Genomic DNA, 60,948 nt, shown 5'->3' with positions numbered 1-60,948 from the left:
GCAGAAAACTTGATCTGCCCACTCATTGAGTCAACAGCTAACTCCCAAAAGGCACATCCAGAAACAAAAGGCATTTAGTAAAAAACAAACAGAAAAAGAAGTGGTTCTCGAGCCACCAGCTCAGCAGCACTTGCCGCAGTGCACAGGCCTTGTGCAAGAGCAGGCTCGGACACACTGCTCATGGGGTTGGACACCGTTGTTGCAGCCAGAGGTCACAGCATGGGTAACACGGTGAGCTGCCCGCACAGTGATCTGAGCCTGGCCTTAGGCTTTTTGGACTAGCAGGACCTTCTTCACACAGGGAGCTAAACAAGCTCTTCTGCCACCTCCACAATGTCTTCACACAGATGCTGGAGAACTTCTCAGCAGTAAAGCTGTGCACAGAGCTACAGAGCACCCTGAGGGCACCACCAGCCCTGCCTCTCCCTGCCCACCCCCAGGCCCAGGACCCAACATTAGCCCAGGGCCACCAGCCCCAGCTCCAGCAAGGCTGCAGCAGGGCCAGGCTACAGCTCCCCACAGCCCTGCCCTGCTGTAGGCCCATGTCCTGGCCAGACCTTGTCCTGTCTCCATCCAAAAGGGAGGTGCCCGGTGTCAGGGCTGGGGCTGCCCCAGTGCCCTCAGTGCCCTGCTCCTGGTGGGGCAGGGGGATGGGATGGGCTGCCGGGCCCTGCCCTGATGTACCCACAGGCAGTCCTGACACCCACAGGGTACACACACACATTTTCAATTGTTGCACGGAACCTGCCCAGCAAACAGATATGTTCCCTCTGATTCATCCCCTCTGCTGCTGTTACCTTGCCACGTAAACCCACTACATCAATGCACACCAGGCAGTATGGAGTTGTTACTTTATCTGTGTTCTACAGTAATTTACAGTCGTAGGACTGGGTGGTGATTTTAAAGTGAATTTTCATGCAGGAATGGTCACGCAGGAAGACATGCACTGGGAATTGAAACAAACCGCCAGCATGGCAGTGCCAGCACTCTGAGGGCTTCCTTCCACACTGAGTACACCACAGCCCTGGGCAGCTCCTCTGGGGCCACAGGAGCCTCACCCTTCCGGAGTGGCTGAGAATGGGGGAGAATCAGCCACAAAATTTGGTAAGGATTTTCTCTGTGAAGACTAAGAAAGGGCCTAAATAGCTGCTACAAGAAATAAATAAATAAATAAATAAAAATTAATGGCTTTCTGATTTGTTTATTTAGAGCTGTTATAACAGAAGTCCCCAGGCGTGGATCTGTGTCTTTCACAGGAAGACAAGTGCTTCCACATTATTTACTGAAGGGCTATGTGCAGCCATGGGGCTGAGCCTGCCCTCACGCAGTGACAGCTGCCGAGGAAACCCCTCCCTGCACCCCTGCTCTTGGAGCACTTTCTGGCGCCTTGCCCTCGCGCCTGCGCACACCGCCAACGACGCCGCGCCCTCCCTCCTGCCCCGCCCCTAGCCCCGCCCCACTGCGGGCAGCCCCTCTTTCCCCGCCCCTTCACGCCGCGGGGAGTCACCGCGCATGCACCGCGCATTCCCCCCCTCACGCTCCTTGTTACGCTAGCGGGGAAGGGGGCGGGAACAACGCTGCCTTCCTCGCCTCCCATTGGCCGCCGGCCGGGCCGGGGCGGGTGCGCGCGCATCGCCGTGCCCGGGAGGTCGCTGCCGCTGCGCTGCGGGCCGGGGGCCGCCTGACCCCCCCCCCCCCCCCAGACCGGACGTCGGCGGGGCGCGAGCCCCTGCGGTACGTTAGTGGCCGTTAGCGACCGTTGGCGGCAGTTGGCAACCGTTGGCCGCCGCGGGGGGAGCCCGGCCGCCCCCTCCCAGCCGTGGGCCCCGCGGGGAGCGCCTCGTCCCGGTGGGGCTCGGCTCGGGCAGCCCCGTCCCGGGGAGCGCCCCCTGCCCGGGTCCGGGTCCGGCTGGGGAGCGGCGGGGCGCGGGCCTCAGGAGGGGGGAGCGAACGCGGGGCCGGCCGGCTGCGGTGTCCTGCGGGACTTTGAAAACCAGCCGCGGTTCTGAGGATCCTGCCCTCTTCCCGCAGGAGCCCTTTAACGTTAGGATGTTGGGATTAGGAGCTTGGGGTGTTTGCCTCTCGGCTCCCGGCGCTTTGGTAGCGGTTGTGTCTGTGTTTCCTCAACAGTTGCGTGCGGAGGCTGAATCGGCGTGGATGTGTAAATATTTTCCTGTTGTGGTGACAAAGAAGGCGCTGTAATATGAGGTAAGAAATCTGCCGCCGTGTTTAAGCTCCTTATAAGGATCCTTATAACTGTCAAAGATAGTTTTCTTTAAAAACGATGACTGCTTATTTGAGTACTTAAGCATGAGCATGTAGTCCTGAGTGTGTAGTCATTAGTTTCCCCGATAAGTCTAATATTCCGTTATTTTCTTCTTCATGTACGTTGTTTAGCATGTGGACTTTATTTTCTAGTATTTTATCTATAAAATCTGTTCCTTGCCCAGGTTGTGGCAAGGAGCTGGAGTTGTATCTTGATTAACCTTAGCAGTTAGTTGAATTCAGTAAGCCTAAGCATTTAGTTTGATGATTGGTCTCACTGAAATGCATGGTGGCAGAAGTAAGGGCTCCTCTGCAAGTAGTTTGTATATCCAGCTCTCAGGATGCACAACTTCCTGGGAAAATAAAGTGTTCGGTCACTGGGGACTTCTAAGGACAGAATTTGATACCTTAGTATCTAAACTATGTTTTATGTAATAGCAGTTTCAGACAGTCCTCTGCTAAGTTTGCTTAAAGTTTCATTCCTATGTAGGCTTTGGAAGAAAAGGAGGGGCACTCTGCTTGTCGCTTCCCCACGCCCGCCTCCAAATCTCTGGTACATCCTGCACTTTTGTGTATGGTGTTTCTTTTGCTGTCTCCCTCCACCCCCAGCTTTGAGGGATTCCAGTGCTTCTACATCTATATCTGTCCCACAAGATTCTGAGCAGTAGTGAAATATAGCATTCCTGTTGATCTCCCTCTGTAACTGTCTGGCAGAATGAGCCGTAGTACAAGACAAATTCTTCGCATCCTCTTTGTGTAAGGTTTTTGCATAGGGACGGGAGATGGTCTGTAAAACTGCCTACTGATCAGTTAGATTTCTTAATGCATATGCCTGCGTCCAAAACTTTGCAAGTTTAGCAGTAGCTGCACAGTCAAATTTCAGTGTGAACATTTAATTTTGCAATACTTATCACTGACTAATATAAATTCATCTCACAGAGTCTGAAAATAGCATCGAGAAAAACGACAAAATGAGTAGTCGTCGAAAGCGTGCACCTCCATCAAAAATAGACGATGTGAAGAAAAAACAGCTCTGCTGGAATATGCATGAAGACCGGAGAAATGAGGTGATAACATTAGATGATGAAATGACCAATGAGGATGATGTTCCAGGCCCAAGCACTTCCTCTTCGTCCTTCATTGTTATAAATGATGATAGCACTGATGAGGATGTCAGTCAAAAAGAAGACACCGGTTCAAAGTCTGTTAAATTTTTTACAGTTAACGACGAAGAAGACTCTTATTCCACTTTGACTTCTGTGTCAGTACAGCTAAATATTACTGTCCTGCCATACCGTGCAGATGGGTCCTGGAAAGTTTTATTGGGAGAATTTGCTCTTTGTCATTCTTCTGAGCAGATTCTAGCTGAGGAATTCCATGAAAGGGGCTTTACTTTGATGAGAGGAGACTCTGATGATCACCTGCAGGTCTGTGTCCATAAAAGAAGCGAAGAAGAGTACAGTAACGAAACAAAGGAATACCTGGGTGCTTATGAACAAATTATTATGGTGGAACCAACTTTAGGTGGTGAAATATTGGAAGGCTTGCGATGGTTGCAAAAGAAAAAGATAATTGGCCTTTATCAAAGACCTGCAGAGGCTCAGGCTTTAAAGGTATTGATTCATATATCTATTTTTGTTGTTTTACGTTTTAAAATTTCTTTTTTGTTGGAATTGGAAGATTAAACACTGCTGAACAACGAAGTCTGTCTTACAGTTTTATAATGTGATGAAATACATAGTTTCTACATCCTTTTGCAAGTGTTTTTGGTGTGTTTTCTTCTGAAGACTGTCTTTACTGTTGCACCATTACTAACATTTTAATCAAATGAATTAAGGTAGCTTTTGTCTGTGACATACTGTATCTTCCTTACTGTTACCTTGGCAAAGTTCATCATATCTGTCTGCATCTGTTTATTTTGAAGGTTTGGTAGCTAAGGTTTTTCATGTAGAAGGCTATGAAAATTACAGTGTTTTTATTTATAATGTCCTTAGCATTCTGATAATTAAATGATTAAACATTTCATAGGTTGGAATTTACCTTCTGGAAGCTGGGCTTAGTAAACCAGATTTTCTCAGTGATGGAGGTGGAAGACCCAAAAAAGCTAATCAGCTGATTCAAAAACTCATGGAAAAGTTCTATAGTTTTATAATTCCAGGTAATCTGATTCAGTTGAATGTTGATTAATACTTTTTGTTATTTCTGTTATTGTCTCTTTTCAGTAGTTTCAAATATAAAGGAAAAGTTATTCCTGCCATATAGAGCAGCTCTCTTTTTAAGTAATATTATTAGGTAATAAACTTTCCGTATTAGTATCCGACCATTAATCATATGCTAATTAACTTGTGGACAAATTACAGATGGTAATCTTCCTTCTCTACAGATAAGGCTCTGAGGCACATAAAAGCTTGAGACCTTACCATCTGGGGAGTAAATGCAGATTTCTTTAATGCATGTGAATTATTTGAACAGATGTACAGTAAATGGCTGAAGATACCTAAGAAATGTTTATTAAAAAAAAAAATTAAACTCAGAGAAGTTTTATTCCTAGTTTGGTGCCTAACACAACCATGGCAACAGATTTTTTGTTTGGTTTATACTGTAAAACAATCGTAAAGAAAACTGCATTGATGAAGTTATGTAGAAATGAGGGAGATGTTCTCTCCATCCTATTGCTTTTATATTTTTTTTCCTCGGTGTACTCATCCTGGTAATGTTCTTGTAGAGGGTTTTGAGACTTGGAGTTATGGATTCCATATCAAGTTAAAGCAAGCATAGGATAGATGCATTAATGAATCTGCAAAAGATCAAAGTTACACTTCACAAATGTGGTAATTTCATTGTAATTTCCATGAAGTTAGGAATCTCTGTGAGAGGATCCCTTGGAGTAGTTTCTGTAGCTCTCTGGTGTTTGTGCCACGTATATTTCCTTTTTTTTTTTTTTTTTTTTTGAGAGGTGTCACAGTGGTAGTCTGATTTAATTGTTGTGCCTCCCAGTATCATTTTTCTCTTTTTTTTTCAGTATGATGTTATAGTTTTAAATGTACCTTAAAGGTCACTTTGTGATGATTATGCTGGGCTTGAGTTGCTTCTTAACTTTGGTCTTCTGAGAAAAATGCTGCAAGGTGGCTTTCTCTCCAATACTAGCTAGGGTTAGTGTCTTTATTTGAACTGTAGGGTTGTACAGCTCTTCCCAGGTTTTATTAGTACTGATTTTACTTGGGACCTAAAATGCTCTCAAAACTTGTGCAAGCCTTTTGTTGCCTCATCTTACTTCAGCTTCCTAAAATACTGACCCTTAAATTTTTCATAAATATTTGTTCTGCAGTGCATAAGTTCTGTGTATGCCCATATACCCAAATTTCATGGAAAATATGTATGTACAAGGTCTTCTTTGCTAAGTCTCCTAGAGGGTACATACTTCTCTTGAGGTAGGATTATGATTTCTGAAGTATGAGTTGTCTGACTTCTTGCAGTGATATGATGGGAATTCCATGTTGTTAGACTTCTACAATTTTTATAGCCAGATGAATAATTTAAAAGTAACATGAAAACTTATACTGAAGAGATTTTCTGATTGTTTTTAATGTTTTCATATCAAGAAGGACTTTATTTAATGAAAAATGAACAAATCCTTTACAACCCACTGTGATTTTCCCCTTTCTCTAAGTCGATCAACCCATGTGAACATTTTAAACTGAAATGTGAGTTATTTGTGATTCTTTATCCACTGGAAATACTTAGTGGAAGGTATTTATTGAATAAATAAAATCTGGTCATTCTGTGCCTAAACTCTGAAGGAAGAGCTTTTCCAGTTATATCCATTTCCATGATGGCAGTAGAGTGTTAATGTTAGCATCTAGGAAAGTGTTCTTTGTTTCCTACTGCTGGTAGCTGAGTCAGGTGCAGTTGTGACATGTTTAAATGATGTTTTGCTTTGTTTGTTTTCATGGCTTAAATAAGTATGTTGCAGCAGAACTTACTGAAATGTTGACAAGAGTTAATTGATAATGCATCTCTTGAATGACTGGGTGTATACAGATGTGCTGGAGGAAGATGAAGAAGAATCAGACATGGAACTAGAGCGCCAAAATATCGAAGAGCTTTATGACTTTGTAAGGCATACCCATCAGCAGGATATCCAATTGCTGAGAGAGGATGTGCAGCATCCTGCCTTAATTCCTATTCTGAGGCCGTACCAAAGTGAGGCTGTGAATTGGATGCTTCACAGAGAGAACTTCACAGGCACTCCAAGCAATGGCAAGTATATGGGCCTGGAAAACTTGTATAACTGAGGAAAGTGGTGTTGTATTGTGAGCATGATGTTTTCTTACTGTTTGATTAGAAGCTTTGTTAATTATTTCATTACTATTTTTATAAAAGGTGTGGCTTATAAAAGCAACCCAAGTGGGTTGCTTGGGTAGTGCACTAAATGAGAAGATAAATATGCTTTGCTGATCAGCAGATGATACAGCTTGTTGGTCATGAAGTGTGGTGGACGTCTGCTTCTTTTATTTAAGTGCCACAATAAGGCTAAGCAATTCTAAGTACTGTTCTAACTACTGTTTATAGAGAAACCTTGTAATACTATTATGACCTCTTTCTCCCTAGAAAATGCACTGCACTTCTTATGGCGAGAGGTCATCACTCTGGATGGAGTGAAAATCTACTATAATCCATTTACAGGCTGGTACGTTTCTATGGTCACCTCTTTAGAGAACACCTTAAAGCTGTACTTTGTGAAAAACCTTATTGGCAGCTTTTACCTGGAGAATACAAGATAATCCATAATTCTAGCTTTTCAGTTAACAACTAAAGAATTAGAACAATGATATATTTGATTTTTCATGAAAGGGCAAATTGGAGTATATAATACATGGAAAAATAAGTAAATCTGGAGTTGAAGACAGTTCTTAAAGCTGCTTGTATTTGATGTAAGTTTTTGGTTATAAGATTAACATTCTTTTAAAATTAGAATGCTGGAGGCTTCAACCTGTTCTTCCAATGCTTTTAAAAGCTAAAGGAAGGAGGCAGCATAAATCTTTTTATTAATGCAATTATTATCTCAGTTTCATTTTTCTCATGAATTTGTTTAGAACAGAATCTTTTGCTAGTATGCTTTTTTCCTGTTGTGTGTATGTAATTTTCAGAATATGAATATAAATATATTTTTATTTTTGTAGACTAATGTTGCAATACGCTAAGATTAGCGAAGCAAAATCTATCCGGGTGGAGGTGTGGGGGTAACCTTCTGCCATACACATTAATTTTGACCAGGTTGGAACACTCAAAGCTTGCAAGCTTTTGTCAAGCTCAGTTTATCTAATAAAAGATATTACCCATTCGTAGGTACTACCCCTTGCTTTGCTGACACTGTGCTGTGTGTATATTCCTGAACACATGCTTCTGTCATACCGTTCTGTAATCACTGATTTTCCTCTTGGGAACGTACTTGTTTTTTTAGTATTATCCGTGAATATCCATGTGCTGGACCTCAGTGGCCTGGAGGTATTTTGGCAGATGAGATGGGTCTTGGAAAAACAGTAGAAGTGTTGGCGCTTATTCTGACTCACACCCGACAAGACATTAAGCAAGATGATCTGACATTACCTGAGGTGAGGCAACTAGGGTAAGATTTAATATGAGGAAATTACTTCTCAGATTAATGAAATGTGTTTTATCTCTAAGTTTACTATTTTGTTTTATATTAATCCAGAATCAAAGCTGGATTAAAGTACAGTAAAAACTTTAGCTTTTTACTTTGTGATACGTGGTGACATAAATAGTGGAATAGATTGCATGAGTGGCATTTGATACCATTCCCCTTTGTTGAAGGGGACTAGCAGGCAACTGCACTGTTAATAAGCTGTTAATAGTTTCCACACACTCCAAGAGTGTATGAATTTATAGTTTGGTCTGCTAAGTCAGAAATTGTTCTCCCCTTCACTTCATTCTATTAATAAGTATCAAACATCTATTAGACAAGCTGTATTGCTTATTTGTTTTTGTCTTTCTGGCTGTATGTACAATATGTATTTTCCTCTCCTGCCTTTCCCCATCCGTAATCTATGTCAGTTACAGCTATAGATTCCTTCAACTTAGTTCTGAAGTCGCAGAGACCCCAAGGGGCTTGCTGGGCTGCTCTTCTGTTTTAGTGTAGGGTGTTGAACAGCATTTGCCAGAAAACTGAGCCAATGGGTATCATTCTACCTACTTAAAAATAAATAAATAAATAAATAAATTAGTGGGATCAGTGCATCGTAAGAGTGCACACTTCATTAACAGTTCAAGCTTTTTTTCAAATGTGAAAAAATTAAGTTCAGAATTGCTGTGAAGAGATGTGAGCTGATAACGCTATTTAATGTTGTCTGCCTTAGGGTAAGCTTGTGAACTTCTTTGTTCCACCTCAGCCTTTAGAAGGAAATAAAAAGAAAAAAACAAGGGAAATGGAGTTGAAATTGAAAGAAAAAATACAATATCCCAGTAAGTATTTCTGATGAATTTCTTAATGCATTTTGCTTTTGGCATAACTCTTGTGTTGACCATTGGTAGTGAGTTTAAGGCCACTCTGTGATTTTGCAGAATGAAGTGGTTCTTTCGCTGAGTATTTTGGTGTAAGGTTGTGTATGTTTAAAAGTAAAGTTACCAACTCAGATGTCTGCTATAGAACTGTGTGTACCTGGGGGTCATTTTGTAAGAGTTCATTCATCAAACTGAAATAGAGAGTTTCTAAACTTCAGTAAGAAAAATTAGGAGGTAGTTATTTTTGTGGTTACTCTGTATTGAAATATGCACGTCTCATCTGAAAAGTGATTCATAAAACTACCTCAAGTAAAGCATTGTCAAAACTGCTGTCTGTACACACTTTGCATTTTTTTAGATAAGCACAGACAGTGTTCAGGGTTCCTTTAATAGGTGTTCTCCAAGGTAACTGTCATTTTGTCTGAGCTGTAGTTTTTCTTCTGCTTTGGTTATACATGCAGGCTTACGAGTGATGGTATTAGCAGCTGTAAAGGAGATGAATGTGAAGAAAGGAGCATCCATTATTGCAATATTTAAGTATATCAGTGCTGTCTATAGGTATGACATACAGAGAAATAAACGTCTTCTCAAAAGAACTCTAGAAAAACTAATTGCAGAACAAGTAGTGGAACAAGTCAAAGGACATGGTCTGGCTGGGTCTTTCAAGCTGGGAAAGAATTACAAGGAACAGAAGAGACGAGAGAGAACCAAAGAACAGGTAAAACTTGCTTCAATAGCTACTTCAAAGAATGGTGCAAAGGCAGAGCTTTCTACCCATTGCATACTGCAGTCAAACAAGTTGTCTCTGTGACCTAGTTCTGTGATACTGGCTTATTTATAAAAATGAAAAAATGCACCATTTGCTTTGAAATCCATAGACAAGGAAGCAGAAATTATAAGTAGGTTAAATATGGGGCTAAACATTAACTACATTTGTCATGAGTCCTGTAAAATACTGCTGTAGGGGCTGGCAGATACACTGTTCTTACCTTGCAGTTGTGTGGTAAACACTGGTAAACATATAGGATGTTTATATCTTGATGTTAAAGTCTTCCTTCCAAAGGAAGAAAAAAAGGTGAGGAGAAAGTCTGACAATCTTGTTTAATTTTACTTTGTAGATAGCAAGGACTTCAGAAAGGACTCAGAAGAAGCAGTTGACTGATACTAATACTCAAACCAAAGAATCAAAAAATAGTGATGTTACTTCTGAAAATGTCCTTAAAATCCCTTTACGAGTAGGTATCGCCACAGAAGAACATGATTATTGTGCAACTAGGAAAAACAGCAAGACATCTGAAGTAGATCACAAGAACTCTGCAGAAGAGAATGATGTTCAGCAGGAAGCTGTGGTCCCAAAGTCTCTTGACTTGCATGGCAGCCTCCTTGTTTCCAGTGACGTTAGCAGTCATCCTGATCTTGATGTTCCTAAAGGTAAAGCTGATATCAAACAGGAAATCCCAAAGGACCAATCCTCACATTCCCAAGAACGTGCCAGCTGTAGTGTGCAGCATGCAAGTTCTGTGTTTCCGTTTAATACCTCTGAATATCGTTTTGAATGCATCTGTGGTGAGCTTGGATTGGTTGACTATAAAGCTCGCGTGCAGTGCCTGAAATGTTCTTTATGGCAGCATGCAGAATGTGTAAACTACAAAGAGGAAAATTTGAAGATCAAGCCCTTTTACTGTCCCCACTGCCTTGTGGCAATGAAACCAGTTTCTACAGGAGCAACTCTGATAATTTCTCCAAGTTCTATTTGTCATCAGTGGGTGGATGAGATCAACAGACATGTGAGGTCATCATCTCTTCGAGTTCTGGTAAGATTATATATGTTCATCTTCTGGGGAGTTATTTTATCAAGGCTTGGGGCTTTCTGTCTGACTCTCTGTATCATGTAAAGTTCAGACGTTTCTTTGTCAGAATTCTGTATTCCTTGCTGATAGACCGTCATGTCTGTTTTGGCAATACGTGATACACTTCTCTCCCTGAAAGATGTCTGCGTTTAGTTCTTCATTTTTTTCATTGTTAGTTGATCATTGGGAGACAATACAGTGAACTAGATATCTTTATCATACAGAAGCAAATCTTGAGTAGTAGCAACAATGCATGATTTCTAAGAGGGAATGCTGTATGTGTCTTTTTTTCCAAAAGATTATTGAGGAACTTAGGAAGGCCTTCCTATAGGTGTTTTTAGCTGTATCGACTCTCACTGTATACTTAGCAGCTCCCTGACAGGTGTTTCTCACTTCTTTGTAGATAAAAACAAATGGTTTAGTAGGTAAAGGGTATACTTTGGAATTCTGTTTCTCAGGCTTTATAGAAGTCTTGGGCTTTCAAGTTTACTGAAAATAACACCGTTACATCTTGGGCATTTCTCTAGAATGTCTGACATGGAATAGTATGTTGCTTGTCTGGAGACCTTGTATCATCTCTTGATTTCTCATTGAAATAAACTTAATTACACATACAGTAGTTGTGACTGTACAGGATTTTTTTTTTTAATATAGCTATTACAGTATTCAAGGGTAAGCATTGTATTTTATTAAACTGAATTTATTTCAATTCAATTATTTATCTCAACTAGATGATCTTTAAGGTACCTTCCAACCCAGACCACTTGGTGATTCATGATGTAGTCAAGTCTTGTCCTTCATAGTTTTAATGAGCAAAAACCTTTCTAATGGTAAGGTGCTTTGAGATACTTAGATCCTTTGTATTTTGAATAAGGGTAAGTAGATAAAAAGAAATCTTCACAACCAAGAATGTATCTGATATCTTCAGTTATCCTTCAATTGTCCATTTGTACATTATGTAATGTACAAATGAATTCTAGGCCTCCAGTAAGTTGTGTGTGTGAGTAGTCTAACTAGCTTAGATAACTAGCTTTATTGCGGCAGCTAACAAATGAGTAGCTTGCACAGTTTTCATAGGACCTAGTCCAAGTTCTATACCAGCTTTGATGAAAACTGTCAGAAATAGATTTACATGGTAACAGGAGAACAGCTTAAATACTGAATGTCAGTACTTTAAAACTGTGACACCTTCCACTCTAAGACACTGTTTACATCTTCTTTTAACTGCCAACTGTAAGCCATCCAGAATGGCTTTCAGTGCTGTTTCAAATGAAAAGGTTTTTTTTTTTTTTCTGTGAACTTAAAATGAAATGAATGCAGACATTTTGAAGTATTGACTTTCCCATGTTAACAGATTTTGCATTGCATGTGAATGATGTTTTTTATTCTTTCAACTGGTCATAACCTGTGGGAAATTCTACAGATTTTGTGTAAAAGAACAAAGAATTAGTATTTATCAGTAGGTCTTGCTTTGTAGCAGGTTGTCTTTTCCTGCTGCTGTGGAAACAACCAAAACTTGGCCAAGTTACAAACCTCCAGAAAATCTGTTCACAAATGCTTCAAAGAGATCATTAGACTTCAATAGCTATTTTTCCTTAACAGTTGTTTCAGTGAGCATGCTCTGTGCTTTGGTGTTTTGTTTTTTAAATCTCCTTCTCTGTCTCTTTTTTTTTCTCCCTTGTTCATGTGCATTAGCCAGGTTGTACTTGCTCAGTTCTCTTGTTCTGGGGCTGAACAGAAATGTTCTGCAGGAGTTTCTTGCAGTTGACAAAAACTTTGTTGCTATATGCAGAAATGTAGAGCAAGATTACTGGAGTAAAAAAATATAATAACAGTGAAAATAACAATTTTAACAGTGAAAATTAAACAGATCAAGGGCTAAGTAGGGGGAAAATCAAATGAGGTTGTATATCATCACCTCAATTTTGGTATTTCTAATCATTTGTTGCCTGAATTAAGAGAGCATTAAAGTTTGTTACCCTTAGGGACTGGGTATCTTAAGTGATTAAAACCAAGCATTTGTAGACAACTTTAGATAAGAATAGACTGTCTTGATTAGAATGTTTATGTAATCACAGACTGAGAGACATATAGAAGGATATTAGCTGATTGAAGATGTGACTAGAATTTAGATGTTTTCTAAAAAGATGGGGGTATTCCTGTATCTATGAGAAGAAAACCAAACCATTTAATGCTGGGATTCAGCATTACATACAGTTCTAGGTGAATGGTAAGAAGTAGCTAATGACTTCTTGTAAAAATGTAGTAAGCAATGGATGCATGTAATTTTAAAGAGTGTTCCTGAGATAAATGGGGAGCAAGAGAAATCATTTTTTTATGAGAAAGGGAGGGGGAAAAAAGTTGATTGCTATATAGCTCTGGTAATGATTACTTTCAGCTAGAAGTCCTGGGGATGACAAAACTCTATTTTTGTAAATGGATTTCACTGATTGTTTGCTATACCACTTGTTATATGAAATTTTGACATGCTTTGGTATTCTGAGTATATTGGGACTCATCATATTAGCTGTGTTTTAGATATAAAATGCTATCACAGGGAAGCATGTAGTAAAATGTTTGGTTTAGTTTGTAAAATTTTTATTGAAACTGCTCCATGTTTCCAAAAGGATTGTACTTAAAATAATGAGGGAGATAAACTACTTCCGATATTACAACAAATGTCACTATGAAAGATTTATTATAATATTCTGTCGATGCACAGAGAACTGTTTCTCACTAGGGTATTCTTTCTATGTCATGAGTCTCTGTGGAGATACTTTTTGTAGATAAAACTGTACCCAGAGTATTATTTTCTGTTTTTAACTATTTTATTTTACTACATGCTACTGTCTTTGTCTAATCTTCCATGAAATTTTCACGAGATTCTTTGGGGGGTAGATGAGAGGATTGAGAGGAGAAAGGTAATATACATCTAGAGTAAATGAGAGAAGAGAGAGCATGTAACACTGGCATAATGCTACTTCTTACAACATAAAAGAATATTTAATCTTGTTTACAGCTGTTGGTACACAAAATTGTTGTAGCAAGTTCTAAAATTCTTTTTTCTTCAAAGGAGAAACAAAATCAATACTTGAAGTTTTGTACAGATGTAAATAATTATACATGAAATTGCATCAATGTATTTCATTTGTTATTTTGTATTACTTATGTTTTCTGACCATACTAGTACATGGATACAGGTTTTGTGAATGATTTCCTATTTTATGAGGGCCACATCTAAAAGTATGCATGTATTAAGCCATACATGATAGATATGGTATATTTTATTTTTTTCTGAAATGTCTCTTACCTTAATTCTTCGCTAATGAGCTACTGAATGCAAATCCATGTAGGTATATCAAGGTGTGAAGAAGCATGGCTTTTTGCAGCCACACATGCTGGCGGAGCAGGAGGTGGTTATCACCACATACGATGTCCTCCGCACTGAACTGAACTACGTAGACATACCCCACAGCAACAGCGAAGATGGGCGGCGTTTCAGGAACCAGAAGCGGTACATGGCCATCCCAAGCCCCTTAGTAGCAGTGGAGTGGTGGAGGATCTGCCTTGATGAAGCACAAATGGTTGAATGTACTACTGCAAAGGTATAACATTCCCACTCATGCATTTATTTAACTTGAAAAGGTTTTGACAAGCTTATTGTAAATAATTAAATAAGACTCCCCCAGCTCCTAGCATTCGGTGAGCTTAGGTCATTTGTCCTTGTAGCTTGCTCTTTAGAAGTGAATTTTCTGTTGGAGATATTATTATTAATTGTTTCCCCTGCTGGAATTTTAGCAGACTGAAATATATTCAGCTCAAAAAATACTTAACGTAATCTATACTGACAGCTTAAACAACTAGGTCATCATGTTGTATATAGTGTCTGATAGTTTCAAGCAAGACACTAGGCAGTTCAGTGACATGGTTCAGAGGCATGTGTCCCCTGGATCCAGAGGTTAAAATAATTTGCAGTGTCTCTGGAAACTCTAGGTGTGCAATGGGAGATAATTAAAATTAATGTTCTTCCAATCTTTTCGCCCAAGACAGGAAGACAAAAATGCTACTTACATCATGGTTCATAAGCTTTAGTATTCATTCTGTGTATGTTTCTTTTGCTAACTCTGTGCCTCTTGTGAACATTTGATTGCACTTGATTACTTCGAAGTGGATATGGCTTTTGGTTACCTTAAAAATAGCTCTCAGTAACTTTGTACATGTTTTTGTAATACATTGTACCAATGCTGCTTAAAGGTTTGTTAAACTTTTAAACCAAAAGTTGTGCAGGCTTTTTTTTTTTTTTTTTTTTTTTTTAAAGTCCCTATGTCTTCACACTGTGTTCCACTCTGTTTTTTCCTTTCCTGGCATTGATTCTATCTTGTTTTGCTAGGCTGCTGAAATGGCACTCCGTTTAAGTGGAATCAATCGCTGGTGTGTCAGTGGCACTCCTGTGCAGCGAGGATTAGAAGGTGAGATTTTATGCAGCAGTGTCAGCTGTGGGTTTTCCTTGTCCTGATAATTAGGTGGTGGGTTTGAAGCACTTAAAATGTCTGCTAATTTTGCTCTGAATTCAGAGATATGTATGAGATATTCTGACTTTGGAAGTCCCCTGGTCTGTGATGTATGTGATGAATGTCTTACAGCTCTGAGCTGAATTATCATAAAGCTAACAGAGTAGGGAATGTAGCCACCAGGTCTTTAAGAACTTAAGGGTGTCGTCATATATTTCTGTTTCTCATGTGGACAATGCAGGCATTTAAACATGTGCTTCTGTAGTTCTCCAGTAAGTTCTGAGTACAAGCTTAAAGTTAGTGTGTCCTTAAATTTTGTCCCCCAAGATGGTGGGCATCTGAATTGATCAGAATTGGCAAGCTATGTTCTTTCAAGGTAAGAAAACAAGAATAGTGGGTTTTGTGAATTTCTTCTGCTGTAGTAGAAAAGTGAAAGTCTTCTGAATTGCAGCCACTTCTAGGATAGTGGGCAACAGAAGGTGCCCAGCAGGCTGTAAAGTAATGATACTGAGCAATATTATTGTAGAAAAAACTGGCAGACCTAGCTAACCATATGCAATCATGTACTTTCTGCCTCTCACCCCTGCTCTGAGTAGGTTTAAATTCATCAGTTTGTTCTACTAAACTTGAAATTAGCTGTTTGAGAGACATTTTGCGATATTGCAAGTTCAATAAAAATCAACAGGTAACTAAAGGAGAGACTCTTCCCTCCCCTCACCCAGTCCCCTGCCTCCAGTTAACTGTTTTTGTGAAGGAATGACCAGAAAACAAGTGGAAAAGATAATCACTCAAATGTCTTTGCTTTATATATGGTAACATTTCTGTGGAAGCTAACTTTTTTTTTTTTTTGGAGGCATATTCTGAAGTATTAAAACAAAAATGTTGCATTAAAACATTTTCTTTTCTTGGCAGATCTGTATGGATTGGTTCTTTTTCTTGGAATTGATCCTTACTGGGTCAAACATTGGTGGGACCAGCTTTTATATCAACCTTATTGTAGGAAAAATCCCCGTCCTCTCTACAGTTTAATTGCCAAGATAATGTGGAGATCAGCAAAGAAAGATGTGATTGACCAAGTAAGAGAGAGGTTTTGGTTTTAAAATTTCTGAAGAAGATATATCAATAATTTTATTTGCAAATTACTTATTTTTTAATTGCAGATTCAAATCCCGCCTCAGACAGAAAACGTACACTGGCTTCACTTTTCTCCTGTGGAGAGACACTTCTATCATCGCCAGCACGAGGTGTGCTGCCAGGATGCATTGGCAAAACTCAGGAAGATATCAGATTGGACTCTTAAGCTTAGCAGCCTAGATAGAAGGACCGTGACATCCATTCTGTACCCTTTGCTGCGGCTGAGGCAGGCCTGCTGTCATCCACAAGCTGTTCGGGGAGAGTTCTTGCCATTACAGAAAAGGTGAATTTTTATCACTTCCTTAATGGTTTGCTTTGGATAAAGCAAACCTTTAGTTGTGCCTAATGGTGCAGTATTTTGTAGAGCTGTAAACCTCACTTTTAAGCTTCATAAGTTAACCATGCAACTTTGTCACACCAAGCTCTGACAACAGAAGTTGAATGATATGCAGTAGGGGAGCCGGTAATTCTCGTGTTAAAGAAACATTAGTGCTGAGTGATAATGCAGCAACACTTTGACTTTGATGCTGTTGCATGCTAGGGTGTTACAGGTGACAAATATACTGTGAAACAAAATATACTCTTTTTCAGTTTCAGACAAGCCCACCAAATTTCATGTCTTACAAAACTCACTTTCATAAATGAGAACAATGAACTAATTGAATAAACAGAATGGAATAATTCTTAAAATCAAATGTTTTTAACATGAGGTTGCACAGCTAGTAAATATGCATCAAAACTTGAAAGCTGTTCAAATCTTTCTTTTCCCCCTCTTGCATGCTTTCAAGGTCACCCTTCGCACAGAAGCCCTGCAAATATACCAGTTTGGTGCCAGCCTTTGTTAGACCTAAAGTCTGTTGCCACTACTCTTTGTGAAACATAGTTACTTCTTCTTTGTGCAATTAAATGGGCTTTGTGAAAACAAGGTGTTTCTCTTCCAGAATCTCAGAGCACTGCTTGTGTTGTTTTATTCATAAATTTAAAAACAAGGAAAAACATAAACTATAGCACTAGCCATGTTGCTTCTGTTGTTTCTTGCTTTTGTTCATCTATTTTATTAAGTTTATTTCCATACTTTTATGAAGTTTTTTATCCTACTCCTTCCTGTTTCTCATACAGGGCACTTTCAGTGTGCCTAAGCAGCTGTAGATGACTTTCCAGCTGTTTCAGCAGGGACCAATAGCAGGCACTGTGCTATACCACTTTGTCTCACATTCTACCAGTGTGGTAGTAAGAAGTCAAACCTGGGAGAAAGCAATGTTCCCACAAACCCCTACATTATTTGCATTGAAATTAGCCAGCGGAGCACAAATGAAACATAAAACTGAGCTGAGCATGCTGGGGACAGCTTAGTGTACTGCATTGATTTTGGCACAGTTCCAGGGAGCAGGGTTGTATCTGGTCTCACAGCAGCAATTGGTCATAGAAGCAGCCTCAGGTTGGGTGTAGACTGCTGCTGCAGTTTACTTTCCTATCTCTTTGCATCAGTCTTCTTCCTGCCTGGATTCTTTGTCCCTTATTCCAAGCTACCCTTCATGCTTCCTTCTTTGCTTCTCCCTCTCATCTTTCCTGTATTTTTCTGTTCAGCTATTTCACTTCTAATTAAATTCCTCACAATAATTACAAATATTACAAACAAATGTAGAAAAGGAAGTCTAGAAAGAAAGGGAAGTTGTGCTTGCTAATCTTCACTGTTTTCATTCCATATATTTTCCACTTACCTCAATATTTCATCCATTCTGCATGTTTAGGTTGGTGATGAAGGGGAGAAGTGTAGTTTCTCGTGGCTGTTTTCATTTCTCATTTTGTTCTCTCAGCTTCTAGTGACACAAGGTCTATTTTTGGTTGTTTCCAGTTCTCTATTGTAACAGAAGGAGCAACATATTTTGCCCCGTGAAGGATTACTTCACCTGGTTCTATTTTTCCTCTTGTTTTATTTCTCCCTATTTTTAGGAGTTGTCAGTCTCTTGATGTACTTAAGTTAGAGTAAATCTCTGCCTGAAGTCTGTTGGAAAAAGTTTTTTGTTGGCTTCTTATTTTTTAATCTCTGGTTAACATTTGCATAGTATGTTGCATGTATGTAACATAGTATTTCATGCTGCACAGCAAGACAGATTAACTTCTGTAGCATTATGGTTTTGTTTCAAATTTGAGCCACTTGCTCTCTATTCCAGCACCATGACCATGGAAGAACTGCTAACATCTCTGCAGAAGAAATGTAGAACAGAGTGTGAGGAAGCTCACCGACAGTTGGTGTGTGCTCTTAATGGCTTAGCTGGTATCCATATCATTAAAGGTAAGACTGGGTGGCTGTAATATATTTACTTCTTTTAGTAGGCTTATTATGGAAAAGACTTAATGAAAATAAACTTGGGAAAATAAGCTCGTAAAAGTGTTTATAACAAGACCAGCACTCCTCCTAGTCAAGGGAGAAGAGAATAGATGTAGTGTGGTGTCTTTGAGGTGCCTCGGTATTTCTGGCTTTCCTGTTCTGTGTTCTACCTCAGTTCTACCATCTGTTTGTACTGGGAGGATAAGAAATCACACTTGTACTTATTCTGCTGCCTTATTTTATTAGTATACTGCTTTCAGGCCTGCCTTTGTGTTCCCTTCCACATAAAATTCCACAATGAATGTGGAATTACTTGACTGCATTTTAGGGTCTGCGTTTTTGTTTAGCGGTTAGAGCTGTACAGCAGGCATCACAAATTTTTCAATGTTGATTTTTGTCTGAATTAAGAGGGGAAAGAAAGCTTTGACTGTAAAACAAAAGTTGTTTAAAAAACTTGCCATAAATGCCAAGTGAGTTAAAGAAATTGTTGTCACTGCTAAACCAACTAAAAGTTACTGGCAAGTCAAGAAATCTTCCAAAGAATGCTTGACAAGCCTCAGCGTTGAGTCCTTGCAAATTCAGCGCGTAACTTTTGTCCTGTTACAACAATAGTATATTGCACGACCCTTACAGTTTGCAACTGTTCCAGTGTAAGAAAGAACAAATCTTATTGCTGTTATGTTTCTAGATATGTGGGGAAGTGATTTTTTTTTTTTTTTTTACTTCTTGTTTTTATATATTTCATGTCCTTGTACTTTCCCCATTTTAAGAGTCTTCTAAGACTGTATTGCTGGCTAAGTAATTTTTTATCAGATGAGAGAAAAGGAAATATTTTTTTTTAAATGCTGCTACTTTCATGTGTGCAACTTCAATTTTGCATATCTTCTTAAATCAATTTATGTTATCTGTTTTCTGAGAAGTGATTGTCATGTTGGTACCTTACATCTACGGTTATGATCCCTACATGTATGTAATTACTTTTTACATTTCTAAAGTACGATAAAACTTTTCTGTGCATGTGTTGTTAGGACTCTGGAAGAGTGAGTAACATATGTGCAGTGCAAATTTAGTAATACATCCTTGCAATGAGTTGTAGATGGTGGGTTTTTAGTGTGACATTTGAGATGTTTTTTTTTGACATACACAACCGTGGATGGATATTTTTAAGATCTAGAAGTTTATAGATCTGACGATCATGTAATATACTTAACTTAGAAACTGCTTTAGCCTATAAGATTCAACACTGTATCTTTTCCCATTTTGGAGCAGGGAGAATGAATAGGGAAGATTTGCTTGAAGATGAACAAATATTATACAGCTTGTCTGAAAACCTCTTCATTTATTGCAAGTGATGTCTGTCTGGATATTTAAAGACCAAGTCAATTTGTATATGTAAATGTTCTTGTTTTGTTTACTTTTTTTTAAATCCAGAAGAATATGCATTGGCTGCAGAGCTGTACAGAGAAGTGTTACGTTCTTCTGAAGAGCACAAAGAAAAGCTCAAAACAGATTCCTTGCAAGTGAGTAAAGATTAAGGTGTAAAGAGACTTGAATAAGAATTGGAATAATCTAGATTTAAATTGACAGGTTAAACTTTTCTTTCTCCCAAGTGGTGTGGTGAATGACTCTTTCAGCCAGCTGGCATCAGTCTTTAGATAGGAATCTGTCTAGTGACCTTCATTTGTCTTTTTCTAAAACCTACCATGTTTCTAAAAAGCTTTTGCTTCTCAGTCATAACAATATCCCAGAAGCAGTGTATGATCTCCACCTGCTGTTCTGTACTAAACTTAACAAGCTGACTTTCTAGGCTTGCGTATGTGACTGTGACTGTTCACATTAATGGTATTATTTTGCAGACTAGTGCAAATACAGGATGCTGGGTTGGCAATAGGAGTGATATTAATGTGCCAAGTGATAGAGAATAATAAAATCATTGCACTGTAGATGATCTCAAATAGCATTAAAACACAAAAAAAAAAAAAACAGTTATTTTTTTCAGGAAAAATATGGATATATTTTGAATACTATATAAAAGTATGAATATATTTTCCTGATAAATAAACTTTGTAACAGTTATTTCAAGAACTATCAGTTTTAAATTGACCAGAATTCTTTTAATCATAACAAGATATTTAAAATGCTAATGACAGATAAATAAGAAGTGATCTGTATATTTCTTTACTTTGCTTTTTTCCATTAAGTTACTCTTTGATTGCTAATCTTGTATGTGGTCATTTGATGCCTCCATTGTGCTGCTTTGATATTCCTTGTTTGTGAAATTGAGGCATTTTTCAGTTAGCATGTTAGCATAAACTTGTTAAGCCACTTGTGACAACGTTGTTAATGAAGCTGTTTTACTGAATGATATATCAAGTAAATATTTTCCTCAAAATGTGCACTACCTAATATTGACTTTAGGTAATAAAACTACTTCTGTTGAGTGCTTCCCAGTTGTGTAGCTTTGACTCTAAGAAAATGGCAAGCCACTACAGGTTAGTGCTCTTTACTGGCTGATGTATTGATAGGGCAATGGTGGAGTGAGTCAAGGAGGTGAGAAAGGCATAAGATCATGCATAATCGAGGAGGTTATTAAAATACATTCATGGAATATGCAGGCAACATAATATTAGTAGACTGGTTTGGGATATATAAGGTGAACCTAGAATAAGAAGAATAGAGTTGCTTTGAAATAATGAAGTTGTTTTTTCCCCTGAAAAGTTTAAAAAAAAAAAAAAAAAAAAAAAGAAAATAGTAAAATAGTTGAAGTGTTCAAGAGAGAGGTTTTTTTTCCTTATATTCTCTTTTGTTTTAGAATGCTAAATGACTTCTCCATATGATGTTCCGAAAGATTTACAAAAGAATGTACTATAAAATAAACAACTTGTTTTACATAATAGTTAAGGGCAGTTTTGATTATGAGGGTGAGTACTGGACAGAATCTGAAGACTTGCCTAATAATTTGCTAAGAGGTGTTGAAGGTCTTTTTAACTTGTTTCACTTCCCACCTCACTAAAATGATGAAAACAATGTTTATCATTATATGCTTCCAGATTAATATAGGGGTTAAAAAAAAAAAAAGACGCTAATGCTTTAATGGAGTACTAATTTCTTGCCATAAGACGACTTCATTGCTGATTAAGCTTTTCCTGTCACAGTTATTGCAATATATTTTTTTCATGATTACCACTGACTTTTTTTTTTGGTATGTTTAGAGACTTCATTCTACACACAATTTGATGGAATTGTTGGGAAAGCACACAGGAATTCCTCCAACTTTGCGTGATAGCCGACTTGCAGAAGAGGTAAATCTTGTTCATTTTTATATAAATACGTTTATAAGAGTATCTTTTTATTTTTTTTATCCTTTAATATTTTTCTCTAACCAGAGTTTTCAAGTTAACTGTGGGCATTTTCTTTCAGGTTAGTCAATAGAAATTTTTCTAGTTTCATAGTAACTTAATAGAAATTGTGCTCATTTTTTGATTGCCTTAAAACTCAAGCAATTTAATTGCCACGTTTTCCTGACATTGATGTGAAGAGGATTGGAAAATGTGGCTTTTGCTTACAAATATAAAGCAGAAATTGCTATAAAAAACAATCTTCTGCCAGCAGCTCATTCAAATCCCTATGAGTCCGGTCTGTTTCTGGTAACTAACTTCCACCTGTAGCAGTAATATAATTGTTTTGATAGTAGCAAACAGAAGAAACAATTTAAACACACCATTAAAATGCACTAAATAAAGGTATCTAGTGATATCAGATTGTAATGGTAAAAGATGTGTGTATGTGTTAATGGTAAGAAACAAGATTTCTGTTGATCAGTTTTTAAAATATCAAATAATCTTGTACAGGTTATATCAGAGACACCTGCATGTCATAAATGGTTTTCACTCTCAGGAGTAATTTTTATTGGAGAAAAAAACACAAGAGTGATGCCCACAAATATAATACAGTTTAAACCTTTCTTGGTATTTTTATTGATAAATTCTATATGTAGGTAAAGTGAAATTCAATTGTGTGGTTCTCAGATTGAAAAACATTGTGTTGAAGCTAAACAATAGAAAAATCCTAAAACAATGTAGAGAGAATTAAGGAGTATGTGGCATTCCAATTCCTCTTATAATGTGTTGTGTTTCTAGTGTGTTATTTGGGCCTGTCCAAAAGCAAAATCGCATGGTTAACATCATGTAATAATTTGTCTTTGAATGTTTTGGGAGGGCTTATGAATAAATTCTAGAGGGAAAAATTAAGTCTAAATATTACTCAAGAACAAAGGTGAGTAGCACTTAGGTAGATAGCCATTCTAAAGCATTATGGTAGCTGCGGAGATGTTGCATTTTTATACCTCATAAATAAGAGTTGTACGTCATTTAAACTCTTACTTACATACAGGCGGAACAACTTCGGCAGCATTATATGAGTAAATCAAATGCAGAAGTTGCAGAAGCCCATCAGGCTTTACAACCAGTTTTCCAGACCATTCGGGAGCTCCAGAGAAAGGCAGGTACCTCTTACATATTTAGTCTTTTTTTAATTTATTTAAATTTACCTTAATTTCATGTTTCCTTTTTTATCCAGACCTTCAGCTACCTATTATCTCTAATAGTTCTTTGAAGGCCTGTTTCAAATGGGACTTCAGCAGTGTGCGTATATTCATATATACACACACACACAAAAAACAGAGCCCCCAAATATACTGTGATCCCCGCACAAAGACATTCACAGTGCTCAGTGAACGGATGACTAAAAAGAGAAGCATATAATAATGGTGAAATGGTTCTAGTAAAGTTTAGCACTGTGCTTGATTCTTATGTTAACAGTTTCACGTTGATTTTAAGTCAATGAGTTAGAGGTTTTGGCTTGAAATGTTTCTCTAGTGTATCAGATTACTTGTTACTTCTGAAGGAAGTGTTCTTTTTTGACATGCATTTAGTCATTGTGTATAAGGCTCAATTACATCTATTCAAGGTGACTATTCACATTTCTTGGGAAGGTACAAACCAAACAAATTAATGAACACCTGAGGTGAAATGCTGCTTGTTAAAATAGTAAAGAACTAATACAGAAATGGGGTCATACAGCACATACATGTGAAGAAGTAATCTTTCCCGTATTTTCACCTTTAAAAATTATAAGCTCACTTCAGTGTTATTCTTCATTAATTTCACAGATAACTTGCTTTCTTTGAAATGTTCCTTTCCTCTTTTATAGAGCGCACTTTGAATTGATTATGATACCTTTTACATGGGTATTCTGTGTATATGGCCTAAGAAAATCTGACTCTACTGAAGCAATTTCAAGGTGTGGAAGTAGATGGGGTTTTACAAAATCTCTGTCCATGTATTCATTGGGTATTTTCTAAGCATATGCTCATTCTCTGCTTTCTTTCCATGGAATTTACCAGGTTGTGTTGTTTAAACATGGCCTAGAGAGCAGAATAAGCCTCTGCTGCAAAGAGTAAACTTACTGGTTGTTGAATGTTCATAGATAACCTGTTCTTTTGCATACAGATACATTCTGGTTCTCCATGGTGGTTAGATGTCATCCAGACTGCAATACAGTATGCCATTGATGAGGAACTTGTTCAACGTGTGCAAAACGAAATAACCTGCAACTACAAACAGCAGACAAGTAAACTCTCCATGGCAGAAAAGTAAGAGAACTAGCTAAAGTAGGCTAATGAATATAGTTAAGTCTTTTCAAGTCTTCCGATCACTTTGTGCTAACAGCTGCAGTTTAGTAGCAGGCACTTGTGCTTCAGAATATCTGGGCTGCAATTAAGTTTCAAAAACAGTTCAAGAAATCAGAACTAGATAGAAGACTTGAAAGGGAAAGTAGGAGAATTAGTTTTCTCCTAGACAAATGTTCTTTAAAACTTTCCTTTCTATTATATACGGTTGTTTTAGTGTTTTTTAGCAACTGCTTGTTAAGAAAGATCCCAAGTTTATTGCATTAAATTTGGGTAACCTCTAAAAGAAAATGACTCTCAGAAAAGGGAAGTGGACAGACTATATCAGGAATTCCTTGTGTAACAACATAAAATAGCATCATTGTCTTTAGAGCAAAGAATTTTGGGTTGATTTCATGTTAAACAGCAGTACTTCTGAATTCTAAATGTGTGAAGCAGTGCTTTATGGGTTAATATTATGCAAACAAATTGTCATAATAGCTACTCTTTACTGTGCTTGTTTTGAGTGGAATTTCTGATACAGAAAATCAGATCAAGAAGTTATTAGTAATGGTGTGATACTTTGATGTAACAATTCCATTTTTTTGTGTGCTATTACAGTATAATGATTTGGAGGAACATCTGGAAGTCACCTAGCACAAGCTCTTGCTCACAAATCGCCCATGCTCAGAGACTTAGATTGACCAAGTTGCCCAGGAATTTGTTCTGTTAGATTTAGAATACCTCCAAGGAGGGAGATGCTACAGCGTCTTTGTGGAGTCTGTTCCAGTATTTGACCCACTCAATGAAAAATAAATATCCTTTATTTATTTATTTATTTAAACACACCATTAAAACACACCATTTTATTATATTTATTTATTTATTTAAATAAATATCCAGTTAGTGTTTCCTCTGTTGCATCTTGTGTCTGTTCTCTGTTGTCCTTCCACCATGCGCCTTTACGAAAAGTTTGGCTTGGTCTTCTCTGTCCATTCACGTTAGGTATAGATAAATGTAGAAAACAGTAAGTTCTCCTCTGAGCAGTTGTATTTTAAGGGTGAGCAAGGCCTGCGCTCTCAGGGAGAGAAAGAACTTAATTTCCTATTTAATTTATTTTAGCATGTGCAGTAAAAAATTGATAGTGTCTAGCGTTTCCTAACAGTCAGTTGTGGAAGCAACAAATGGTAAACTCTCATTGAGTATTAGAGATGGTTAATCCAGGGGATAATGTGGGAGTTTTACAAACCTGTGATTGCAATACATGTGTATTTTCAAGCTACCTGGTCAGGCAAACTCATCTATTTTAGTTTAAAATATTTATTGCTTAACTAGGTCATTTTAAAAGCCAAGCTTCAGTAGTGTTGATAAACTTGTGCTCTTTTCTACTCACTTTAGGAAAGGCATGTTTTGAATCAAACTCCCCTTATGGTGTAGAAGCACAATCTTATAAAACATTCGTCTTGCATGTGAATACTAGACCCTGTATGAACAGTGCACTCTCAGTAAAGGACCTCTGCCCACAGGAAAAACATGATATAGGAAGTACTTTGCTAGTCCTCACATCCCCAATCTAATCAAGAAGGACAGCTAAGATTTAGGACATTTTTAGGAAATTATTTCTTCAAAATACTGAATTAAATTTGTATTTGATGACTCAGTGTGCTATTTTTTCCCTTTTTCTGCAAATCAGATTCCGTGACTGCAGAGGCCTTCAATACCTACTCACAACCCAGCTGGATGAAGTGAAGAAGTTTCAGAAGATTGTAAGAGAAGCAGTGAAAAACTTAGAAGGCCCTCCATCAAAGCAGGTTATTGAGGCTGCCACTATCTGCCATTTGCGACCTGTTAGACTGCCACTTAACAAGTATGTCTGGAGAATCTAAAATATATTTTAGATGTATTACACAATTTTTCCTTTATTCAAAATAAGAGAAGAGATTATGGTCTTAATTTTGTTCTCAGTTTTGTGGTTCTATGTACACAGACAATACAGGTTCAGTTGTTAGAATCATGACCTTCATTTTTATAGAACTGTAGAGCTGTAGAATATCCTGAATTGGAAGGGACCTATAAGGGTCATCAAGTCCAACTTCTATCTTAAACACAAGACAACCTAAGAGTTAAACTGTATGTCCAAGAGCATTGTCCAGATACTGCTTGAGCAATGACTGGCGTGATGCTGCGATCACTTCCCTGTGGACCCTGACCACCCAGTCAGTGAAGAACTTTACAGAATGATAAAATTGCTTATGAAACCTTTTGCTGTCAGATATTATATCGCATGTACATATAAGACTTAAACTGTTCTTTTTAAGGACTTTGTGTAGTTTTTTAAATATTAGAATTAAGAATTACAGGAATTATTGTGGTTTCTGATCAAATTCTGAGTAGTTTTGTTTTCAATCTCCTATATTGCAGCTGTGTCTTCTGTAAGGCTGATGAGCTGTTCACAGAATATGAGTCGAAACTCTTTTCTCAGACGTAAGTTCATTGCTATATAATTTTTTCACTTCAAAAAGAAAAAGTTGGATTGTTCTCTATTTTGTGCTTACAGTTTTCTGAAATGCTTTGAACAAATTAAAACTTCTTGCTTGGGGTCTTGATAGCAATTTCATTAGGTTAAATTTTCTATGTAAAATTCATTTGAAGAAGTCATCTACAAAGAACAAATGCATGCCGCTCTTTCTCAGGCTGCTATAATTGGCAGTATGTGTGAAGTGTTGAAGTGTTCAGAAAGAGCCATACCCTTATGCCATACCCTTTCACTGATATTTTTCTGTATAACTCAAAGTAAGACAATTTGACTTAAGCCACAATGAGGGAGGAGACTTCAGACCTGAATGCAGCTGTGATCTGAAGGAAAGGTTGCACCAATCCATGGTGTGAAAGGAATATACGTAGTGGACAATAGTGAGGCATAGGTCCTCTGAATTCTTCTTGACTTTAATCTCATATCCCTTACAGCATCAAAGCCAGATTTGAAAATCTTAATGTCACTTGAGAAAGCATTTGGAATGTCTTCCCTAGTGGGAGCTCTGTTAGGATCATTGGAATCACTAGGAAACATTAGGGTGTTTTCTGAATCGGCATTGTTTATTAAGAAGGTATCTGGGAAGCTGCACTGTTCTTAAACAGTGCAATGCATTGCATTGTATTTTGCATCAGAATTTGATTAACTCTTGCTGATTAAAGAAGTCAGAGTTACATTTTTTTAATTGAATGTGACATTCTAGAATCATTAACTACTGAAAGATAATTAAAATGTGTAAGCATCTTACAAAAAGCTGTTAATGATTTTGAGCTGACAAAATGGCCTGTGCAGTAATTTGAAACCAAGTAGCAAAACATCTGTCTGTATTTGTTTAGTTTGTTTTTTTCCTTTAATCAAATATTAGAAGGCTGAAATATATGATGAATAGTAGAAACTGATGTGGAATTCTAAATCAGTGATACGTTGTTGGCTATGTTTTTAAGTGTTAAAGGCCAAATGGCTATATTTGAAGAGATGATAGAAGATGAAGAAGGGCTAGTTGATGACCGTTTGCCCACCACAAGTAGAGGACTGTGGGCAACCAGTGAAACTGAGCGTGCCCTGAAAGCTATTCTCTCCTTTGCTAAAGCTCACCGGATGGATGTTAAGCTAACTGAAGAAGGTAGCATATTTCTGGAACTCTTTGAAGCATGGAAAAAGGAATATAAGGTACAGTAAATTAGATGATAAAGAAATATAGAAATAAAGAAATATTATAAGTAATACATGCAGATTTAAGCTGCATATGAACAAATATTTAAATTGCACTTCTGAAATTAGTTTGTATACACAAAACATTTTTGTGGTGATTATTACGTGATTTGATTTAAAATGGTTTATATATGGTTTAAGGATATCTAAAAGATTTGTACTGGCAAATAAGCAAGTTAGTAAGCACTGTAATTGCATCTGTTAGGATAGTATCTAGATACAATTAAATGTGTTTTTCTGCTTAGTTAAATCAGAACGTAGCAAGACAGCAAATCAGTTGGTCAATTCTGTAATTCAGTTAACCTTCCATCTTGTGCTAGCTATAGACGTCCCTTCACATGCTTTTTTTTTTATCCTGGATCTTTTTTGCCATGCAATGTAACCTAGAACATTAGTCCGCCATTCTTTGGACCAGAGGGAACTGCTGGAGTCTAATGTGGCTTTCTTCATGCATCCTGGCATGTCTGGGTGTCCTTGCAGTAAATACCAGTGTTGGAGATAGGGGAAGAACTTCTGCATACAAGGGTATCATCCTATCTTACAGCCTAGATATAATCAAGTGTTTTCTTTCAGATAGTTATCCTTTTCATTTTTGATTTAAAAAAAAAAAAAAAAAAAAAGTAATTTTTGGCATTTGCATCACTGAAGTTTTTGATATAGTAATTAAATTGTGGAAAGCTTGGGAAGGCATATTTTATGGTATTATAAGTAATTTAGAAATAATATAACATCAATTTGTATATGTAGTATACTTCCAGTCCAAGATGTTTCGTTTGTAGAAAGTCAGCATTTTCTTTTACTTGGGAGATCTGAATCTGGTTTAATCTTCACCCTGTGCTTGTCTGTTCTTTTGTCAAGACCATTAACATTTATTTAAAACACACTTCACCTTCAAGAAGTAATGTTTGTACTATAACAGCTAACTGTTCAAAAATTGGTTAATCATTTTCCCTTATTCAACATCTTGCCAGGCATTTTGTTTCCGATTTTTTAGTTGTGTAATAATAATAGCTGTAGAAGAAATGAGAGACCTCGTTCATAAAGAGACTGGAAAAGAGAATAAGCAAAAGGCATAGGGATAATCTTGCCTTCCTTTGTAATTTGTTGTTGTGTCTGAATTAGTGTAAAGAAATATTATCTCTTATTCAAAAATGTTTTCGTATTATACAGTGTATGGTCGACTCATATAAAGAGAATTCAACTCAGTTCTGCTACTAATTTGTTTAGGCTTTTCTTATAGTTACTTCATGAATATTGGATGGTGCTAAGGGATCACGTGTCTGCTATTGATGAGCTAGCAATGGCTACAGAACGGCTGAGGGTGCGTCATCCTGATGAGCCAAAACCAAATCCACCAGTTCTCCACATCATAGAGCCACATGAGGTGAAGTACTTGACAGGAAAGACATCTTTTTTTTCTGAAAGAATCAAGTTTGGAGACTGTACCTCAAGTGTGTGTGTGCGTGTATAGTGAGAGAGATCTATGTATAAGTTCTATAATGCACCTCTGTTTCAATTTCAGAATGCTTGGGTGAAATAAACAGAAAACATGCCACTTTTAAATGTATTGTATGGGCCTTTTTGAGTTTATAACTCTTACATGGATATATTTTGTCAGCCTTCTGGCTGTATGAGTGGCATGTTTCCAAAAGACTACTGTCTTTCCAGCAGCAGGTGAATAGCTGAGGGACCTGTCTGGTATTGCCCAATTTTGCAACCTGGTGGAAAATGAAGTTGACCTGATTTCTGACCTGCATTGTTACTTTCCACAAGGACTTTTTTAAAAAAAAAAAAAAAAAAAAAAAAAAAAACAGCAGTAAAAAAAGAAAAGAAATAGACACCTTATTTCAGTACCTTGGAATCTGAGCCACCTCTGAGACATTTTCTGTTCTTGAACACGGGAAATGCTGCGTTGATTTCACTTAATTATTTTTCTTGCACAAATAGAAATATGTTTTCAATAGAAATATATTTTCCTTTTTTTCCTGTGAAGGCTCAGTGTTAGATATAAGTTCTACTATAGGAAAATAGACATTTAATCTATGTATTTTTTTTGTATTTATACACGTTTCATACTGTTTCCGTAGGTAGAGCAAAATCGAGTGAAACTTCTGAATGACAAGGCAGTGGCTAAATCACAACTACAAAAGAAATTAGGACAACTTCTGTATCTCACTAATCTGGAGAAGGTAAGGTTTATGGTTCCTTGATCTTTACCAAACTAAAGTGATATATTCTACTTACTTGAAGAAAGTTGCCGTTATTTCATTTAAAAATTGCATTTTCAAGTAAATTCAGTTCCTGTAAAGATTCACACTACATATTGAATTTGTGTGGTGTTCTGTGTTACTGCATATTCATAAAGTTATTTATTAAGTGTTACTAAGTGTAATAATAAAATATAAAAATATAATGTAAAAATGTAATGTAAAATATAAAAATGTAATAATAAAATAGTGTAATAATAGTAAAAGTGTTATTTTGGCCATCTGATTAATTACACAAACATAAAACTACGAAGTAGTTATAGATGGTTAAAATACTCAGTAAACTAACTGGGCCAAGTTCAGAAGAAGGCTTGTAAATCTATGTACCTCTGCACGTACTTTTTGCTATTCTACCAAGACCTTGTTTCCTTAAATAGAAGAACAAAGAGCTTTATAGGTTAAATATTAAAAATGTCAAACCAAACACCATGTATATTAGTGTTAATCATAGTGTTCAAGTAAGCATAATTAAGTATATTTAAGTGTTTTTACAACAATATAAAGCTGAGAGAAAATATAGCTAGCTTCTCATTTGAAGCTTCAATTTTCCTTAGATTTTTCAAAACTGTACTGCGATGATATCTGAAGGACCACAGTGTGAACAGCACTTACATAAATTATTTTTTTTTTTTTTTTTTTTAAGTTTCCCAAGATACTTTTCTTCATGGGTAATGTGTTTTAGGTTGTGCGCACACCTTCTAAGGATCTCAACATTCATTTTTCCCAGAAGTTTAAGTATAGAATAACTTTTATATTGATAAATATATATTTATGTATATATGAAAACTATATTAATAACACAGAACACATTTTTCTTCTACTTTACAGTCTCAGGATAAAACGACTGGGGGAGTTAATCCAGAACCATGTCCTATCTGTGCACGTCAACTGGGAAAACAGGTAAGATATTTTACAAAAGCAAAAACTACTGACTAACTCTTTACCTAGATCTGAGTCAGTTGTATATCAAGACTGCCGTTATGTTTTATCTCTGACTTGGAGGATTTCACTGAAAGGAAAAGCAGTCTTGTCTTTAACTTTGTTCAAGACTGTCACTTGAGAAGATGGTAGCCATCACATTTCAAGGAAGTTTTAAAATGCTTTGCGTCCTGTTTCTGTATGATTGGAAGAACCTTATAAAGACTGGAAGATCTCTTGTTTGGTTGCCAGACATTCAGTCAATTCCCTCTGCTAATTAGACCTGTGAATTTTTTTAATCTTGGTATAGCCTGTAGAACAGACTAGTACAGGATGGACTTCATAGACACAAAAAGATTGTTTTACAAATTACTTTCATGTGAAGGGAGGTCACAGATGAGATGTAGATATTCTAAGCCCTCAAAGGAAAAACAATTTCTGCAACACCAACTTTGTTTCTAACACATACTGTCAATAAAAGATCAATCTTCCATGTTCAAAATATTTCCTTTTAAAAACCCAAACATGTTGCCTAGGACTTTGGTGGTATGAAAGAAAACGTTCTAATTCATGCCCCTTGTAAAGAGGCTGCGGGTACCCTGTTTCTGGAAGTGCTTAAGGTCAGGTTGAGTGGGTCTTGAGACAAATGGATCCATTAAAAAGGGGCTGGACTAGATGATCTTTAAAGGTCTCTTCTAACCCAAACTAGTCTATGATTCTTTGACTTTTACGGAAGTCTAATACAAACATTTGTGTAATATTCTCTTAAAATGTTGTAAATGCTTATTCCGTGTACTTAACCTAGGCATTACAAATTAGTGTTCATAGAAATGAGAGACTGTCATGTCTGTCTTCAAGTTTAGAATTGGGAAAATACAAAAATAAATAAATAAATAAATGCAGTGCAATTCTATGGATTATGAATTACTCTGTGCTGAAAACCTGTGAAATCCAGTCTTTTTAGCAGGTGTAGTAGTAAAAATATTTCTAATATTCTTTATTTTTAAGCTGATTACTTCAATGAAAATAATGCATCTATGAAGATGTAATTTAACGTGTTTAATGCTCTGGTTTTCTTTTGCATTTATGTGAAACTGATAGTTTCTTTTTTTTCAATTCCCTACATAGTGGGCAGTGCTGACATGTGGACACTGTTTTTGTAATGAGTGTATAGCTATCATCATAGAACAGTACAGTGTTGGCACACGCCGGAGCTCAATTAAATGCGCCATTTGCAGGCAGACAACATCTCATAAAGAAATATCATATGTCTTTACTGCAGAAACTGCAAATCAGGAGGATGATATTCCTGTGAAGGTAAGCTGTGCCTGGGGGAAGGCCTGGTAAACAGATTAAAAATTACACATTTGTGAAAACTAACACTATTTTAGGGTGAGAGGGTGGGGTGAGAGCTTCTGCTGAGCTTAAGTTTTGGTGTTTTTTTTGTAAGTGTTTAAAACTGGGTAGAAATAAATGTTCTTTGTTTGCAGGTGGATTTTTTGTTGCTGTTGAGGTGGTGATTTTTCTTTTTGTAGCTAAGGAGATGTGAGGCTTTTTGGAGGCATAGTTTTGATACCTGTTCTTGAATGAAATATGTGAAGTTTGAGAAAACTGTCTGTACCATAAGATTGTTACGAATTTAAAGTATTTATATTATCCTAAGTCTTCATTGTTAGCCAGAGAATATAAATCCCAATTCTGAACCTAAGATTAGTTATCTGAAATGTTTCTTGAGCTATTAGGGTACAGTAGTTTCACACTTTGCTTATCTGTGAAATGTCTGGTATACAAACCATAATTAGGGGGGGGGAAATGCAACTCTAAATATGACTAATGAAAATTAAAAGCCTGAAAAAAGCTATATTAAGAAATAAATTACATTAAAAAGCTATAGCCTGCAGACTATGGCTGTGCTTCCTTCATCTAACTTGCCCACTAATAAACTAGTGGTTTCACTTCAGGTTCTAATAAGCATATTCAGTAATTTGACCAAAAATTTAGTAATAAATCACGGTAGAGAAACTGAAAGTTTTTATACCATAATATATCATTTCTTAAAGGCAATGCTTTTCATTGGTAAGTATTGACCATTAATCAGTTCTATCTCCAAAGGTTTCTCTTTGGAGAAAGGACCCTCAAATGAGTTCTGTAAAATCTACCTGTACATTTTTGAAGCATTGTATTCCTGGTTCTTGCCCTCCTTTGGGCTGACTGCAGATAACTTTCCTATTTAGCTTTTGACATACCATACAACTCCTGCAGACTTGTTCAGCCAGAGTATATATATTCCTGCGCGTACAGATTTCCATACCACAGCATCACACATTGCTTGAATTCCCCAATGACCCTCTTGACATAAAACAGTTTATATTTGTCTCATTAGCACTTTATTCAGCATTTTTCTCTCATCAGGGAGTATCTGTTTTCCTTTGCACTTTGTGACTCCTAACTCCTTAAAAACCTCTTCTCTTGAAATTTTTAAGGTCTTAGTTTTGGGTAGGGGTAGCTCAACAATTCCCTGAATCCTGTCTGAATCTTATTTTTTGTTCCCCCTCAGACACCAGGTTCCCTAAATACTTGACTTCTCATTCTACGTATTGTAATTTATTTTCCCAATGCTTTCAAGCCCTGTTTTCCCAGAAAGTTGATTATCTTCTTAGTGGCTTCCTTCACAACTGTTTTCTCCTGTCCTAACAATAAAGGATCATCCACATATTGTAACAGTAACACTCTCTTTGGAGGTTGGAATTGCTCCAAAATTTGTTCTAGAACTTGCCCAAATAAATTGGTGGCCCTCTAAACCCTTGTCTGCCATTCCTTTGTCTCTCTTCCTCTCCTTTCCATCCTGGGCCCTCTATCTCCCCCTCTGCCTCACTACTCAGTACACTGTGAATACCATTTGTGTTGCTCTCTACTTTTCCATCTCATATCCCCTCCTGGCATACACCTTCATACTACTGTTCGCTCCATCCTCTCACCTTCTGGAGTTTTTTCTGCATATCCGGCCAGGCTTTAATCACAAAATGAACTTTAAAGAGCCCTTGGGCTACTGGGTCCGCAGGAATCATCCCTGAGTACATTCTAATTCTGACCCTGAGTCTCTCATAGCATTTCTATGTTGTGAGTTGTTATTATCATAGTTAGATAAGCAGATATTTCTGATTTTTTGGAATTACTCTCGGTTTGGGGGGGGGGGGGGGGAAGGGGGTGTTAGTTCTTTCCCATTCTTGCATAGCCTGGCAAATCATTCCCCTCCTAAACATTCTTCTCCAGGGAATAACATACTCACGATTGACATTTCCCCCCCAGGAATACAAATGAGGCCTTAGAAATGGATTTGACTCAGGGCCCCACTGCCCACCCCCCCCCCCCCCGCCATTCCTGCTGCTCTGCGCTCCCAGGCACAACTTCTCCTGGGACAGCATCAATTGCAGTCCCTGTCTCCCCTCCTGGAGCACCTGCCACTGCCTCCGGTGCAGTACTAGGATTATAGGGAGCATAACAAGATTCCTCATCTGAAAACGAAACCTTACTGTTTACATATAAATTTCAAACCTGAATTTTCATCAGACCCGTATTTTGGTCAAAATACTGAAGTTCCTTTTATTAGCTTTTTAGGCCAGGCAATTACACAATATCAAACCATTTATTTAATTGTGTATTTTTAAAATCTTTTTCCCTAGTTTTTGCGTTGTTTTTCCAAATCCTTATCATGCTCTCCAAAGGACTATCTTTAGGCACAATCCAGGGGTCTCCAACCCCACCCTGCTGACTCTTGGAACCCTTAATTCCCATCTTAATCCCCAGCTCTTCCTGACGTGCTGCTGTGGACTTCACCACCCACAGGGTACCACACTCCTTCACCTAGGATTAGGACAGAGGTGGGGTGTACTGCCGAGCACCATGCTCAGGGTACCATACACCTAAGGGCCCAAACACCCCAATACTCTCTTTCACTCCTTTCCTCTCTCTCGCTTTGTCCCTCTCCAGCCAAGGGGACTTCATTCGTCCCCTTGCCGGACCACCGAGCCTCGCGAATTGGGGATTCGCACTAAAAGTACCTCATTCACACTCATTCACACCAGAGTCTCCCCAAACACAACCCAAGGCAAGATACGGTAAAGTTTCCCTTACCTCGGTCCGTGCACTGTTTCCCAGTCCAGGTTATCAGCAGTAATCCCCGTGCCTCTTCCCAATGTGGGCTGTATCTGTGTATGTTTGTGCTGGCCTCCCTTCTCCCCAGAGCTTTGCAGAGCCTGTCTTCAAATTAAACAGTCTCGGTCCTTTGCCGGCCATACCGAGACGGCCCACCACCCCCGACGGGACCACTGAAATCAGCAGGGTGCACCTTCCAGTCTGTGGTGGCAAGAAATCTTCAACAGGTGACAAGATTCCAGGCAAGCCCCCAAATTGTGAGAAACATCTCAAACAATTTTCTTCAGACAGGATCTTCTGTGAAGCTATTTTATTTGCAGTTGCAATGGTGGGCGTCCTGTCAATCAGGAGTGCATTTTAGTAAACAAATCATAACCTTTTATTCCCTATTACCCGATGCCCGATCATCTCCCCTGTTTTCTCATTGGCTGAGTACTACAGGTTCACAATCTACTCGATGCTCATCTATACCATATATGTACAATTTTTTTTTTTATTTTTTTTCCAACCCTTTAATTTATCCTTTCTTATGTTTTGAGAACTTGTGATCTTTGATTTACTGTTCTCGCACTGCTCATCCTGGTTTTCTCAAGCTGCTACCTTATTTTGGAACAATGAGGCCTTCTACTGTCCACTTATCTACTTAGCATTTCTCCTTATTATGACTACACAACTACCTTGGAATTCAGAAAAGTAGTTCTCTACTGCAAAAACACAACTTTGTTTCTCATGCTCTGGTGCAATATCATGGGGGGGACATTCTTTCTCTTCCCTATGCATATAGTTAATAGCATAATTGTGAGGCCGCTTCCTTGGAGCTCATCTCCCCTTCTTTTGATTTAATTGTGTGCTGTAAACTTTTTTCCATGTTTTAGATGAGTTTTCTGGACCCTGTACTGTTGGGTACTCTGAAACAACATTGTCACTTTTGTTTATTTTCTTTTTGTTGATTTTTTTTTGACTGTTTTTGTTTGCAACGTCAAAAGGTAGACTTTGGAAAAACTGAGTGCCTCTTGCCTGTTTGCATTTTAAGCTTGACAGTGTTTGGTCAAAGCTTCATTGGCTGGATACCATATACCTACAGAAAACATAATTACTGTATAAAGAATGACTTTCTCTCTTAAAACAAATGCCTGCATATCTGGGGAATTTCTTTCCCAATACTTTCCATTGACAGTGTGCAACAGCTCTACTGATCACTGGAAGTTGCATCTTCCAATGTGACTCTTTGTTCTTTTTAGCCTGGCTTTTTAAGAAGTTACGGTCTTTTCACTGTGCTGTCTTAGACTTCTCCTGTAATTTAGCAACCCATTGGTTAATTTCAAACAGTGTGACAGTCTCTTGAGTTTCCATGATTATTCATTTTCTAGAATTCTTATAAAAGCAGCCATCCATCTGAAGTATTTGCTCTGCAAAATACTGCAGGTTGAATTTCCCTTTTCCACAAAAGATTTTTAAAATTCAGGTTATTGGAGAAACTGTTTGTAACTTGTGTGCATTCCTAATGATGTTAATGAACCTGTAGATGCAAACATGTAGGAGATCAGTCATGATTGCATTGTTTTATCTACCTTTCTTGGTAACTTTGAGTTTTTGTTGGGTTAGAATCTGGGGAGGAGGAGAAGATAGTATATCTCTGACTCATTAACAGTACTCATGTGTAGTACAAGGTATGTCTTTGTACAAGTCTGTTGTAATGTTAAAGCAAAAGCCTGTGGTCATTGAAGTTGTAGAAAAAAATAGAGAGTTCTGGATTAAAATGTGAAAGTAAAAGACTCATTGGTAATATTTTGATTTAGATGATGATACTGTCTTTAACTAGAATGTGATTATGGTACAGCTGGATGTAGCAATCATAGTTTTCATTTGGTTAGTATAGTTGAAAGTAACAAAATGTGCTGACAGAAACTTCCAAGTTATCTGTGCAAGTCTCCTTTGAACCTTACATGTATACTAGGGTTGCTGGCCTTCACTGAAGTCAATGCTACCATATTCAGGCTATGTATCTCAGCCTTCCTGGACAATGGAATTGTTTTTTGTGAGTAGATGCTTCCTAAATCAAAGACTTGAAGTAGTTGAGAGCATGTGGCAGCAGGGGGAGTAAATGGACTGTATTTCTGAAGTGCTAATTATAGCAGTTTTAGCAGACAGTTTACTAAGGGTTTAGAGATACAATCCTGTTTCGAACAAGAAAACTTCAAATATGTTTTATAAATTACATAAGTAGAATAACCAAATTTCTGAGATAAAATACAGAAGGAACAGGTCACCTACTCTCCTGCATAAAGGGCTATAGAGTTCCCTAGAACTCTATAGTGTCTGCATCAGAACTTGAGGTGACGCAAAAAATATGAGTTTCACGTGAATTTTAGTGGTGTTTTCAGCAAGGCCCATTCTTATCTCAAAAAAAAAAAAAAAAGTTTAGTTTACATTGTAGCCTCAGTGTTTTTGCTATCAAAGCAAGCAGGAATATTAAAAATTTTTCATCTCATTCCTTTAAGGACAGTTGTTAACAAAAGATAACTAACTTGTTATGGTTTTTGTAACATCTTGCACTGTGATACGTGAAAATTGTGTGATTTATTCAGAATTTGTATATTCATACGAAAGTTCTTCTGCTCTCTTTGGTCTTTTTCAGTATTCAGTGTCTCTTGTTTTGTTGGTGTTTTTGTTTTGTGGTGGTGGTTTTGTCTTTGTTTTGTTGTATACATCTTATTTTGTTGTACCAGCACTAGTCACAGTAAGTTAATGCATTAGATGTGAAAAGACTACTGTAAAAGGGAGCATTCTATACTGAGAGAGAGCTTACTGGCATCCCTGTATGTTTTGCTTCTATAAAAGCTTCCAGTGTCTGGTTAGTGTTATCGTGGGCATTGCTAGTCTGTTATCTGAGAAATTGCTTGTTAGAGGGTAGTTTTATTCTCCTGTGTGCTGTTCCATAATCATTTAGAACTGCCTGATCTGTTTTTATATTCTCTTCTGATACTCAAGAAAATAACAAACTTCAAGGTGCGTGGGTAGTGGTGGGGTAACTTTTTTTTAAGAGACTGGAAACCAAGAACTCATAATAGCCAGGGTACTTCTATTAGTTTCAGCTCTCTGTAAATACTGAGAACAAAATTGAATTTTCTTGTGTGCTGTGAAAAAAACCTTTGGTCAATTGTTAGCTCAATGATGAGTCAAATATAGTTTGTCTAATACAGTTCAAGCAGAGGGATGAAGAACTTGGCACACTTAACACACATCTTGGCAGAAATGACTGAATATTAAGAATGTGGAAAGGTCATTTACAGTTTTAAATAACATTAAATTAAAATTTAGTTTATTCTGTGCCTGTGAAGAGGGTATAAAACCTCAGGTTTCCAGGGTTTTACACTTGTGAAATATTTTGCCATGCGTGTTCAGAAGGCGGACTCCAACTTGAGGTGCTGAGACAAGTAACCCTAATGAAGAAAAGTAGCAGGGACAAATGATGCTTGAAGCAGAAGACTCAAGTTTCCTCAGGTTAGACAGGTGCACAGGTTGAACTGGCAGTGCAATTAATGTACTTCATTTTGAATTTATGGATTGGCTTTCTGCAAGAAGTTTTCTTATTGGCAGAGGTTTACATTTGGTCAGTTTGCTTTTTGTTTCTCAATAGATTTAGTATTGTATGTAAAAATAATTGCTTTGCAAATAGTAAGAGATTCTGTATAGTGTGAATGATCAAGCAGCCTGGTGTTGGCTTCCAACTTGTGCTTAGACTGCTGTCATCCTTCCCCACCAATTCTGCAAGCGGCATAACTTCAGAGAATTTGATCCCTCATTGTGGCAAGCCAACATAGTTAATTCAATGTTCAGAGGACAGGTGCAGACAGAAATAAAACAATATTTGTCCAGCTGAATCTAGTGCAGCTTGAAATTGCTATACATGTAAGAACTAGTAAGCAATTAAATAATGGCTTCTTAAAAAAGCATATTATGTAAAGTTACTGTAATACAAAGTGCGTACTGAAGGAGATAGAGGGAGATACTAAACAACTTGTTTAGAATCCTCTTCATGACTAAAGGGGAAAGAAGTCTAAGAATATAGAAACCAAAGTCTACAAGAAGTAGTATTGAGTTCATTAAGCACTGAAATACAAATGCAGAATATGAAGATGTTTTCATCGCGGTGATGAATCCTTCAAGTTATAGAATTGAAGGATTCAGTTATATTCAGTATTCAGTATAATTCAGTTATACTTAGTAGCTTCTTAATATTTTAAGGTAATTAGCCAGCTTTATAGTAATGAGTGTAAGTTTAGTGTTGCCAGAGTGAGAAACAAAAGCAACAGAAATAAGGTTCATGCAGGTTTTTTGCATTATTGCCTTTGAGGAAGTGTGAAGGGAAGGGAAGTTAAATGTGCATTGGGAAAATTTTTTAAGCATGTATTTCTGGGTAAGTCAAACCTCAGCAGGCCTAACTGACGTATTTGGGTGTGATTGCACTTCTTTGGTTATCCAGTTTGCCTCATCCAGAACTAGGTAAGCATATCTGTAGTCCTTCATTCTTCCATGTACTGCACGTGCTGTAATATGTCATTGATCTATAGCAGTGCCTTACATGGGAGATTTCAAAGCAGTTCAGTGCTACTTAACCTGCTCATCCTCCAAGTTGGTAGTATTTGAATCTGTCCCAAGTCAGCCTGGGAAGTTGCCATCTAAATAGGTCAAGAGTCTTCAAAATTGAAGTACTATGTTCTCTTTTTTGAAAAGTATTGCAGCTTTATGAAACAATTTGCTGGTGTCTTTTTCTAAGATGTGTAAGATAAGTAAGAATCCCAATATAGCATTTTTTAATAAAACAATTAATTTGGAAGTTGTTGTTTAGTATCCTACTCTATTAATGGTGTTTTTTCTATTTTCAAAGGGGAGTCATTCCACCAAAGTGGAAGCTGTGGTTCGAACACTGAAGAGAATACAATTTAAAGATCCAGGGGCTAAATCCTTAGTTTTCTCAACGGTATTAATCACCATTTTCTGTTTTGTCTTTGTGTATTGTGTGTTTTCTGTGAGTTTAAAATGGTCATAATATTTCCTGGGATTTAGTTTAGCTACCACAATGTTGAGTCATTCTGTACAGTCACTAGATTGTTCTGTGAATTTGTAGGGCAGTTCATGTACCTGGGATACAATAATCCTAGCCAATAGATGTAACAGCTTCTTTTGTTAAAAGACAAATGCGTATATAGTTCCTGCATGCAAATATTTTTTTTTAACCTTAAATATTAGTATTTTGAAAGGCTTTAATTTATTGCAGTTGTCATTGTTGTTTGTAATACTGACTTCTGTTGTGTTTTTTTTTGTTTTTGTTTTTGTTTTTTTTACAGTGGCAAGATGTATTGGACATAATTTCAAAAGCTTTGTATGACAACAATATGACTTTTTCTCAGATCAATGGAATTAGTAAGTTTCAGGTACATAAAGGATATTTTTCTTTAAATTGTTTTCAGCTGGATATTATAGTTCTTAGAAGTTAATTTGATCCTTTTACTTCATTGCTTCATTTGAGAATCTAAAAGAGCAGCAAACTTGTTTAGCAGAATCTTTGGTCTCTGAATTCTAAAAATAATATTTGCCACAAATTAAAGCCTTTGAAGATTTAAAAAAAAAAAAAGGTATGTATGTTCTCTTTTGAGAGGGCAGTGTTGGCTTGTTCATGCAGATGTTGAAATGTTAAGGATGAGACACACTGATCAGTGTTGCAAGAAATCCTCACCTTCCTGATAACCTGTCTGGTACTTGTTTGGTGATGACAGGGCTTGTATCAGTCTACAGGACTGTCAATATGGAGTCTGGAGTGTCTGCTGTAATTGCTTGAAAATATAAAGATGTCCCCATGCTCTTTATTCAGGAACTTCTGTCATGCTTCTGTGATTTTTGCCTTTTAGGAAAATCTCTCTGCATTTAAATATGATCCCAAGATCAATATTTTGCTGCTGCCCCTTCATACTGGTTCCAATGGACTAAACATAATCGAAGCAACTCATGTTCTGCTTGTGGAACCCATTCTGAATCCTGCACATGAGCTTCAGGCCATTGGCAGAGTACATCGTATTGGCCAGACGAAGTAAGAGTTCAAATTGCTTTAAGAGGTTTAGTGGTCTGGAGGTCCAGAGTAGACCTGCATACTGTAATCAAAATAAAACCAGTTCACTGAACTTCTCAGTTTTGGAGATGAGGCTATTCATAGGGACTCTATTTTTAAAGATGATCACATGAGGAACAGAAACAACAATAGTAATGAAAAGCTTGATGAAAGTCCACAACATGTAGTTTTGGGAGCTCTTGTTCTATTGGGGTTAGATGGAGTGGCAAACTGCAAATTTAGAAGTTTAGCAAGAGTGTAGGTTCTTGAGTCCAAAATCCTGAAAACCCTTGTGCCGCTGCTGCACTAATTTGTTTGCCTTCAGTTTCTTTGTTTTTAACTTTGAAGTTCTGCTTCTAGACATGTCCAGAAATGTCTTAGCTTTGCAGGTCTGAGCAACTCACCATTTATGTCGTATGTGGCTAAGTTCAGGCCTGAATTTAGTTCATCTTAGTTTCCCTGAGAAACTTACTCTGTCTGGTCATTCCCAGCTCCAGATTACAATCTGTGTTAAATCATGTTTTGTTTTTTTCTTCCCTCTTAAAGTGGAAGCTGTTACAGTGAGAATCATTTCACCTGGTGAAATGCAGCCTTCACAAGAATGTCTGAGGCCAGCTTTCTGGCTGCTTCTATCGCTTTGGAATTTGAGTGATTATACCACTTAAGAGAGTGCCCTGATCACTCTCTTAGATGAGGGTCCTGCCCATAGTTAACGGAGAAACTGAGTAAATTCAGAAGAAAAATTCCTAAATACCACATCTGGTTCAAGTACTTGATCTGTAAATGGTTAGAGGGTAAAAGAGTACTAGGGAAAAATAGATTGTACACCTTGTCTGTATTTTTAAAGAGTGTTTAACAGGTTTTAGCTGCTGTTGAAGACAGTACCAGTCTGTGGACTATGTTCTAACTGTTACGCTGATCACTGTTTTTTTCAAGTATTTGTCATTTTCTATGGTTAGAAGGGTCAGAAAGTAAATACCTACAAAAATGTAAAATAACATTGGAAGATTTTCTTAAATGTATTGAAGAAAATCTATGAAAATCTAAAAGACCAGTTACAGCACACTCCATAAAGCTGGTTAGCTTTTCACAGTTCTTCCTTCACCTCTGAGTAGGTCATTTTGAGAGATTAATGAGTCTCCATATCTTTTGTTTCAGTGTCTTAGATGTTAAATAGGTAGTACTGAACACTTAACATAACTTCTAGAAAGTTTTTCCTGAATGAATTATATGCAAATTATAGGTTTCATGTTACTTGAAAACTAGTAATGAAAGAACCCTGCATGTGAAGTTAGAAAGATAGAATCAATCCAGAAGTAATATTCTGGAATAGTAATAATGGGTTTATGTTTTGGAAATTGAAGCAAAAGGAGAGGGCATGAAATGAGCATATATGTGAAAGAATGCATATGGACAGGTGGATATTTGTGTGTTAGTAAAGACTTTAATAGTAAGGATGTAGAAAAGATCAATTACAAAAGCCTGCATTATAATTTTACTTGATGCTAGCCTAAGAGGTCTGGTAAAAACCTTGCAATAAAAACCAGCAAGAATGTATTATACTTCATAAAAGCCAGATTTCAGCAAACTCTTTTTTGAAAAAGAGCTGTATTCAAGTCCAGTGAGCGTAACTCAGTTGAGTTCTTATTTACTTCTCTTTTTTGGTAGGTAGGTCTTTGCCTATGAATCACAGAGTATTTCCCCAAAATATTCCACTGTGTGATGTTACCTAACAAATTTTCAATCTAAATTCTGAAAAACATCCAATCACTTTCAAGGGTTCATATACTGAAAAATGTTTACATTGAGGAGTTTCTGAATGATTTTTACATTATCTGTGAAACTGACTTTTTTTTGTTTCACTTTGTTATACTCAACATTTCTTTTATCTCAGTGTTGTTTTTTTTTGATTTTTTTTTTTGAAATATAATTTAACAAATAGGGCCTTCATTTTGTTCTGTGCTTACTGACTTTTAAGTTTTACTGGTATTTAAAGTTTTGCATTTACTGACTTTAACATTTTTATACAGTTTTGCCATCTTCAAGAACAATGTTATTAAAACTCTGGGAATGAGTTTATTATCCATTGCACTAAACTCTGCTTCTTGGACTGACTTGGGATGATGCAGTATAAACATTATATATAAAGAGTGAGCCAAAATCATTACTTTAAACCATGTGGGAAACTCTCAAGGACTGTTTGTAATAGGGACATAGAAAGTAAAACTTTGCCCAGTGTCTGCTTTAGGATTTTAGTTAATACAGCTTATGCTAATGTGATCCAGCCAAGTGGAATTGCATGATCTTGGAGGCACTAAGCATCCTTAAATGTCAGTGAGAGTTACTAATCACCTGCCTTAAAATAGGGGTGTTTTTTCAGCAGTCTTAAAATAATTAGTATAAGACAAGTGATCTTGAATTTTTGAGAGTAACAGCATATCTTCTGTTCACTTCTTTTTTTTTGAACATGTTCAGATCTACAATTGTTCATAGATTCCTGATAAAAGCAACAATAGAAGAGAGAATGCAGACTATGCTGAAAACTGTAGATAGAAGGTATGTGCTGAATTTTTTAAACACTGTTATTGCAATGAAACTGAAAAGGAGGTTGTCAGCCATACTTTTGTTACAATTAGGTACACATCAAAAAAAAACACCCTTTTGCTCTCCTTCAAATTCTTTTGGTTGAAAAAGAGCTTTTTAATGTGAAAAATGTATCTTTTATCTCGATTCCAGTAACTGGAAGATTAAGGTATTTTAATTCTCTGGAGAAAATTTTTACATTTTGTGTACTTTGTTTCAGAAAAGCCCAATTAATGCACTGTGTATTATGATTTGCCGTTTCATTTTACTGACTTCCATTGCTATAAACATTGATATTAGTGGAGTACTACTAAGTTTGCCACTGAAATGACAGCTTGCTCTAAGATACTATCTTGTTCTTTCTTTCATAATTTTTAAATTCTACAAACTGAGACTTGACACTTTGTGTCACACGGGTTGGTTTTGCAGTCAGTGCGAGAGTTGTCCAGATGCCAGCTCGTAAGTTGGTCTGGTGTGCAGACGCAGAAAGCAATTTTCACCATTTCTTTTCCAAAAACTCTAATCAATAAAAGACTAGGACTAGAACTTAAGTGGTATTCACATTCTTTGTACAGAAAACACAAGAGTATTGTACCTCTTTAACTGTACTGTATACACATAACAAATCTAGGAAGCAACACTAGTTTAGGAAAATGAGTGACTTTTCTAGCTTTTCTGGTTCTTATAAAACAAGACTTAAATAACTACAGCCAAAGACTTGCATGTAAGTTTTTCACCTTTAGTTTTGAAAGAATAGTTTAATCAGTTTCCATATCTGTTAAGTAGCACTATTTTTGCTTATAAAGTTCAAATAAATATACAGTGATCTAGTGAAGGCTAATGTTTTAAAAGTAGCATCAAACCTTATGCTTGGAATCCAAAGCCAATCCCTTAAACATTGACAGGACAAAGTGGTTTATCCCCATAATCACTGAGGTTGGAACTAGGAGAACTGTAAGGTCCTTTCCAACCTAAGCAATTCTATGATTCTGTGCTCCCATGTTCTGCTGCCTCTCAAGTGTTTGGTGATCATGTTAAGGACCGTAGGTGGACTTCGTATATTACTGAAATTGTGCATCAGGAGTAGCTGATCAGTGCATGCACTTCTCCTATTAGAAAGTGTGTTTTTTCTACTGAGCTCATAGCCCAACATTTATTGCATTCTGAACCATTTGGTGGTCTGTTTTCAGTACATACAGGTTGTTATTTAAATTGATTCCTTCTCTGATGTCTGCATGCAATTTTTTCCTACAGCCACACAAGCTCTTCCATGAAACAGTCAGAAGCTTCAGTTCTGACAGTGGCAGATTTGGCTGACCTTTTTACAGAGGAAACTGAAGAACTTGAGTAAAAACGTTGATTTGACCTCGTGAAATCAGAAAGTACCTGATCTAATAAGCACTTGTATATACTCTACTTGATCTGTCATTCATTTAAACACCATCTAATGTGTCCTTAATATAACTATTGGAAATAGAAGAGTCTTCTAAGTGTTAACATTTTATTCTGTGGTGACATTCTTAGCAGCACGCATTTCTGATAGCACTGGAGAAAACTTGCACTTTGCACATTAAACAAAAATCTGGATTTTATTCCCAAAGAGCATTTGAGCTGGATGTTGGAACTGAGATCTTGAACTGCTGGATTTTTACCATCAGGTTGGATTGGTTAGTGATTCAGTATGAGAGTAAAACTATGTGGGTGGTGGGGTGGGATAGGGAAGCAGAAAAACACAGATCTACTTTTTTTACTGTACAAAGAATTGTTAGGAAGAATGACTGTAAATTAATATTCTTCTAGAAAGGGCTTCTAGGGTTGCTACAATTTAATGTCAGGTTACTGAACGTCTTACTGGTAACACTTTAACTAATCTTTATTAATCATGTGGATATTTGTATTAGGCTTTTAGATATTCACAAAGACTAGTGTGACAATTAAATTTCGTTGTTAATGCTCACTCACTACAGAATGATAAATTAAATTATGCTTTTTGTATGCGTGTTGGTCTGGAACTCCGTTAAACACTTAAACATAATGTACATGTTTTTCACTTACTATTGAAACCGTGACTACTTCAGTGCTTTGTTTAAACAAAATACATTTGTTACAGATTTTTTTAAAAAGTAATTTGTTAAGCTGCTGATCACTTTAATTATTTAGTGCTTATGTACATTTTCTCCTCCTGATTTGTCTATTTCTTCCTCTCAAAGATGCATCAGTCTAAATATTCAAAATATGAGATTGCTAGGCAGTCTAAATGGTAGGTATCTAGTCTAAGTTAGATAATCAGTGAAGGGATGAAACTTTTGTGGAATTTTCCATCTTTATGTATGTGAGAACACTGCACCATCTCAGTTGACTATTGAAAGAGTTTAGAAAGCAAAAGCTGACTTTTAAGATGCTGAAGGTAGGCAAGAAATTCTAAACTTTTTGCCGTAGGTTATGGACACACATTTGCTTAACATCAAGCAAGGTCAGTTACACAGTGTTATGTTTAGAGAATATGAAAATGTATGCATAAACAGGCTACTTCTTTCAGAGTACAGTATTTACTGTTTTAGCAGACTGTTTCTTGTATATTTTAGAAATCTTACTTGAGATTGAGTCCTTTAAGAAATCTCAATGTTAGAATTTTTATTCTTGTCTGCTAAATAGACTTGCCATGTAATTCTTGTTTTCTGTTTTCAAGAACGTTATATTTAAGTTGCACCTTGTAGCCTTTTGGGTATTAAGGCTATCTGCATGGCAAACAGATTTTCCTTTGCTGACACCAAACATGAATTGAATTACATGACTAATATTGCATCAAGAAGTCCGTCTTCAGCATTCTGTTGTGTATCTGGGCCAATTAGATACCTTATTCTAAAGACTATATGAGTAAATTTACAGACAATAATTCTTTATTTCCTGTCTTTGTAATATGTACTAGTCATATTTATATATTTTGTTTTGGAGATTACTGTTCTTTTGCAGATTACAGTTTGCAGCAAGAGAAATTGAGTACATAGTAGACTTTTTTCAATGAGAGCGATCAGTTTGTGCAGACTGACATCTCCATCCTTGGACATGTTTGGAACTCAGATGGCACTGAGCAACCTGATCTAGCTTCAAAGTTGGCCCTATGTTGAGTGGTGTGTTGGACCAGATGACCTCCATGGATCCCTTCCAGACTAAATTATTCTACAGTGTGCTGGAGATCATGCTGTACAGACACTCTAGGAACTTTGTGGGCAGCAACATTCCAGTTTTCTCATCATCCTCAGAGAATTTCAATACTGTACAATGTAATGTGGTGGAACAAGGAGCTTCTGTTCACTGCAAGAAATTATATATCTGTTTAAAAAAATATGGAAGCAAATAATGTTTACATTCATAGCTCCCCTTTTAAATAACTTAATGTGGGAATAATCATTGTGAGAAGCAAACTGAAAAATAACTGCTGTGAAAGGTTTCCTAAGCTCTGCAAGTTCTTGGCTTGTTTGTATAAAGATGTCTGTTTAAATGTTTATTTACAAAAATGTGGGGTTTGGATTTCAAGCCAAAAGCATAGCTTCTCATCAAGCAATGCGTGAGATGTTTTAGTCCTGACTGTTTTTTAATGCTTACGTAACAGCATGCGATGCCAGAGACCTGATTCTGAGCACTGAGGACTGGCGTGCCAGAACTCAGAGCTCTGGAGGCATAACATTAATACACTTCTTACAGTTGTAAGGTTGAATCATTGGTGTGTATGTAGCCAGAGTCAGTAATAAAATAATTTCTACAAATTTCACATAGTATTAAGTAGATAGACTACATCTAAAGAATAATATCGAAAAAGAAATTGAACTGTAATTTACCACTGCTTGCCATTCTTTGCAGCATTTCGTTTCTTTAACAGACATTTTCTTTCAGATGCTTTTAAGATGGCTCAGGAACTTATTTTTCTGTTAAGGCTGTAGCTTGTACAACTGCAGTGCTTTTCTCTTATCAACAACAGAGTAAGCATGTTTTCATGGTGCTGCGATTTTTGCTCTATCAGGAGAGCGCTCTTAAAAGACTATCTTAGTTGGAACGATCTTTGTCCTATCTTAATTGTTCTGATATGCAAATACAAATGCTTTTTTCCACAGAAAGCAAAAGTCTGCAAATACTGACTGCGGTATTTGTGTGGACACAGTAATGTACTAGCTTCTCATGTGTTCTCCTGTGAAACAGTATTGCCAATTTATATTTCCATGTCTTTTCCAGTGCAGTCCCTGTAAAAAGGAGGATCCAGCGGACTCTGAAGAACTTATCACTAACCTTCCATCTCTTTCAGTTCCATAGCTGTAAAATAACAATAATGCTTTTTTTTTTCTCTCTAGTTGGTGATGATTTCAAGACAGTTTTCCCCCCATGTATAAAAGTTCAAAGCCTTGTAAAAGAGAGCTGCCACCTCAGTTAGGCATCTGTAAAAGCTTGATGCAAATAGAAGACTTTCTTAATCTACAGAAGACATCAGTATTGGAAATTCAGGAGTGCATTCCCACGTTGTGTTAAATTGAGCACCATAAATCTCACTGTGGATGTTAATGATGAGTTTGTAAGTCAAGGGCCACTTTGCGCTGTAAATCAGTCTGTGCCAGGAAGACATTTTCATCTTGACTTGTTAAGTGACTCTCTTGCATGCTAATGAAAGTCCAGGATATGCTATAGTTTCATGCAGGCCAAATACTATAAAAGAACGTTTGCCTCAAGTTTTCCCATGCATAAAGCTTTATGTTAAAGAATGGACTTGATGATGCTTTTTATGAGATGAGTCTTCTAAAAACTTTTCTGCCAGTATCTGTAGATATTCAAGCTGTCTGCCAGCAGAGTGTCCTCAACTTTAAAAGTAACTTCACTTTAATACAAGTGTGAGTGGGATCCTACAGAAGTTTTTTGTTAAAACTATAATTAGACGTACTTCCTCTTGTAGGATTCTGTCTGGATTAGTGGGTGAGGACCAGTTGGCAACTTTTTAGCACTGTCTTTTCAGACACAAACAATGCAATCACTGGAAAGAATGTATGCTGTTCTCTTTCCACCCCTTTCTACAGTCCTTATTGACCATATTATGCTTTCCAAGAGTCTTGATTATTTTAATAGCAACTATTATTTCACCTAGCTACAAATGGAACCTGTTTTTTAGTTTTTTTTTTTGTTTTTTTGTTTTTTTTTTTTTTTTTTTTGAAACTTAGGCTTACTGCTTAAAATCTACATGATGAGCATGTCTATAGACAGGCTAGTTGCAAAGCCACTGTGCCTATGTTTTTCTTCCTTTTTTGGTTGCCTGAAACAAGTACACTCTTTACAAGGTTATCTGCTATAAGCTACAGGAATTTCATACTGTGGACGAAAAGGAGATCCAAGTAGTCTGTCTGTCTCTGTGTCTCCTTCCCTCTGTCTCTCGCAGCTTGCTCAGTTTAATACAAAGAATGTGCTTGGCCAGTGGAAGTATAGTAGGTGAGTCACAATCCATGAAATGGCTCCAGTAAAACTAGTTTAGTGTGTCAGAGGAAAAGTGAGGGAGGGAAGTTAGCCTGTTTTTTGTTTTTGCAGCTGTAATATCTTTACCCATATTCACTGTAGATGAAGATTTTGAATTTCAGTCTGTTAATTTTTGTATTTCTGGTTTTATATTGTATAACTGGCATATAGGAAGGCCTGGTAAACCAATTACTGAAAAATCAGTGAGGCTTACAAGTTTTTGTTTCATAGTCTGGTGGTTTTGTATTCATAAACTTAAGATGAGAACCACTATCACAAGTCCTGTTGCATCCACTATCTTTCTCCTCTTCAGAGAGAGACTAAGTTGGGAACTCTTGAATCATTGCATTACTAATTTCAAGTCACAAGTAGTCATTTTATGTATTGCTCTGTAAAGAGCGCAGTCAGCTGAACTTGCAGATTTTGACTGTAGTGAAGGTATTAAGTCAGCTGGGGAGAAAGTAAACGAAGCAGGGTTTCTAAAAACTAGAATAAACTCTACTTTGGAAATTGACAGTGTGAGATCTCTGTAAGCCTCTAGCTTCATTTCTTCCTATATGCAATATGTCAAGTTTCCAGGTCTTAAATCACAAGATGCTTTGTTTTATGTATTTATTCAACCAAGTGTAAGGTCTGATTGTTTACAGAGTGTTTTAAAATGTAAGTTGTTCATGTAAGCTGGCTTAGATCTTTTTTTTATGTATCTTTTCCTCCTGTATCTTTTTCCTCCTTTTTCTTAGCCCCTGTTATGGGACTAGGAAGTTAGGAGGATTCACACTATGTCACTGAATTTTCCCCTTTGTGTGCTAACAGGTCACCATCATTTGTTGAAGAACTGTCAATGAATCTAGGGTTTCTTGTGACTATTATTAGGTAAAGGAAGAAAATCTAGACTGCTGTTCTTGTTACCCTGGGGGTGGTTTGTCCTATCACACTCTGCACATAAGGCAATGGCATTTAAACACCAAGGTGTGTTCAGCCATCTATAATGGCTTGTTCTGCACTAACAGAGTATACATATATTCCTATACATATTCAGCATGTGGTCTTGGATAATCAAATATTTGCTATCAAAATTGTGCGTCAGTACAGAGTCACTACTATGCTTACAAAAATTAGCTTTGGGTTAAGTCAATAAGATAGAGAACAAAATTTAAAGAAAACGGGAAAAAGGCATTATATTTGATGTATTTATTGCGTATTCTCCAACTGTGAAATTTTTCCTTCTCCCTCCTTTATGCACGTGACTCTTTTTTATTCTGTACTGTAGGCTTTGAAGGACAAATGGTGGAGGAATAGAGGTCATATTTGACTGATCACCAACCTTTTTCACCAAACTAGGGATTTACTTAGTGTGAAAGCCAAACTAAGTCATCCTGGTGTGATTTATTTCAATGTATTTAATTTAATTTCCAAATGCTACTTACTATATTGAGCTGAGAAACCAGAGTTTCTGGGACCGCCTCTTCTATTGTCCTTTTATCAACCCAGATACTGCCAACAGGAAATCGTGGTTGCAAAAAGTTTCTGATCTCCTGTTCTTTAACAGCGGCCAATTCCTGATCACAAAAGATTTGTATAGGAAACTGATCAACAGTTATTCTAATTCTTCCTTCTCCCAAGTAAATTAGTGCAATTTTATATTGCAAGTATGTATGTAACAACTGCAAGTAGAAGAATTTGTTTCTGTTCCAGCTTCTCCCAACATGCTGGAAAGTAAACTAAAGGAGTACAGGTGCAAAGCTAACACCTCCTCCCTGCACTGTTTGATAGGGGACTTCTTTTTTATATGTGCTCTATTTGCAGCAAATACACCAAAATGTGGCATAAGATCTTGCGTAGCACACTGCCATTCTCCTGGCAGGTAAGCATGCCCCCTTCGTTGCACTAACCTTTAAATACCACCAAGAGCATGCTGTGTGTCTGATCCATGCTGGAAGTGGACCATCAGCTAAGAAAGCACATACATCTGTTGTCTCTCTTTGAGGAAGCCATAGTAAAGCAACATGTAACTTTTTGGAAACAATTATACTGTAATAACTGCTGCCATCATTGTTAGATTTTGAAATCAGATCTGATGAAAAGACATTGTCATATAGCTCCTCTTACAGAGGTGAAAAGCTGAGAGCATTTCACCACCAGCCAGAAAAGAGATGGAGGGAGTACATGCAAGTCCTGGCAATCCCTTCATACCTGCTGCTGCTGGTGTATCTGCTGCTGTGGGACAAGACTGGATGGAGCTGGGGAGGAAAGAGGGCTTGGGATAGAGAACTTTTTGAGTAGTAGTTGGTAAAAACCTCCCCCGAGTGCCCTTATACTGTTTTTCCTGTGGGAGGAATGAGTCACTGATATGAGAAGTGAATAAACAAAGGGTGACAGATCGTAAATGTAACTTATTGACTGGAGCTCAGCGTTCATCTAATGTAGTGGCGTGTTTCTGTGTGTTCATTGTTTGAGATTATAGCTGTTCCACTGAAATCTTGGGGTATGAATATACAGGGCTTCACAGTAGTTGAATGAGCAGGAATATTGAAAAGTTTTGTGCGTGATACATACCTTTATGTGCACCTTAAAGTTGTAGGACTCCATAGCCAAACTTATGCTGTGGATTTGTGAAGGATAACAAATCTCAAATGGTTAAAACTCAAATGATGCAAATGTATAGAGCCCTTGAAACAAACTATCAAGTTCTGCTTAATAAAGGAAAGGTAGTTAATCACTTCTGCTGTAAATGCACGAGATGTCTCTGATGGGACAAGACAGTGGACTTTGTAATTGCCACTCTTGGGAAACTTTGCACCCAGTGATCTCCCATGTCAGAGGAGAGACAGAAGGCCATAAGCCTACAACAGTCCTGTTGGGCAGGGAAATGGGGCAGCCGGGACTTGCCAAAGGTCTGAGCCTGCTATGTCAGAAGAGGGCTGTGTCAAAAATATTTGGGGGGAATCTTTCTTCTTTGTGTACCTTAATCATCAGGCATCCTGTAAGCATAGTTTTTCTGTAAATCTACAAATCTAAATTTTCTGCAGTTTTTAATACATGCTTCCTTTGTTAGCAGGCTGCCACTATTGAAAAGGACTTTCTGTTCTCCCTGTGGAGCATGTATTTCTTTTATGTTACTCATTCTTAACAAAGGTGGGTGCCTCTGAGTCACTTACAGCTCTCATTAAAAGCCTCTGTAGTAGGGTGGAAGGACATAAACCACCAAAGGGTGGGCACAGTGGGTGAAGTGAGAGAGCCTCTACTCCTTTCTAATAAAAAGCATGCTTTGCTGCCACTATAGCACAAGAGAAAAATTAACAAGTAGGGGTGGATCCTGTCCTGGGGGATCAATTCTAAAATAGGTAGAAAAGGCTTTCCAAGTATGCTTGGTCTTTGCTGACTTGGCACATTGTTGGGTGCAGGACACCATTTGGTCACTCTTTTGAAACACTTGTTTCTGTGTTGAACTTCTAAAACCTACAACCATGACCCTGCACTTAATATCCTGGGGGATCCTTTCACTTTCTACTGAAAACAACAAGCTTTTACTCCCACCAAAGAAAGCAGCTGGAAGGGCAAAGATAGAGAGAGGTCTTCAAAGATATCCTACCTTTGAACTGCAGAGGGAAATTTAATGGTGGGTTTGCCTCTGCGCTGATGTCTTTAACTTCAGCAGATGATGCTGACATGGGAGAGGGTGAGTTGTGTATTTTTTTTTTTTTTTGGAAGAAAATACCATCATTGGTTATCAAAAAAAAAAAAAAAAAATCCAAGGAGGAACTTGAGGAATACAGAAACTAAAGCCAACTACTTAATAACTGTTGGTGTAGTTGTCAGCTCTAAAACTTTATCTTAAATCGGAATCTGCTATAGCTATGTAATGGTACAACATACTGATGTACAGTGGGATGTGGAACAAATTTTCTTTCATAACCTTCCTCTGAGTGCTTTTTTTTTAAAAAAAAAAAAAAAAAAAAAAAAAAAAAACAATATATATATCAATTTCTTCTTACTTGTAAAAGAGTAGCTGGAGTCTTTGTAAAGTTAAACCTCAACAGAAAGTTTTTAAAATGCAATGGTCAGTTGCCTTAGTGTCAGCTGTGCAAGTTCCTCATTTATTCATGTTATGATTTGATTGCTATGTCAATGCTAAATTAATCATTTGTTTGCAAACTAATTCTCAGATCTTTAAATTACATTTTTTGTGTGTTGAATAATTTTAGTCATCAAATTACTAAAGTAAAACTAGTTTTTGAAAAACTATTTTCTTCTATTCTAAAAACTATTTTCTGTCAGGAATTTACAAACAATTTTATAGCTGACAATTTAGTTACAGATTTCAGTGTGGAAACAGAATAATTGATCTATTAATACAATAGTGAAATTCATCAGCTTATACAGTGTCAAGAAACAACCCATGAGAGTGAAAACAGCAGTTTTCAATCATGTTCCAAAACTGAACTTCCTAGATGATGTCAAGAAAGATTATTTTGATTACCTGACCTGTTTTCTTGTATCATACAGACTGTGTCAATCAGTGAAATAATGTATCTACAAAGTAGCAAAACCAAATTTTTACATTAAAATTGCCAGTGGTGGGTAAAGGTAGGGCCTAATCTTCCCTTTGGCTCTGAGTAACTTCACATTCCCATTGATAGCTTCTATTTTGCATTCTTTATTTGTTTTCAGAATTACAACACGTTGTCACTTAAGGTTTGCAGCTATTTCAGAGTCTTTGTGAACACAATTTTTTGGTCTTACTCTCCCGAATAATACCAACTGTTGTAATATTTATTAAATAACCTTTTCATCTTTCTGGTTTGTGGTAAAGTAGCTGGTGCCTCTTTTGAGAGACAAGTTCTTAATAATTTGTGTTACTATTAGTTTTCCTCAGCATGTCACTGAGTTGTTTGGTAGATGTTGCTCATTAAATAGTATCAATTAATGGAAATGCTCTGCATATGTTACTCACTTGTTACTCAAAACTACAATTATAGTATGTGTAGAAGCCTAGGAGTCTGTAATTATTTTATTTTTTTCAGCATGGGTGGTTGAACCCAGCTCTAAAGCTGCTCCCTTCTGGAAACAGCTAACATTTCTCTGTTGTTTCTTCACTGTAGTCTCCTGCTCCATAGGTAGAGACTGGGGCTGAGACAACTTGATTAGGCTGTTTGTCGGATCAGCTGTATCATGTTTGCCCTCCTAGAACCTGGTCAATCCCAATGTACAAGGAACAATTTTTATGACTGCAGTATAATTAAGAATCCTCTTTGGTCCACTGCTGTATTTGAGTTCATGTATTAATTCCTTTTAACATTTAAAAAACAAAATGAATAAAAATTAAAAGTAGTTCATTTAGCTATACCTAGATGCAACCTGAAGAATTAAGAAAATGTTTAAAAAAATAAATAAAATTCTGCCAAAATATGAGAAATTGTATTAAAAATAAGGTATCTTTGGATAGTATTAAGTCAGTACTCCAGTCAGTCCTTGTTTCTCTGGACACTGTGCAAATGTTTGGGATATCGTCCAAATCCAAAATGGGGTATTTTCTGTTGAGGTAAGTGGCTAGTAGAACTGCTCCACAGGGAGAGAGGACTTGCAACCAAAACACAGAGAAGCTCCATAGAACACGAGTCTGGTGAAAGGACTCGCCCAAAGTCGGGCACTGGCAGAGAGGAGGCCAGAGCCCCGGCCTCCTGCATGCAGCGGAGGAGGTCGGCCACACAGGAGGCCAGGACAGATGCGTTCCTGTTCGGATGCCTCTCACACCACACTGTTGGCACAGCAAGCGCTGGAACCGTTTGCTGCAAGCTGTTGCACGCTGCACCTGCTGGCACTCAACAGGATCCTGCTCCTGCTGTGTTGTTGGGTACTGATGCGGCTTTGATGCTTGCCACTTGCTCAGTTGTTTCTTGCAGTGCTCTCCATTGCTGTGTGCAAGCAGATCAAGATCGTCTCCTGTGTACCTACACCTCAGTTAACTGCTCTCAGCAGCCTGCCTCAGCTGAGAGCCCATCAACCTTCCTGGAGAGATGCCTGTTCTTTGTCAGAGTACCGTTTAATTTTAAATACTGTAGCACAATGTATAGGAGGAGAAATGGAAAGTAGGATTTCAGTGGATCACCCTGAAAACATCCCGTTCATGTCCAGGTTTCACTGTGAAGGAGCCAGAGGATCCCTCTGGCTTTGGTAGACTTGCTGGCCAGATGTCAGCCAGCTGGAGACGTTTTCCTGCTGAGGATGTGACTAAAGGCTGAGAAAGAATACAGGCAGTGGAGCCTCCTGGCTACTCCTGCAGGGGCCATCCTTCTGTGCATCCTTCTGTGTGCTGCTTCCACAGCTCAGCCGTGGAGAGCCCCTGGCTTGAAGAGACTTGAGAGCACACTGGAGGTGACTGAGAGCTCTGACCCTCGTTCAGAGGTGGAGAACAGGAGTATGTGACATGCAGCAGTAACGAGAGAAATGGGAGTGCACGGCTGGTGTTTTGGAGAGCAACCTTTTCCTCTTAAGGCAAAAAGAAAAGTAGAAATGGTGCTACATCTAGTTTCCCTTTGCTCAGGTGTCCATGGTATCCTGAATAAGGAATATCATGTGTTAACAGAACAAAGGTGTAAGGTGTTCATATGGGAAAAAAAAAAAAAAAAGTCAAAGCAGGGGGAAAAAGTCAAAAGTTAGGGTATGCCACTGCTCAGTTCCAACGAGATGTTTAAACAGGTTCGTTCCTTTGGGTAAGTGTCAGTACCTTGGGACACATTTTGCTGTCAGTCAGTCCACTGTAAATCTGGGGTTTTATGGAGTTTCTGTGCTCCTGCCAATGCAACTGAGAGTAAACTTTGGCTCTGGTTACATCCATCGAGAGCAAGCTGCAGCTTGCCTTATCCAGAGAATTCCTTTCCACTTTATAAAGTTTTGCTTGAATTGGGACATCTGGATTTGGTACAGTAACACCTAACATTGGGATGTTGCTGTAAACATTTGGGTGTTTACAGAAATGAGAGAAGAATCAGGCCCCTGTTAACTATTTCACAGGAGCATAGGGTTTCTTCCAAGAAAAACATATGCGTAGTCTATGGCAGCATCTGCTCCCAGTATTCTGTTCTGCAGGAAAACCTACATGCACGAAGATTAAAATTAGCTTCCCTTGATTGCTGTGCAAAAATGTCAGCTTGAGAATCTCCTCTGCCTTACGTTTGCTAATTGCACTAATTCCCTTAAGTGTCAGTGAAATTGCAATGGGAGTTGAGCAGCTGTCTCCCATCCTTTGGGAATTCCAGCCTGTGTCTCCCGCGCCAGGGCACGCGTGATTTGATAATTAAACGCTTGGGCCTCTGTTCCAAGTGAAGAGTAAATGAGCCACTCTGTAAACTGATGATGATGAATATTTAGTAAATGAGACCTGTCTTTTACATAACCCTTGTACCTGAATCTAAATTTCAGAGACATTCTGGGTTACAAACACTGCATGGTTGCATTTCTGTTCCTCAATTTCTCCATTCAATGACTCAATCATCCCTTCAAAGCAGAAAACTCTTTTATCCTCTTTTTCTGCTTCCTGCAGTTCCTCATTCCTTTCCAGAATATAAGGTTAAAGCCAATAGCTACTGTGACATTTTGGAAGGCAGTTAGTAAAGAAAAGCTTCTGCGAGCTGCTTCAGTCACAGTAAGAACCGCTCATAAGCTGGCAGAAAGGCGCTGTGGCAGAAGTGGCTGTCGCTCTGTGCCAGCAGTTAGCTGGCAGCAAGGAGGAGCTGCTGCTGCTGAAGTGGAATTAACCAGTGGCGGCTCACGTGGACTGCTCATGTCGACACCAAGCGGGTGAGTCAGTGGTAAACAGCGAGCTGGGGCTCTCCCTCTGCAAACCAAGAAAGCATGAGAAACAATCTTCCCTTCGTTTTTCAGAATGCTGGAGCTTTTACAAACAATTGCAAAGGTCATATACAAAACACAAGGCTCTCCTTACCCTGCCCAGAATAATTAAAAGGCTCCCTGACTTGTTTGCCCTTTTGGGGATTTGAGCACCAGCCTTGAGCCTGAGGTGTGGCTGGGACACTGGCCCTTGCTTGCAAGACAGGGAGAGACCACAGTGCTTGCTAATGCTGCATGCTGTTGTTGCCAGCCCTATCACTGTGTGACCCAGAAGATCAGTCATCATGCAATTAAAAATCTCCTTTTGCTGGAGATCATCTCTTCCACCAACTGCATTTGTTGTAACATTAATGTGAAGCTGAATATCATCTATCTATTAGTAACGCAATACTCAGTATTTCCTTGTTACTTTTTGTAGAGATTTCATATACACTCCAACGGAGGGGGGAAATATAGCAGGAACTTCCTCTATCAGATCACTGTTCAGCTTAAGAGCTGTTCTTCCCACATGATAAACAGGAGAGTCCTCCGATCTGCCCTGGACAAGCATGCGTGTCCCTGTTCCAGTGCTCCAGGAGACTTGTTTTGGACCAAGCCTTCTGGCACTTGGCAGTGAGCTGCCTTTCTGCTGGTTCACCTGTAAAAGAGGGTGAAACGTGGATGGGACGAGGGCATTTGAGGGCAATACTTATGTGGAGCGGTGCCAAGGTGTCATTTGATGTCAGAGTAGACGCCTCCAGAGCCTTCTGGTTCCAGCAGCTGTACTGGGCAGTTCATCAAAACTAATGTCTCATACTGCGGGGCAGGAACGTCCCTTCAGTAGCACAGTCAGTGCTAAACCATGTGCTCTTCCCTATCCCATCCAAAGCTGTAAGCACTTAAGAGCTTTCTGGTTCTCTTGGCATATGTACAGGCACCTAAGTCAGTCCATGCACTGCAAATGGGTGTGTGAGCTGCTGCTCACCAGCTCCAGCACCGAGAGCTTCACTACAGGGAAGAACCTGAAAAATGAGTTGCAATTTTCCTAATAGGAGCTCCACATTAGGACTTGCTCCTCACACTGTTTGCTGAGGTCTGGACAGAAGTGTCCTGCATCTGACACAGAAACCCAAAAGATGCTTGAGGCCATTCCCGTCTGGGTTCTGGGTACACCATGTCCCTGAATGAGGCACAGATGTGGGCAAAGGGGTGCTTAGTCTTCTTTGTGCCAGAAGAAAGAGCAGAATCATTCTCTCTCTAATTCTTTCTAGCATCCTTCCCCTTGTCAATAAAGAAAACAAAAATTGGTGGTGGTGGCACGGAGACAACTCCAGGCTATTAATATGGTGAAAAAACAGAACAGGTTAAAACAAAAAAAGGTAAAAGAGCATCCATTCCATCACTTTCCTGAGTACACCTGCAAACCTCTTTAGCTTAACACAGTCTGATCTTCCCAAGGACTTTGTAGGACACAATAAGACCAGTTTCCCATCTGGTATGATGATGCTTAAAAGCACACAAATATGGTAAGATCTGGCTTTTCTTTGCATGCATTTTGCTGGAGCTGTAGAGTGAACACCTGCATAGTGTTTACTATCTCCACATGGTGTTTACTGTCTTGCTTTGACCTCTTACCTACTGCTTGGCAATTTATTATTGTCTTAGCCATTAATGAAACATGGTTGAAAAAATGAAATGTTGTGTGGTAAGAAGGGAGGCAGAAGCTATACACAAGTTTAAGCTGAGTTCTGCAGCATGCTTCAGTCAAAACCAAGGAGAACAGAATTATGAAAATACTGAAATTTTTGCTCCGACATTTTTAATGACCTATTTCATGTTGGAAAAGTCAAAAAATATTCCGATACCTTCAGAAATAAGTATGTTACTTGCCTCTAAAATCAAATTTCTCATTTTGCAAGTAACCTAAGGAGAGAAAAAAAAAAAAAAAAAAAAAAAGAACATTTGAATTGATTTAAAATGTTCTTGTTTGCTGGTCTGCTTCTTTTACCAGAGAAAAAAATCCATTTAATTCTTATCCAGACAACTTTTTGGTTGTTTGTTTTTCTTTCTTAAGTTTGTCAGTTGATTCAAAACCATCTTTTTTTTGTCTAAATATACTGATAACATCTAAGTTAGTGGAAATGTTATCTGTTATTTAAGAAAACTGTTTTGCAACATAAACCAAACAGTAAGAACAGAGCAAGGTTTTATGCTGTAACTCCGTAAATCACACTTGGAGGGTTATATTATGTCTGACATCCAGCCCAGATGATCCAGGCAGATGATTAGAAATGAGTGATTTGCCTTTTTCCTGCATTACTCCAGAGCTGTATACTGAGCCTAACTGGATGATCTACACAGCTACCAAAGAAATTCTGGGGCAATGGGGATATAAAAGTCCTCTCTCCATGAGGGCAACTCTTAGCCATCAACTATGCATCCTCTGGTTCTTTGAGCCACAGTTTGTCTTGACAGCCTGATATGAAAAAAAGACCCAAGCCCTCATCTCAAGATTCTGGACATATTAATAGCTCCTATTAATAATTATTTGCTCCTTGTTTGCTCAATTTTTTAGAAATTAAATGTTCTGTTTCAGAGCTTGGAATAAGTGTGAATAAGGTAATGACCATCTAGATAAAAATGAGCTCATGCTAAAACATAATAAGCTGTTAAAAATGATCATTTAGTTCCAGATCTCTGATTTACACCTGAACAATACTGAATGCCATGGTACTGAAAAAGGAAATGTTTACGTGTTCAGCATTAAAACCGATCTGACAGACTGCGGAAGTAGAGTGGTAATATGCACAAAGGCCTGCTGTTGGAAAGGAACCTTTTTTTTTCCTAAATGCCATGTTTATTTCTTCTGGTGCTGCAGCTGTGGTGGCTTAAGCTACAGAATAGCACATGTGTTTGATGCTGAAGCAAACAGTTCTGCATTTTCTCTGTCTTTTCTTGCTGCTGCCGCCCTGTACTAGTTTCTTATTATTCACTCTAATATTCATGAGAACTGCTGATATTTCCAGAAAATGTGATGACAATGAAGAGTCTCCGTAAACTTAATGCACGGTTTGAAGAACTAGTATCATCCATAAGATATTGAAAGCATTAGGTAATGAAAGTAATTGGGCCTATGCTGCAAAACTATAATTTCTTTAAAAGACTGACAGACACTAATCAAAAAGCTGATGTTGCCCAAAGCCCACGGGAATAGATCTTCCTACAGTCGAGAACAAAAACTTACTATATATGCTGTTTCGGAATATACATTAAAGAAGGAAATTCACAGCTATTAAAAGACCAAGTGCAGGAGGTTTACCAAAGGTGTAACTTAATAGAAAAGTTAAATGAGGCACAGCAGCTTTCTCCAGTTCCTTGAATTAATAGCCATAATTATAATTTGCAATCTGAAATAATGAAATATGTAAAAAAGTCAGAATAAACAGATGTGCATATTGGGGAAAAGAAGAGAAAAACACTCCCAACAGCTACTTCTCTGGATGTTATTCATACAGAAAGAAGGGGCATTTGAAGTTCCTGAGTTTTAGATTTTCAACACCTATCACCAA

The 60,948-nt window shown here is 37.7% G+C and overlaps 1 protein-coding gene across 2 annotated transcripts; it reads left to right on the top strand.

The window, feature by feature from the left end:
* The first annotated feature begins 1,600 nt into the window (after positions 1-1,600).
* SHPRH (SNF2 histone linker PHD RING helicase) lies at positions 1,601-46,057 on the top strand. Of its 2 annotated transcripts, none has more exons than XM_084516201.1 (31): positions 1,601-1,734; positions 2,131-2,208; positions 3,205-3,878; positions 4,294-4,423; positions 6,307-6,525; positions 6,877-6,955; positions 7,730-7,880; positions 8,643-8,748; positions 9,249-9,505; positions 9,906-10,601; positions 13,991-14,242; positions 15,028-15,106; positions 16,061-16,224; positions 16,309-16,565; positions 18,457-18,578; positions 20,049-20,134; positions 21,827-21,916; positions 23,007-23,114; positions 24,125-24,267; positions 25,976-26,149; positions 26,704-26,766; positions 27,760-27,985; positions 29,268-29,411; positions 30,115-30,216; positions 31,123-31,194; positions 32,341-32,529; positions 40,259-40,351; positions 40,719-40,805; positions 41,280-41,458; positions 43,952-44,032; positions 45,314-46,057. In XM_084516201.1, exons 3-31 carry the CDS (start codon positions 3,237-3,239, stop codon positions 45,408-45,410), a joined length of 5,088 nt encoding a protein of 1,695 aa, XP_084372327.1. In that variant the 5' UTR covers positions 1,601-1,734; positions 2,131-2,208; positions 3,205-3,236; the 3' UTR covers positions 45,411-46,057. The 2 variants fall into 2 exon arrangements, with proteins under 2 accessions (XP_084372327.1, XP_084372326.1); XM_084516200.1 differs by having other exon boundaries at positions 20,046-20,134.
* The last annotated feature ends 14,891 nt before the right edge of the window (positions 46,058-60,948 follow it).

Source organism: Aythya ferina (assembly GCF_964211825.1).
Source record: "Aythya ferina genome assembly, chromosome: 3".
In the NCBI taxonomy this organism is placed as follows: Eukaryota; Metazoa; Chordata; class Aves; order Anseriformes; family Anatidae; genus Aythya; species Aythya ferina.
Note: the sequence above shows the minus strand (reverse complement) of the source record. Positions and strands in the feature narration are given on the sequence as shown.

Coding starts and splice junctions, on each gene's coding strand:
- SHPRH (XM_084516200.1), top strand. CDS start 3,237: ATGAGTAGTCGTCGAAAGCGTGCACCTCCATCAAAAATAGACGATGTG. Junction 7,881..8,642: donor ATGATCTGACATTACCTGAG/GTGAGGCAACTA, acceptor TGTCTGCCTTAG/GGTAAGCTTGTGAACTTCTT. Junction 18,579..20,045: donor TGGTATCCATATCATTAAAG/GTAAGACTGGGT, acceptor TTTTAAATCCAG/AAGAATATGCATTGGCTGCA.